Source organism: Zingiber officinale, chromosome 3B (genome assembly GCF_018446385.1).
Source record: "Zingiber officinale cultivar Zhangliang chromosome 3B, Zo_v1.1, whole genome shotgun sequence".
Classification (NCBI taxonomy): Eukaryota; Viridiplantae; Streptophyta; class Magnoliopsida; order Zingiberales; family Zingiberaceae; genus Zingiber; species Zingiber officinale.
The window spans coordinates 124,846,860-124,907,807 of record NC_055991.1 but is presented as its reverse complement, the minus strand read 5'-3'; the positions used below and the strand labels follow the sequence as shown (position 1 = coordinate 124,907,807).

The 60,948-nt window shown below is 39.8% G+C and overlaps 2 protein-coding genes across 6 annotated transcripts; one reads left to right on the top strand and one right to left on the bottom strand.

Moving 5' to 3' along the window:
- Positions 1–17,542: 17,542 nt before the first annotated feature.
- LOC121967588 (nucleoporin nup211-like) lies at positions 17,543–40,993 on the top strand. Of its 5 annotated transcripts, XM_042517909.1 has the most exons (7): positions 17,543–17,839; positions 17,959–18,061; positions 18,512–18,585; positions 18,664–19,410; positions 40,034–40,117; positions 40,532–40,581; positions 40,757–40,883. In XM_042517909.1, the coding sequence occupies exons 1-6, from the start codon at positions 17,633–17,635 to the stop codon at positions 40,559–40,561; spliced, it is 1,245 nt and encodes a 414-aa protein (XP_042373843.1). In that variant the 5' UTR covers positions 17,543–17,632; the 3' UTR covers positions 40,562–40,581; positions 40,757–40,883. The 5 variants fall into 5 exon arrangements, with proteins under 5 accessions (XP_042373843.1, XP_042373840.1, XP_042373842.1 ...); XM_042517906.1 differs by lacking the exon at positions 40,532–40,581 and having other exon boundaries at positions 40,757–40,993; XM_042517908.1 differs by lacking the exon at positions 40,757–40,883 and having other exon boundaries at positions 40,034–40,174; positions 40,532–40,573.
- Positions 40,994–49,596: 8,603 nt separating this feature from the next.
- On the bottom strand, positions 49,597–52,824 carry LOC121967587 (primary amine oxidase-like). Its single transcript, XM_042517904.1, has 5 exons — positions 51,412–52,824; positions 51,204–51,317; positions 50,396–50,845; positions 50,188–50,285; positions 49,597–50,057 (listed from the first exon to the last, which is right to left on the bottom strand). Exons 1-5 carry the CDS (start codon positions 52,756–52,758, stop codon positions 49,847–49,849), a joined length of 2,220 nt encoding a protein of 739 aa, XP_042373838.1. The 5' UTR covers positions 52,759–52,824; the 3' UTR covers positions 49,597–49,846.
- Between the last annotated feature and the right edge of the window lie 8,124 nt (positions 52,825–60,948).

Here is a 60,948-nt window from a genome sequence, read left to right as displayed (position 1 = left end):
TGAGTATATCATCAACATATACCTCTAGGTTTCACCCGATCTGCTTTCAGAACACCTTGTTCATGAGTCGCTGGTACGTAGCCCCTGCGTTCTTCAGTCCGAACGACATTACGTTGTAGCAATAGGTGTCGTCCGCCTTAATGAAGCTCACTTTCTCTTGGTCTTCCCGGGCGAGCGACACTTGGTGATACTCCTGATAAGCATCCAGCATGCATATCAGCTCGCATCCAGCAGTCGAGTCCACAATCTGGTCAATTCGGGGCAGAGGGTAGAAGTCCTTTGAGAATGCCTTGTTTAGATCACAGAAATCGATGCAGACTCGCCATTTGTTGCCAGGCTTGGAGACCAATACCACATTCGCTAACCAACTCAGGAACTGTACCTCACGTATGTGGCCGGCCTCCAGGAGCTTCTCGACTTCCGCCCGTATGATGACGTTCTGCTCGGCACTGTAGTCCCGCCTCCTCTACTTGACGGGACGAGCGTCCGGCCGGATGTGGAGCTTGTGCTGCGCGACGTTTGGCGAGATCCCTGGCAGCTCGTGTGTTGACCACGCGAAGACGTCGTGATTCTGCTGGAGGCATCTGACCAACTCTTCCTTCCGTTCTTCTTCCAGATCGGACGTAATGAATGTGATGGCCTCCAGTTGGCCTTCCCGAATCTGTACTTCCTCCTTTTCTTCATAAACCAAAGTAGGGGGCATTTCAATTATAGCGTTTACCTCAAGGCGCGGTGCTTTCCGAGCGGACTTTGCTTCGGCTCGGACCATCTTTACATAACATCGGCGGACCGCCAACTGATCTCCCCGGACTTCTCCCACTCGATCTTCCACGGGGAATTTGATTTTTTGGAAAAAGGTTGAGACGACCGCCCGGAATTGATTGAGGGCTGGTCGTCCCAATATCACATTGTAGGTGGAGGGGGCATCAACCACGATGAAGTTAGTGGTCCGCGTCCTCCGAAGTGGCTCTTCTCCTAGCGAGATAGCCAACCTGGTCTACCCAATCGGAAGGACTTCATTGCCAGTGAACCCATATAACGGGGTTGTCATTGGCAATAGCTCGGCTCGGTCAATTTGAAGCTGCTCAAACGCCTTCTTGAAAATAATGTTGACCGAGCTGCCTGTATCAATAAATATGCGGTGAATAGTATAGTTAGCTATTACCGCTCGGATGATGAGGGCGTCATCGTGGGGTACTTCAACTCCCTCAAGGTCCCCGGCGTTGGTGCGGGTAGCACTAACGGTCTAACCCAGGTTTTGATGAATGACAAATAGGTTAAGTTAGTTTTGTTGTTGTCTGACACTTTGATCAAGTGTGCAGGAGAAGTCTAGACAGGTCGACGGGCTGACCGGACGCTTGGCGAGAAGTCCAGACAGGTCGACGGGCTGACCGGATGTCTGGCACGAAGTCCAGCTAGGTCGACGGGCTGACCGGATAGCTGGCGAGAAGTCCAAGCGGGTCGACGGGCTGACCAGACGCTTGGCGAGAAGTCCAAGCGGGTCGACGGGCTGACCGGACGCTTGGCGAGAAGTCCAGACGGGTCGACGGGCTGACCGGACGTCTGGCAGGTAAGTGAGGTAAGTCACTGGAGGTGAGTGACTGCGAGGACGCGTTCCCGGGAAAGGAACATTAGGCGTCGATCCGGCTTAGATCCATTTCGGATGTCTAAGTCGAGATCGTGACTAGATTCCGATCTCGGAAAGACGGAATCTAAGTCATACTATTTGTGCTAATTCTTACTATGATAAAATGTGCTAACAATCTGTGTTGCAGGATATATATTGCCTCGGACTAACTTTGTTTTGTAGGAAAAAGGAGTTTTCTGGAACAAGGTGGTCCGGGCGCCCGGAAGGCAAATTATATCCAAACCAAGTCGTCACCACGTGGAGCATCTCGGTTTGAGCAGCTACGTCACATTCCAGGCGCCCGGACGGAATCCAGGCGCCCGGAACAGCATATAAAAGAAGCCCCAGGCAGGAGCTTCATAATCAATCAATTAATCTGAGAACTCTTCTACTGCTGGTCTTGCTGCTCGACGTTCAGTGCGACGCAAACAAAGCTCCGACAAAGTGCTCCTTCGGTTTTTTAATTTCCTTGTCGGTATTGCTTTATTTTCACTAGCAGTTCCTGTGTTCAATTTTGTAACTATATTCGAATTGTTAGTGATTGCCCAACGAAAGTGGTCAAGGACCACGAGCCTTCGAGTAGGAGTCGTCACAGGCTCCGAACGAAGTAAAAAACATTTGTGTCTATTCTACTTTTCCGTTGCGTTTATACTCTAAGTTCTCGAATCGATATTCACCCCCCCCTCTATCGAATCTAACGGTCCTACAAGTGGTATCAGAGAAGGTACCGCTCTGATTTGGTGCAACCACCAATCAGACTGGGGGTGAAATTCCTTTTTTTTTTTTTCGGTTTTCAGTTTTACACTCAAACTCCAAACTGGTTTATCATTTTTTTTATTATTTTTTTTGAGCTAAATTGGTGCAACACCAATCTAGATTTTTCTACTATTTTTCTCTTCCCGCACTACTAATCCAAGACCAAGTCTTGGGATATTTTTTTTCGGTTATTTACCTGTGCACAGAATGTCCCAACAAGAAGGATTCAGCACAGTGCGACCTCCACTCTTCAACGGGGACGACTTTCCGTACTGGAAGAAGCGCATGGAGGTCTACCTCAAAACAGACTTCGACCAGTGGATGAGCATTACGAGACCCTACAAAATTCCAGTGGACAACTCCGGGAATCTAGTGGATCCTGAAGACTGGACAGCAGATCTGAAAAAAAAAGCATCAACAGAAAATAAAGCGATCAACACTCTACAGTGCGGATTGACAAGAGAAGAACTAAACAGAGTCGGTCCACATAAAAACGCTAAAGAACTGTGAGACAAATTGATCGAACTGCACGAGGGAACGAGCGACGCCAAGGTAACAAAACGAGACCTGCTTTTAAATAAAATTTTTAATATAAAAATGCAGGAAGGTGAAACGACGAATCAACTCCACGCAAGAGTCAAGGACATCCTTAACGGGCTTCATGCGATAGGCCACCAGATGGAAAATAGAGACTTAATAAGGTACGTATTAAATGCTTTTCCACGTAATAGTTTGTGGGCATCAATTATAGATGCTTACAAAATTTCAAAAAATCTTTCTGAATTAAAATTAGATGAGCTTTTCTGTGAATTAGAATTACATGAACAAACTAATGCTGGAGCCGAAAAAGGTATAACTTTATTTGCAGGTTCCTACAAAGAAAAGAAGAGCAAGCCTGAGGATGAAGAAGATTCCGACCAAGACTCTGAAGACGAAGAACACCTGGTGAACTTGGTAAGAAAAATGTTCACCAGGAGAAAGAGGAGCTTCAGCAAAAAGGACCTTCAAAAGATCAGCTCTCCCTCAGAACAAAAGAACGTGACCTGCTACGGCTGCAATAAAAAGGGACGCTACAAGAACGAATGCCCAAAACTGAAGTTCGACAAACCAAAGCCAACCAAAAAGAAGGCACTCAAAGCAACGTGGGACGACTCCTCGGACGAATCGGAGGAAGAAGAGCCGCACTGATGGCCCGCGAAGCCGAAACAGAAAACGAGTCGGAAGATGAAGACGGGTCTGAACCCGAAATAAGCCACGAGTCCGTACTCGTTTCCGAAGGCTCGAATGAGGTATATTTTAATTTAAACAAAAAATTTTTTAGAATCATCTCCTATTTAAATAGTAAATTAACTAAAGTAGAAAATGAAAACAAATCACTTCTTGAGGAAAATCAAAACCTCAAGGAACAAATCAAAAATTCAAATCCAACTCAAGATCTAACACTTGAGGAAGAGAATCTATCATTAAAAAATGATATTAAAAATTTAAAAGAAATGCTAGAAAAATTTACAACAAGATCAAAAAAATTAGACTTAATCCTAAATAATCAAAAAGCATGTTATAATAAAACCGGACTAGGATATAAGTCGAATTCAAATAAAACCTTCAAATCATTAATAACCCAATACAAGTCAACCAATCTAGCTTGGGTTCCGAAAGCGTGTCTGACCACGCAAGTAGGACTTAATCAATATTATATACCTAAAGAAAAAATACATTATATAAAATTGAATAAACCAAACCAAAATCCAAAATACAAACCTAAATCAAATTCAAAATCTAAACAGTTTAAAAATCAACAAAATTATCACCAAGTTAACCATAACTATAAAAAGAATCGACACAAGCCTAAAATCAAAATTTAAATTAATGACCAATAATTCAGGGGGAGGCTCTAGAATAGCTGGCACCTCCAAAACTAACTTACCCGACAGGGTAACCCAAAACTAACTAACCCGGCAGGGTAATTAGAATTAGAGACCAAGTTTAACTTGAATCATGGTACTGGAGAAGTTTTTTGATGATAGTACGTTAGGGAAACTTGGGCATCGCATGTCTAGAAAGATATGGTTTCGATCTGGTGCATTTGGCCAAGTGGAACTGACCGAAGCTACCCTTAAATGAATCCTAATCAGTTAGACCAAGATTTAGTACTAAGCTCCGTGGATATGACTATTCGGAAAATCTCGAAAGGTTGGTTACTTCTAATGACGTCCATGTGACTCACCAAGCTTAGAAATTTATCCGAAGAATGCCTATTTGTGGAGACCAAAGCTAAGTCTAAATCTAACACAAGTTAAACCAAAACATCATAAGTAAAAATCTAATTTCATCTCACAAAATCATAGGATTCCCTGATTGAAAATATAGATCGGGTGAGATGAATAAGGCTTCAATTTTAATTTTAAACTTAAAAAATTAATTTCAAAATTTTAATTTTAAACTTAAAAATTAATTTCAAAATTTTAATTTTAAACTTAAAAATTTTAATTTCAAAATTTTAATTTTAAACTTAAAAAATTAATTTCAAAATTTTATTTTTAAACTTAAAAATTAATTTCAAAATTTTAATTTTAAACTTAAAAAATTAATTTCATAATTTTAATTTTAAACTTAAAAATTAATTTCAAAATTTTAATTTTAAACCTAAAAAATTAATTTCAAAATTTTAATTTTAAACTTAAAATTAATTTCAAAATTTTAAACTTAAAAAATTAATTTCAAAATTTTAATTTTAAACCTAAAAAAATTAATTTCAAAATTTTAATTTTTAAACTTAAAAATTAATTTCAAAATTTTAATTTTAAACTTAAAAATTAATTTCAAAATTTTAATTTTAAACTTAAAAATTTTAATTTCAAAATTTTATTTTTAAACTTAAAAATTAATTTCAAAATTTTATTTTTAAACTTAAAATTAATTTCAAAATTTTAATTTTAAACTTAAAAAATTAATTTCAAATTTTTAATTTTAAACTTAAAAATTAATTTCAAAATTTTATTTTTAAAACTTACAAATTAATTTCAAAATTTTAAACTTAAAAATTAATTTCAAAATTTTAATTTTAAAACTTAAAAATTAATTTCAAACTTAAATAATGCATGCTCAAAAGACTAACTTTAAATCCTACTTACTGTAGGAAACCAAGTGGATTTTGGACAGTGGTTGCTCCAAACATATGACTGGAGATCACACCAAGTTCACTCAACTCACTTACAAAAGCCTAGGAACAGTTGTCTTTGGAAACAACGGCAAACTCAAGGTAATTGGTATAGGTAATATTGAATTAAAATTAGACTTTATAATTACAAATGTTTTACTTGTTGAAAATTTTAAGTATAATCTTCTAAGTATAAGTCAATTGTGTGATACTAGGTATAATGTTAAATTTCTATCCACAGAGTGTTTAATCAAACATCTAGATAATCCTACCATAAGCCTAAAAGGTTTTAGAAAAGACAACATCTACGCCATCAACTTAACCACTTCCTCTATTAAGTGTTATTTAACACAAAAAGAAGAAACTTGGTTATGGCATAGGAGGATGTCTCACACCAACTTTAGAAATATAAGTAAACTAAATGTACTTGTAAAAGACTTACCAAAATTACCTAACTTAGATTCAACCATATGTAATGCTTGTCAACAAGGCAAACAAACTAAATCAACCCACAAACAAACAAATCAACCACAAACTAACTCAATATTAGAACTTCTACATTTAGACCTTTTTGACTCCCATGGAGTCAAATCTATAAATGAAAACTTATATTGTTTAGTAATTATAGACGATTATTCTAGGTTTACTTGGGTAAAATTCTTAAAACATAAAGATGAAACTTTTGAAATTTTTACAAATTTTTGCAAACAGATTGAAAACGAAAAAGATATTAAAATTAAAAGAATTAGGAGTGACAACGGGGGAGAATTTAAAAATCACAAATTTAACAGTTTTTGTCTAGAAAACGGTTACCATCATGAGTTCTCATGCCCTAAAACCCCCCAACAAAATAGAATTGTAGAAAGAAAAAATAGAACCTTACTTGAAGCTTCTAGAACAATGTTAAATGAGTATAACCTACCTAAATACTTTTGGGCAGAAGCCGTTAGTACAGCCTGCTATGTACAGAACAGAACAACAATAAATAAAACTCATAACAAAACGTTCTTTGAAATGTTTTATAATAAACAACCAAATATAAAATATTTTAAAGTATTTGGGTGCCCAGTCTTTATCTTAAATACAAGAGAACACTTAGGAAAATTCACCTCTAAAATTGAAAATGGAATTTTTGTAGGATATTCCCTAAATAGTAGAGGCTACAGAATTTACAATAAGGTTACCTTAAAAATTGAAGAAACTGCTAATGTAAAATTTGAAGAAACTAAACAAGACATAGAACCTACGCAAACACCTGAGTTTGTTCCAGAAACCAACCAAACTCTAAGTCATGAAGAAGAGGAACAACATCAAGAGAGTCAACCTCCTAGAACAATAAGGGTTAACCCAAATCATCCAACTGATCAAATAATCGGTGACTCAGACTTAAGAGTTCAAACCAGATCATCTTTTAGAAACCTAAGTCAAATTTCATTAATTTCAAAAATTGAACCCAAAATCGTGGACGAATCCCTACTAGACCCAGATTGGATTATAGCTATGCAAGAAGAACTAGCCCAATTTGAGCGTAATGAGGTTTGGGATCTAGTCCCACCACCTAAGAATAAGAAAATAATAGAAACAAAATGGGTATTCAGAAACAAACTAAGTGAAACTGGGGAAATTACTAGAAATAAGGCTAGGCTGGTTGCCAAAGGATTTAGTCAAGTTGAAGGACTTGACTATGATGAAACATATGCCCCAGTAGCCAGATTAGAATCCATTAGAATGTTACTAAGTTATGCAGCCCATAAGGGATTCAAACTATACCAAATGGATGTTAAGTCTGCCTTTCTTAATGGACTAATTAAAGAAGAAGTTTATGTAGGTCAGCCTCCTGGGTTTGAAAGTCTAGAACACCCTGATTATGTTTTTAAATTAAAGAAAGCACTATATGGACTTAAACAAGCACCCAGGGCATGGTATGAGAGGCTAACATCTTACTTAACATCTAAAGGATTCAAACAAGGTCAAATTGACCCAACCTTGTTTGTTAAATCATTAAATACAGACATATTTATTGCACAAATATACGTAGATGATATAATATTCGGCTCAACAAATTCAAAATTTTTAGAAGAATTTATTAATCTAATGGAAAAAGAATTTGAAATGAGCTTAGTGGGAAAATTAACCTATTTCTTAGGATTACAAATCAAACAAACAAATGAAGGAAATTATATTTATCAACATAAATACACCAAAGAATTACTTAAAAAATTCTGAATGGAAAATACAAAAGAAATAAAAACACCTATGGCAGTAAACACAATCTTAGACAGTGACCCAAATGGAAAACCAATTGATTTAAAACATTATAGAAGTGCAATAGGTAGCATACTGTACTTAACTGCAAGCCGACCTGATATTTTATTTGCAGTTAGTATGTGTGCTAGATACCAAACTTGTGCTAAGGAATCCCATTTGACACAAGTTAAAAGAATTTTTAGGTATCTTAAAGGAACAACAAATGTAGGAACCTGGTATCCTAGGACAAATAATTTTGAACTAATAGGGTATTCTGACTCAGATTATGCTGGATGTAAATTAGACCGCAAAAGCACAAGTGGTGGATGCCAATTATTAGGTTCATCACTTGTTAGCTGGTTTAGTAGAAAGCAACATTGTGTTGCTCTATCCACAACTGAGTCAGAATACATAGCTATAGGCGAATGTGTTGCACAATTATTATGGATGATGCATACTCTAAAAGATTTCAACTTAAATATCACAAATGTAAAAGTATTAATTGACAATATAAGTTCAATTAACTTAACCAAGAATCCTGTGCATCATTCAAGAACCAAACATATTGAAATTAGGCACCACTTCAACAGGGATCATGTTACTAAAGGTGATATTGAACTCAAGTACATTGAGTCCAAATCAAATTTAGCTGACATTTTTACAAAACCACTCCCTGAAAGTGAATTTAGCAACTTACGGCGAAAATTAGGGATGTGCTTAATAGACTAGGATTTAAAAAAAAACTATTTTTAAATAATATTTTTTCAACTTATAAGTTAAAACTGTGTGTTTTCAAAACTTTCCATTTTTAGATTTTCAAAAACAGTTTTGGCCTTAGACTAGTTTTGAATCCCTAGAAAGCATGTACCCATAGGACTAGTTTTTGAGCATCTCACCAACACCTTAGGTTTACCTTGCTTGTGTTTGACAAACATAGAAAGGGGTGAGATGCATAGGCCAACTGTCTAGACTTAAGATGCTTATTTCAGTGCATCAACATAAGTCTGGACGTTAAATACAACTCAGACATTAATCAGATTAAGTTCATCAGTCAAGTCAAACACTGACTGCTTATAATCAACTTAATCTGACTAACCAAGTGAAAGCTACTATCTTCTGATAGTTAGTTAGTACCTAATTGATTAGACAACTGTTTAATTTTAAGTGTCAAGTTCAGGGGGAGAAATTAATCAAAATTTAATGTGTTTGACAAATGCTTTTTAAAAACTAACTTATGTTTGAACATTAATTTACAATAAAAAAGTTAAATTTAACTAAGTATTTGAAAAACGTGAAAGTTTAATCCCACCTAATTTTCAAACCTGATTTAAAAAGTTGACTATTTCCAAATTTAGCCTTTATCAAATTAGCCTTAAAAATTATTTTGGCAAATTTAATCTTACTCGTTTAACTTTTGCTTTGTTTTGAAAGATTGAAGTTAAAAATTTACCTTTTGAAAGTAAATGTTACTCAAACCTGAAAAGAAAATTTACCTTTTTGAAAAGTTGAAAAACCTAATTTAAAAAATTTTTTCGCTTGAAAAGTTAAAACTTTAAATTTATACTTTTCAAAATTCAACTTGTCTCCCCCAAGTCAACTTGATTTTTTCCTTGGATTTTGTTTTCTTAAACCAAACTCAGATTTTTTTTCAAGATTAGCTGTGATTATTCTTTTTTACAGTAAATCTACACTATGATTGTTTACCCTTATTTTTTGATGAATGCCAAAGGGGGAGGGTTAGGTGGTTAAGTTAGATAAACCAAATTGAAAACACTGAAACTAACTTTAAAACCAATGTACCTGGTTTTTTGTTCTTTCACTAACTTAACCAAGTTGTCATTCCATCAAAAAGGGGGAGATTGTTGGTGCGGGTAGCACTAACGGCCTAACCCAGGTTTTGATGAATGACAAATAGGTTAAGTTAGTTTTGTTGTTGTCTGACACTTTGATCAAGTGTGCAGGAGAAGTCCAGACAGGTCGACGGGCTGACCGGACGCTTGGCGAGAAGTCCAGACAGGTCGACGGGCTGACCAGATGTCTGGCACGAAGTCCAGGTCGACGGACTGCTGGCGAGAAGTCAAGCGGGTCGACGGCGAGAAGTCCAAGGGTCGGGATGGCCGGACGTCAGCGGGTAAGTGAGGTAAGTCATCGGAGGTGAGTGACTTGGCCGGGAAGGGAACATTAGGCGTCGATCCGCTTAGATCCATTTCGGATGTCTAAGTCGAGATCGTGACTAGATTCCGGAAAGACGGAATCTAAGTCATACTATTTGTGCTAATTCTTACTATGATAAAATGTGCTAACAATCTGTGTTGCAGGATATATATTGTCTCGGACTAACTTTGTTTTGCAGGAAAAAGGAGTTTTCTGGAACAAGGTGGTCCGGGCGTCCGGAAGGCAAATTATATCCAAACCAAGTCGTCACCACGTGGAGCATCTCGGTTTGAGCAGCTACGTCACATTCCAGGCGCCCAGAAGGAATCCAGCGCCGGAAGAATCGAGCGGAAGGAATCCGAGCGCCGGTATAAAAGAAGCCCGGCGAGCTTCATAATCAATCAATCAATGAGAACTCTTCTCTGGTCTTGCTCGGCGTTCGCCAACAAAGCTCAGCAAAGTGCTCCTTCGGTTTTTTAATTTCCTTGTCGGTATTGCTTTATTTTCACTAGCAGTTCCTGTGTTCAATTTTGTAACTATATTCGAATTGTTAGTGATTGCCCAACGAAAGTGGTCAAGGACCACGGGCCTTCGAGTAGGAGTCGTCACAGGCTCCGAACGAAGTAAAAAACATTTGTGTCTATTCTACTTTTCCGCTGCGTTTATACTCTAAGTTCTCGAATCGATATTCACCCCCCCCCTCTATCGAATCTAACGGTCCTACACCTGGGACCAAAGCTGATCTCGGGTCTGGATGCATGTTCCTGACTGCAGCCAACCGTTGGATCCTGAGTTGCCGGGTGTGTGACTTTCTGGCCCGATTCGAGTCACCGCCCGTCGGTCCACCAGCGATGATGTTGATTTCGCCCCGCGCTGCGTTGCTTCTATTTTCCTCCTCCCGAGCGGATGGTCTCGCTCGCTCCTGTGAGGCTTGGGGGTTGGCCCTTGGCTGGTGATGAGGCTGCTGATGGTGATGTTGCTCGGGTGAACGCCTGGCCATTCGCCGTTCGGTGTTTTGATGATGAGCCCGCCTGTCCAGTGAAGGTGATCAGCGACGATAGTTCCTTGGCTCAGGTTGGCTGACCGGGGGGAGACTCCGACAGTCTTGAGTGTTGTGAGTAGCTGATTGATGAATTCTGTAAAACATGGACATCCATACCTTGCCTTTTTGCCTAGGTCGTTCAACCACAATGTGTTGAACGGCGGGTGACTTGGAGTCTTGATGTGGCATCATCCCCTCGGCACGTGGTCCTCTTGGCGGTTGCTGGCTGGTGTGTGGTCTCCGCTCAGCCGGGACCGAAGGCACGGCTGGTGCTTCCTTCTTTCGGGCCGCCTGCGCTTCCTCCACATTAATATACTCATTTGCTTTTTTCAACATGTGGTCGTAGCCGCGAGGCGACTTCCTGATGAGCAAGCGAAAGAAGTCCCCGTCGACTAAGCCTTGTGTGAAAGCATGCATCATTGTCTCGGACGAGACCGCGGGGATGCCCATAGCTGTTTGGTTGAAGCGTTGAATGTAGGCTCGGAGAGTTTCTCTTGGCCCTTGCTTCATGGGAAAAAGGCTGACGCTAGTCTTCTTGTAACGTCGGCTGCTGGCAAAGTGATGAAGGAATGCCGTTCGGAAGTCTCTGAAGCTCTGAATTGATCCGTCCGGCAACCTCCGGAACCAACGTTGTGCCGAACTGGACAATGTAGTGAGGAAAACTCTGCATTTGACTCCGTCGGTGTATTGATGGAGAGTAGCGGCATTATCGAACTTACCGAGGTGGTCGTCCCGGTCGGTTGTACCGTTATACTCTCCGATCGATATAGGAGCGTAATGCTTTAGGAGAGGGTCTTGTAAAATCGCCTCGGAGAACTGGCGATTGACATGCTCGGGGGATGACTCAGCCCGCGGTGCCTTCTCCTTCCTGGCGTCACGCACGGGCGCTTCATCGGATGATCCTTGGTTGGCTAGGGCCAGCTCCGACGGAGTCTGGAACAGTGCCCGATGAAACAGAATAGGGGCGGGTGGCGTATCCCCTGGTGTGCCGGTCTACCCCTTGTTCTGTGCCCAAGTAGAGTATTGCTCCGGTCGGTCCTCCATCGCCTCTCGGCCACTAGAAACCGAGGTGGCCTGCTGCGCTATCCGCTCGGCTTGGGCCTTCTGCTGTTGCTCGACCATCTTCGCAGCTCACGCTTGGATGAGTGTGTAGAGCTCCTCGGGAGAGAGCGTCACCATGAGTTGGCGTCTAGCTTCTTCCATCTTCTCGGCTCGGATTCAGGTGCGTTCCCACAGACGACGCCAATTTGATCCTGTCCGTGTGCTGAGTCGATAGACGCTGGGGACGTGGCACTCCCGATGATGACGTGTAGACCTTCGACTGCTGTGAACCTCCGGCGAGAACCTACAAGCACAAAATTCGAGCCAGGAAGGGGTTCCCGGTAACGGCCCTCCGACGCTCAAGTCAACTCCGGCGGGAAGAGATTGAGGCAGAATGACGAGAATGAAAACTGTAGCTACAGTGATGTAGAATGCACACCTCCGTCGAAGCTTGGGGGGTCCTTATATAGGGCTCCCGGGGGGGATGCGTGCACGCATCCCAAAGCGTTCACGCTCCTCAAAGCATACCTGGAATGACCATGTCAGAAAAGCGTGTCTGGTTCCATGCCGCAATCGTCCGGGCATATCTCTGACGTGACAGTGGAAACTTCCACCGTACGATTCTCTATCCGGTCCAGCTGCCAACCATGCTGTCTGTCGGCGACACACGTCTCGAGAAGGATATCCTTAGCTGCTTCCTTTGTCCCCTTCTATGCTTTGTCCGTTTCGAGCAGAGCGGAAGAGCCGCTCGGCCCCGTAGGGCTCGGACATGAAGGCATGCTGGACCGAGCGAGAATGCTTCCTTGGTTGAGCTGCAGTTTAGCCGAGTGGACATGCCGCTCGGCTCGGCAATTTCTCTGTACTTGGCAGCTTGTGAGCGTTGGAAACCCGACTCGTGGTCGAGCTGTCTTCGCACCAGCCTTGGCGTGATCCTGGCCGAGCGGCCATAAGACTTCTCCAGGCCGGGCGGTCATGAGACCTCTCTGATCGGCCGAACCCGTAGGTTGACTCCTCTGACCTTAACCTTCACGTGTCGTTGATCCCTGCCCATGCAGGCCCCCCTATGCTTACCGCTAGATCAAATAGTATTGAAGAATAATTAAATCATTTAGAAGAAATGAGCTCTCTTTTATTTTTTTTTTAAAAAATAGGGTACGATCAATATTGCTGCGAGTTTGACTAGCATGTAGCAATATTGCTGTGAGTTGGCTAGCATTTAGCAATATTACTGCAATGGGCATGAATCGAATGTTGGCAAAGAGTGTATATTGGCGAACTAGCCACGTGGGATTCCTAGGATGCCATGATTTCATAATTCGATCCTACCCTTACGAGCAGTCCGGTAAGGACAGTATTTTTTTTTTGATGATTTTTTTAGATTCCTAGTTATGCTAATAAGATTTTACTTTTAGAGTTTAAGATTTAGGATATAATATTAAGCATTAAAAAAAATCAAATAGAAAAAATTTTAGATGCACACAGGTGTAACAGTGCCCGATGAAATTGAATAGGGGCGGGTGGCGCATCTCCTGGTGTGCCAGTCTACCCCTTATTCTGTGCCCAAGTAGAGTATTGCTCCGGCCGGTCCTCCATCACCGCTCGGCCACCAGAAACCGTGGTGGCCTGCTGCGCTATCCGCTCGGCTTGAGCCTTCTGCTGTTGCTCGACCATCTTCGCAGCTCGCGCTTGGATGAGTGTGTCGAGCTCCTCGGGAGAGAGCGTCACCATGAGTTGGCGTCCAGCTTCTTCCATCTTCTCGGCTCGGATTCAGGTGCGTTCCCACAGACAACGCCAATTTGATCCTGTCCGTGTACTGAGTCGATGGACGCTGGGGACGCGCGTGGCACTCCCGGTGATGACGTGTAGACCTTCGACTGCTGTGAATCTTCGGTGAGAACTTACAAGCACAAAACCGAGCCGGGAAGGGGTTCCCGGCAATGACCCTCTGACGCTCAAGTCAACTCCGGCGGGAAGAGATTGAGGCAGAATGACGAGAATGAAAACTGTAGCTACAGTGATGTAGAATGCACACCTCCGTCGAAGCCTGGGGGGTCCTTATATAGGGCTCCCGGGGGGATGCGTGCACGCATCCCAAAGCGTGCACGCATCCCAAAACATGTACGCTTCTCAAAGTATACCTGGAATGACCGTGTCAGAAAAGCGTGTCTGGCGCCATGCCGCAATCATCCGGGCATATCTCTGATGTGACAGTGGAAACTTCCACCGTACGATTCTCTATCCGGTCCAGCCGTCAACCATGCTGTCTGTATATATATATTTATAGAAAAGAAAAAGTGGAAAAGGATGTAAATTTCATGATCCAATAAAGAATCCTTTTTTAGATTTAGTATAGATAAAGGATCTTACTATATTATACTATTCAATTCTCGACGATAAATTTATTTGATATATCATATATTGTTATTCATAATAATGATCCGATTCAATGTCATCAGAATGCAATTTATCCTATTAAATTTACAGGACTCCAATTTCTCATCTCTATGGGATTAGATCCCGAGTTATTGCAAAGTAAAAAAAAATGAGATTATGGAAGTAAATATTCTCGCATTTATTGCTACTACACTATTCATTCGAGTTCCTACTACTTTTTTACTTATCATCTACGTAAAAATAATCAGTCAAAATGACTAATTTGATTGAAACTTGAATAATTATTTCTTATCAATGATTGAAGAAAGAATTCAAACTTCAAGTCTTAAACGAAATGGTCTGACTGGAATCATAAGTATCTGAGATAGTAATATCTAATATATATATATATATATATATATATATATATAAAAGATATCCTACGGCACGCTTCGTGCGATTTGGTGCGGCACACGTTAAAATTCGTACTGAATCGATTCAGCCCCCCCCCCCTCGGCGCGTGTGCGCGCGTTAAAATTCATGCTGGATCGATCCACTGATCGATCCATCGTGACTGATCGATCCACCGCACTGATCCGCACGGATGTGTGCTGCAGGATATCTTTTATATATATATACAAAAGGACATCCACATTGCTCCATTAATAAGGTTGTTATAACACCCCTGTTGGTGTTAAAACCATGTGAATAGGTGTTATAATACTCCTTCATATGAACACGTTCATTATCTTGAACGTGTTCAAGATGGCATGGGGTGGGTTAGTCCTAGCCCACCCCATGAGTGTATTTTTTTAAAAATATTTATTTATTAAAAAATTATAAATTTTAAAATTAAAAATTGAATAAAATGGGTGAATAATAAAATGAGTGTATTTTTTAATAATATTATTATTTATTTTTAACAACGATAATAATTTGATTTTTGTATGTACTTTTTTCAACCGTTTGAACTTGTATTTTGTATTATTTTATTTATTTACAATTTATTTTTTATTTAATTCAAATTAAATTAAATAATTTTAAAAATTATAACGGCTAGTTAACAACTAATAATAATAATAATAATATTTTAAAAAATATTTAAAAAATATTTATTTAATATTATATAATTTTAAGATGATTAAGTAGACTGTGAGACTCATAAATAATGAGTGTTAATGTTAAAAGAAATATAGGTGAAAGAGATATATTGCTATGATGAGTATGTGACCCTATGTTTTTTGATTAGGTGGTAGATGTTATAATAAGAATAAGTTGTGGATGCTCTAATGAGGTGTATTCAATCAAAATATTTAATGTCTTTAATTGATTTTTGTAGTGATAGATTTTTATTGATTTTTATAGAATTATATTGAGTTCTATAAATTTTTTTACAAGACTTTTATAAATATTTATAAACTCTTCAAACTTGTGGATTTTATAATTTATTAATAATATATTATAAGTCATTATCTAGCACTCTCATTAAACATGACTATCAAAAAGAAAAAGATTATTTTCATATATTTTTTTAATTTAAAAATTATAACAAAATTTGAAAAAAAAGACATAAACGTATAATTTTTCCATGATTATTCTTGTCATTTTATTTTTAATTTCATACAATTTAATACTCTTGGCGGCATAAATAAATATAAATATAAATAAGTCATATTCAATTTATAGAAATTAAATTCTTAATTAAACATAAATAATTAATTAATAACTACTTTTAATGATATACAGTATAATATCAAATATAATAATAAAAGAATACTGAGAATTTGTGAATCTCCCATCGTAAATTTTTCTTTGGGAATATCACTTGTATATAAATATATAAGATAGAAAATAAATACTTAATCATAAGAATCTAGAAAAGTAATAGGCAACACAATAAATAGAAAGCAATAAATCATGTACCATTCAAAATCTCATGTCATTATACATATTATAAGGCAATGGAGAAGAGAAACTTTACAAAATAAGTGAGTTTATTAAGATAAATGTTGCATCAATAGATTCAGATATTTTGGACAAATAAAGGCGAAAAAAACTTTATTAAGACGTGTAGCAGTGATTTAAAACACATGTCAATTTTAACTAAGTAAACAACCATATTACCAATAATAAAGTGCAACGAGTAGTTTTTACAGGAAGATAATAAACTACTTTTACAGGGCTTCTATGTCAATCAAATAATGACTTGTAGTTGTATCTATTATATTATATGACGTGAAGAAAAATAGGGTATCCCATATTGTATATAAAAATTTCATCCAATTGATGAAAAAAATATGAGAAATGATCAATTTTTACCATCACACATACAAATAAAATACGTACATATAAATCGGTGATTACACAATAATTAAGGTAAGTAGTTGTTGCTTAGACGAAAGTGAATACTTACAGTAGTAGATTAAAAAAAATACAAAGTGCCACGATTACTTCCGAACAAATCAAAACAATAAAGTCAAATGATGTAATCCCAATAGATATATCACCTGCCTACGAAAAAGAAATTGAATAAGAGCTGAGGAAATGAAAAAAGAGTACTTAATTAGCAAATTGAGTTTTGATTCAACAGTGGAGGAGGTTGATCTAGAAGAAAGGAAGAGGTAGAATCGTGGAGGAAGGAAAAAGAGAGGCGATAACGATCGAAAAGAGAAAAATGTGTTGGATTAAAAGTCCATAGAAATCTAAGGATGAATAAATGATTTTTTTTTTATTTTCTAAAGTTTACTTGGGATTTAAAGTTTGTATCCAAAGAATTTTAAAAGAATGTATTAAAATTCATGAAAGTTTGGATATCAACAAATTTTCATAAAATTAAAAAAAAAAATCAAATTTCAATGTCTTACTTTTTAAACTATATAAAAATTTAATTTAGATACTACTCAATTAAATTTATAAATATTTAGATTAAATACCTTTTTAAAATTCATAAAAGTCATAGTACGTAATTATATTTATATTGAATACAGCCCGATGTATACCTGTACATATAAAAAAATTCAATTTATTTTTATTTTATTTTATTAAATATTATAATTTAACTCCCAAATCCGTAAAGGGACAGGACGCTTTTAGAATTTTTAATTATTTTTTTCTTTTGGATAAGGCGTTTTAAATGAGAACGGCGGAGCCTGGCTTGTAGTTACGACTGCAACGGTCATCTCTTGGTCTTCCACTGCTATTCGCTCACTCTGCTTGCTTCCTCTGCGCATCCATGGGCGACTCCAAGAAATCTTCATCTTTTGGCACCGAGCGACGCATATGGGAGCGGATCCTGGAAAGCCTAGTTACGGCGATGCGATCCCAGCAGTCGCAGATCAAAACCCTAGTCCACGATCGGGAGTACCTCGAGCGGTACATCGAAATCATGCACGACCGTTGGGCATCCAAGGATGAACTCCTCCGCTCTCGTATCGCTAAGGTATTGCCGCTGTGGATTCCATCTCTAATTGTCTAAATCAAGAAGCTCATCGGTTTAGAGTGTGATGATTTTTCTAGGGTTTATTGAAAGTTTGTTTCTTTTCTTTTCGTGGCTGGTAGTTGAATGAGAGGGAAGAAAAAGGCCGTAAGGTGCAAGCGGCTGTGTTGGATCTCGCTGTTGGGATTAAGCAGAGAGAGGCTCTTCGCTTCAAGAAATACTATGGTTAGTTTTCTGATACTGCAATCTTTTTCGTTCATACATTATGCTTCTTGGGTTAGTTTCCATTTTGTCTTTTGGATGCGTCTGAATCCAAACATACTATTGTTATCCACAGTGGTTTCGTAACGATCTGACAGTGTGGTCTTCTGCCAGTCTTTCTTATTCGTAAGTTTTTTGGTTCTGGGTTTGGCCTTAGGTTTTTGAATTAACCATTTTTTTTTTTTGCATTTTTTTCCAGGCCGATCCTTGTATGATAACGAATTCTTTGTTTTTTCTTCTTACTTGCTCGTTATGTGGGTAGAATATATAACACTTATAAAAGAAAAGGGAAACAAAAGAATACATTTTGGCTCTTAAAAAGTGTTCTTTTATAATTTTTATTATCAAAGTTGATTGATATGAAACCATCTGTGATTCTACACATTCTTATTTGCCTCATGCTATATTTATCAGAACAAGCCGAGAATGATTTGGAGGATTTATATGCATATGCAGAGAATTTAACAATGGAACTTTCAGCGCTTAAGGTATAAGTATTTGGATGCATATTTAAACTTTTTGCAAGTGTTGAAAATGATTTTCTCGTTTTGTTTTCCATTTTGTAGGAAAAACTGAAAAATAATGATGCTGAAAGAGCAACGAGTGAGGCTGATCATTTGATAGCAGCAGATGACTCGGAGAGAGGTGAAAGCTCTTCAGCAGATCTAAGAGGAGAGCTGCAAAAGCTGAAGCACTCTTACAAAAGTCTTAGCTCAAGAAAGGAGGCTGAGGTCTCTGCTTTGATGGCAGAAAAAGTTTTTGTATGGAACCAGTTAAACAAAATGGAAAGTGATTATACTAGTCTCCTCAAGGCCAAGCGAATAGAAGTTGAACAAGCTAATGAGACAACACAGAAGCTCCAATCCTGTCTAGAAAATTTGAAATCATTAATCAGTGAGAGAGATGGAGCCATTGCTAAATTGGAAGCTGAAAGGGCTATGCTTGGGTCAGATTTAAGAAGGCACACTCAGGAAGCTGAAAGAACCAGCAAAGAAGTGGAGAAAATTCAATTTTCTGTAAAAAAGATGGAGTCATTGGTAAAAAAAAAGGATAAGATAATTGAAGATTTAAAGAGTAATCTAGCTAAAGTTGAGCAGAATTTTAGCAGAGATAGTAGCAGTAACTCAAGAGTTTTTGCAGACCAAAAATCGCAAAGAAGATCAAATGATTCTTTAGTCGCACCAGAAGTTAGTCAACCAAGAAGGGGTTCCCGGAAACGTAGTTCAGAAAGTCCAAAAGTAAGCAGAAGTAAAAAGCAGAAAACTGGTTCTAAAGACCCTCCTAATGTATCACATGCTTCTTCTTCAACAAATGTAAGTTTTTACATGAAGAGAAATTAATTATCATTTATTCATGTTGTCATTTTTTTTCTGCTTTGTACCATTAGCTCATTCTAAGTGTAAGATTCTTTTTTATTTCTATTTAATTTTATCACCATTCTGAACTCTCCTTTGGTCATATTTATCTAACCAAACTGGAAAGGCTCTAGGTTACTAGTTCACTGGCCGAACTATTGGGTCAATTAGTTGAATTACTTGTTGAATCAGAAATCAACCCAGTCAAGCTAACTAAAATTCAGAAATTGGGTATTAAAAAAATTAAGTAATATAAATATATATCTATTTTTTTAAACCTGAAAAATAAATATCTATGATGATATTGAATATTAATTTAAATATCAAATAAAACCTATAACTTGTAAATTATACATCTCAATTCTCAAGCATAAAGTTTGTCAAATTTTATTAAATACATAATCATTCAGAAAATTGCATTTCAAGACAAGTTATAAAGGAATTTAATGATATATAACGATCAAAAGTTATGCAATTTTTTATATGCAAAGTTTATAACTCCTATCAAAGCATACTGACAAAATGATACCTTTTGGGAGCACTTCAACTGGTGCATTGGTGTTGCAATATGTAGGATCACAATAAGCACTAGGGGGGAGGGCGGAGGGATATCGCGCTTCATTTTTTTCACTTTTTCAGAAAACACGAGAGATAAACGTAGTTTTGATGCTTTAGCGAATGCTTTATTTTTTTCACTTTCTCAAATCAGATAGTTTTGAAAATGAAAAGATTCAAGAGAAAGCTGATTGCTTTGCTAAAAGCTGTGGAGCAGTCGACTGCTTAGTACCCCAGTCGATTGGTACCTATTTTCATTTCGAGCATCATTCTGAGTTAAACGTTAGAAATGCATACACAACTAAGTTCATGAAAGAGACAGACATAGATATAGACATAAAACTACTCATTCTAAGACATAAACAAGAAAATTCACACGCTACCAAATAGTCATAGATATGAAAAGCCACACACATATCGCATACTGAAAAAATTAAAGTTACTACAGGAGTGTTTTATGGTGTTTGAGATGGATATATAGAGACAACATGTCTAAGAAAAAATCACACTCAATACCAACTAAAAGCAGACAATACGCCTAAGCATCATCACTAAGTGCAGGAGGAGGGGGAGGTCCCTACTACGTAGCATCGCATTATCTCATACATCTCTAACTGGCGTTGCTGAGAGGCACCCATGTTCTAGCGGATTCGCTGAATCTCTCGGCGAACCGTCTCCTTCAAATGAGTCATCTGATCCCCTAATGTCATACGCGCCAGCTCCGGAGGAGGAACATCCTCCACCTCGTCATCAGAGTCTATCGCAGCTTGTCCATGCCTACGACTCTAGATCATCACACCCTAACGCCACTCAATCCCTGCTAGAGACAACTGTCAGGCCTCGATTTGATCAAAATCTTTGGACAACTGATGTTGTTGACCCCTAGTGACATCTATACCTCTAGATACGAAAAATGAGGTCAGAACATGACAAAATGGCATGTACAACTTCCCCTGTACAGGGCTAGAAAAGTGCACAATGCAAAGACTTGTAGAGCTATGTCGAAATCTACCCTTTGCTCTAGGACATACATCATGACTAGATGGGGTAGCCTTATCTTGGCTTGCCCTCTAGTGACAATGGGTAAGATACATGCGATAACAACCTATAGAGGATATTACTAAGGGCTGACATATGGGTGACCTCAAAGATGTGCTTAAGAGGATCCCTAGGAGCATTAAAATAATGCCGATGTATCACCTCTATAGACAAGTGGGAAAATGACTCACTAAAAAGCTCAACAACATTAGGAAAGCATGTGAAGGTGCTATCTGATCCCCTACATCCTAAGAATGACCCTAGAATGCTAGGAGTGAGTTCAATGTCGGTCCCTCCAACATGAGTCTCAAACGCCTGATTATCGCTACTAGTGATATGCAGGTTATTATAGAACTCCTTACAAAGGTCTATATTAAGCGTACAATAAGCTAACTTATCTAACAAAAAAAATGCATGATTATGTCTATTATGTTGGGGGCTATCTCGACAACATATGATATATTGAGATACCGACAATTCATCATTGAAAAGTCGGTACTCTGAAATCGTCGCCGTGCTTCCTCGGAAGGAAACCAGTCCGCCATAGCCACTTGAGTGGACTGTCGGGAGGTTCCCAACCTTACGTTTTTACCTAACCCTAAACCATGCAAATGCAAGACAATGTATCCAATTTTGACTCGATCAATGGTGATGATCATGACAACCATATACAAGAGTTAAAGTTAGCCACTAATCAAAGAAAAATGGGAGTTTTGAATTCAGAAACAAATTTACCTACGCTCCATTTGGCTCGGATTTGAAATGCGATGAAGATTTGAAGTGACCTCAAAGCAAAACCTAGACCCTAGCCTTGGATCTTGAGTTTTCTTCCAGTGAAGAACAGAAGTGGGAAGAAGCTAGGGAGGTGTGATCCGAAGATTTTAGAGGAGTTTTAGGTGGTTGGAGGAGTTTAGGAGAGGCGTGCGTGGGCTGAGAACGGTGAGCTGCGACCGAAACTAGGGTTTCTGTCGGCCGCTTGCCGCACATGATATTTATAAAACCCTGCTTACTAGTTGACTTGTGTCTGAGGCAGTCGACTGGTACATAATTGCAGCCTATTTTTGAACCCAATTTCAGAAGTGTATCATAAATTCTATAGACCTTCAAAATTTTCCAAATTTGGTGGAGAAGTCTGTTTTACCATTGTCTACTTGGGGAAAATATATTTAAAAATATATATCTTGAATCCCAAGATAGATACAAAATTCAAAACTAACTAAATGGTTTAATTGAAACTGGACCTAAAGTCCTAGTTTTGGCTTCCTCTTGATGTATTTGCCCATACCAAATCTTAATGCATTTCTTGCATTTGTTTACTTTGCAATTTTACATTCAAAACATAATATCATGTCTTTATAAATATAAATCATAATTCCATGCATGAGATTCAACTTTATAATTAATATGAAATTTCCAATTATATTCTAGGAGCTATGGACACATTAATTTTTGCACAAGTCTTCCCAATGATTGGTCCAATGAAAGATTAATCTCTCTAGTTGACAAGTTTGGCTTAAAGTAATGTATCATAACTAGCATGATGAACCAAATGCATCTCCCTAACATCTCACATGATGTCTAATTGAAGAAATACAAAAATCAAGGTTTTTTAAGTCTTTTGTGAGATGCATTAAGGTATTGTCTTAAACATAAGCTATGGGATCATGCAAGGCTATTCCCACTACTATACAAAACACATACCAAGTTCTCTCCTAAGTGATGTGAACTCGGTTTCAGGTAAAGGCTTGGTAAAGATGTCGGCAAGGTTAGACTTAAAATCAACATACATAAGTTCAATATCTCCTTTTGCCACATGATCTCTAATGAAGTGATGCTTCACTTCAATGTACTTTATCCTAGAGTGATGTACCGGATTTTTAATCAAATTGATTGAGCTCACATTATCACACAAAACTTTGACTTTGAAGTAGTGGAGCTCATAATCCTCAAGGGTATGCATCATATTAGATCTAAAGGTAATTAGACGGAGCAAAAGCCGCCATAGGACAACAACCATTATAGTATATTCGGGCACCACAATTGATCCGATAACCAAGAAGGAGACAAAAGGAAAGGAACGCATGGTATTCAACTACAAAAGACTTAATGACAACACACACAAAGATCAATATAGTCTCCCTAGAATCAATACCATCATCAAAAGAGTTGGACGAAGCAAAATATATTCAAAGTTTGATCTCAAAAGTGGCTTCCATCAAGTAGCTATGAGCCCAAAATCTATAGAATGGACCACTTTCTGGGTTCTCTATGGGCTATACGAATGGCTTGTCATGCCCTTTGGGCTTAAAAATGCTCCATCCATTTTTCAGCGCAAAATGGATCTATGTTTCAAAGGTACGGAACAATTTATCGTTGTTTATATTGATGGCATTCTTGTATTTTCCCAAACAGCTGAAGATCATGAGAAGCACCTCAGTATAATGCTCAATATTTGTAAAAAAAATGGGCTTATTCTTAGTCCTACCAAAATGAAGGTTGGAAGCTGTACAATAGAATTTATGGAGCTTCTATTGGGAATTCTAAAATAAAATTACAAGAACATATTATTCGAAAAATTGCTGACTTCAAAAATGAGGAGCTAAAAACCACAAAAGACCTTCGATCCTGGTTAGGTCTACTTAATTATGCTAGGAGTTATATTCCTGAAATGGGTAAAATATTAGGCCCATTATACTCCAAGACCAGCCCAACCGGAGAAAAGAGAATGAATTCGCAAGACTGAACCTTGATCCATAAGATAAAAGGTTTAATTACTCAACTTCCTGATTTGGACCTTCCTCCTGATGATCGCTTTATTATTATAGAATCTGATGGCTGCATGGAAGGGTGGGGGGGGGGGGGGGGGGGGGGGGGTCTGTAAATGGAAACCCTAAAAGTTTGATCCAAAAACATCAGAAAAGATTTGTGCATATGCTAGTGGAAAGTTCAATCCCATAAAATCAACCATTGATGCTGAAATATATGCACTTATGAACAGCTTGAACAATTTCAAGATCTATTATCTTGATAAGCAGGAGTTAATTGTGCGCACTGACTGCCAAGCCATAATAAGTTTCTTTAATAAATCTGCACAAAACAAGCCTTCCAGAGTCAGATGGATTTTCTTTTACTGACTTCATTATCGGCCTTGGAGTACCTGTTTATTTCCAACATATAGATGGTAAGGATAACCTCCTTGCTGACTCTTTATCACGACTTGTTTGTTTTCTTACAGCATCATCATGGCAACTCGAAGAGAAGGGGATAAGCCTTCTAGCCCAAATAGAAGCAGCAATCATACAAGTCAAGAGCTAGCCCAACCCAGTTGCAGTACAACATTTGGAGAATATCATCAGCTCCATGATGAGTACTCCTCAATTATTGGTGACCTCCCCACAGGTATCTTTTTCAAAGAAGAACACGACAACGGAGAAAAGCTCGCTGAAATTAAATATCAAGCCTGTGAAGAATTATTGGACGCATACAGAGAACTTGAGCACATCCTCTAGCTCAAGGAATATCTTTTTCGAAGAAACAAACAAAGCAGTGACCCTAACACTGGGCAAAGGACTACCAGCTATCCAAGAACAGCGAAGGAATCTCTTTAAGACATATGTACAACTACAAGAGATAATCCACCAGATCTGCATGACGCCTCCGTGAAAGAGTGGTGGACCCATAATAAAAGTGAATTGAGCCTCGGGGAGCCGTTCACTATAAAGTAACTTTATAAAAGTAGCTTTAAGTTGATATGATAAGATCTCTAGAATCTTGTAAAGAGTGATATGGTGAGCTGTAAAGAATGACGATGGGGCCCCATGAACACCCGGTTCTTATCACCTCATCTCTATATAAGTCATCTGGACGCTTCATTGCAAGACACAAAGGAAATCATGCTACAAGTCTTACTTTGAAAGCATCCTTAAGAGCAAGCTTTTTCCTGTAAGTTCTTTACTAGTTCTCTTGTACATTATCTAAGTTTATTTTTAAGAAGACGTTTCCACTAAATTTTCTGGTATCAGAGCTAGTTTATGGCTGAGTAAACACTATTCAAGATTTCTCTAGTAAGAAGTAATTGTGATAATTAGTAAATTAATGAGCTTTATTCCCAGCCTTCAATAACAGATATCTTTTTGAAAGTATATCCAAAGTATGCTAGTCCATAAGGTTTAAAAGGTAAACTGTAATAAGGCGACCAGTAATGGTTACCTGAATTGCAAAAGGGTAGGTCCTAACTTGGACAAAGGCAAAAGAGGTCATAAATCCAAGGGCACACCTACATGAGCTAAAGAAGGTTACACCATACTCTAAGCCGTAAAAAAAAAAAAAAGGCAGCCCGGTGCACGAAGCTCCTGCCATGCGAGGTCCCGGGGAAGGATCCATTGTACGTAGCCTTACCCTATTTTTTGCAAGAGGTTGTTTCCAGGATTCGAACCCGTGACCTTTTGGTTACATGACAATAACTTTACCGTTGCGCCAAGGCTCCCCTTCATACTCTAAGCCATAAGCAGTTGAGAAAATAAAACCTTAAGCTAGTCTACTTTTTGAAGTGTTAACCAAATAATTAACTGGAAAAAGGAGAGGTGGAGCAAGATTATAATATGCTGGATCATCTAATGTTTCTTGAATAAGCACTGCTTCTTTTGTCTTGTATTTACCACTTTTATCCGGAATATATTCATATTCGTCTGCACCGATTATACAATCACAACAATTTCGACAGCCTAGGCAAAGGTCGTTGGCCATTGTTGATGTACATATATTTTTGCTAGTGGAGCCAAAGCCTTGTATTCCTCGTTGAGTGGTTGTCTCAAATTCTTGTACCAGCAAAATTTCAGGTGTGGCAATTAATTCAACTAGTAATTATGCCACCTTCTCCTTTTCTGCAAGGTGAATATTAATATCACTAATATTAAAAGCAATAATTTTTACTTCACCTTGATAATCAGAGCCTATGACTCCTCCAACAAAAATTCCCCGAAGTGATGCACTTGATCGTAGTGCAATTCGTTCATATGTACCTTGTGGTAACTATAAACATATACCAGTGTGAAGAATAGTCATTCCTTTAGCAGGAATCATTTGTGATTTGTACACTGATAAGTCATATCCAGCAGCTCCTATAGTTTTTCTTTCTGGAAGTAACGCATCTGGATAAACTTTCTTGACAAGAAGAGGTGCTTCTTTTATAAGGACAGCTACAACATGAGTTCTTAATTCGTCTTCATCACTTTGTACTTCTTTATCTCTACTGTTGTACCTTGGCGGAGTACTTGCAGAAGCAGCTTGGTAACTTTCAAAGTGTAAAGAAACACTTCCATCTAGTAAGTTTCTTGTATTTACCTCAGTAGGCTGCATAGGAATGTTGATTATAGATTGTCGTATAATCCAGTTTTGTCCTAAGACATCCCTGGTGCTGTATCTTCTTCCTGGAAGGGCTCGAACTCCGTGATTGGCGAGATAGTCAACTACATTTTCCACTTCATAGGTAAATCCAACATTAGGTGTGTTGGATAATCTGCCCAGTAATCCTCTTGTCACCATGCTGTCAATTTTCATAACCGCGAGCCAAGATAGAAAGCTGCACATTTCTATAGAAATCAGAAATTGTTAACATTGTGTCAGGAATAACATATACCAGTTGACTCCCGTGAGAAAGGTCTATGGTGGCAAAAATTGCCTGGTCACCTTACCATCTGTTATCTCGGAATACTAAAGCTAGCGTTCCTTCTTCTTGTCGGTGAAGAATTTGAATACGGATCTGGATTACTCCTATATGAATGAATCGCATACCGCTTCTTAGTAGTTGATTAAAACTTTCTGGTTGGATGAAGGCACGATCCACTTGATTTGTGATAACTAGGATTGCCTCTTCATAGCGGTGCACATAAACAGGCAATTTCGTGAGTGGTATAATACTTCAGCAGGAACTATGGATGCCCGTTCTTGCATAGAAAGTCTTAGTTGTACTTGAGGGTCCATCTGTTGTTCTAGTGTTTGATTATGTGGACTCTTTCTTGTAATTTGTCTAGCTACTCTTTGTAGAGTGCGTTGGGCATTATATCTTCTTCGTTGTCCTTGACGATAGCTTCGAATTTGATCCTCAAATAAAGGGGTTGCTTTAGTTCTTCTTGTGATTGTAGTAACAGGAGGTTCTGAAGTTGAATGTCTAGCAGCCATAATTACTTTCTAGCCTTTTCTTCTTCAAAGGTTTTGAAGGGATCTTTAAAAACTAATAATTTTCCTGGGTTTTCCTTAGTTTTTCAGAAATATTTAAAGTCTTGATTCTTTCATCTAGGTTGTTGATTACTTCGTCATGGATTATAGTAGTGGTTGTTGTTCTAGCCTCTATTCTTTTGATTCGATCTTCAAGAGACTCAAGCTTCTCTAAGATTGTTACAAGCAACTGTATTTGGGTGTTTGCTTGCTTAATTACAACAATTGAACTGGTTAAAGGACCTTTGTGTTCTGCAGGCTTGCATAAACCAAGAGCTGGTGTTTCAATGTTTTCGGTGGTTGCTAAGGCTTCTTTGTAACTATTTGTTGCTTGAGTGTTTATATAACTCATGTAGAGGTCTAAGCCTCTAATTTTTGTAACAAATTGTCGATCTTAGCAAGTTTTCCTTTTAGATCTGAAAACACTCTCTCAGCCTGCCTATTTTCTGCTACCAATATTTTAACGACTTCTTCCAACTTCTGGTTTTGTAATTTGACAAGGTTTTGAAATGCTTAATATGAACTCTACTAGATAAACATATTTTATCATATATGACTGAAAGGTTATGAGCTAGTTCTTTTGTTGTTGGCTTTGTTTATGTGAGATCAAGGTACTTTAGGTTTGAAGTATGTGACTTGGTATACCATTCCTGAATAGCTTCTTCCCATTGTTTAGACATATAACCAACTTTCTAATAGACGGGCTTCTGGCTATCCACCCTTCTATCAGGTTAAGGCTTCTGGCTATCCACCTCTCCTTTTTCCAGTTAATTATTTGGTAAACACTTCAAAAAGTAGACTAGCTTAAGGTTTTATTTTCTCAACTGCTTACGGCTTAGAGTATGGTGTAACCTTTTTTAGCTCATGTAGGTGTGCCCTTGGATTTATGGCCTCTTTTGCCTTTGTCCAAGTTAGGACCTACCCTTTTGCAATCCAGTTAATCATTACTGGTTGCCTTATTACAGTTTACCTTTTAAACCTTATGGGCTAGCATACTTTGGATATACTTTCAGAAAGATATCTGTTATTAAAATGGGAATAAAGCTCATTAATTTACTAATTATCACAATTACTTCTTACTAGAGAAACCTTGAATAGTTTTTACTCAGCCATAAACTAGCTTTGAAACCAGAAAATTTAGTGAAAACGTCTTCTTAAAAATAAACTTAGATAATGTACAAGAGAACTAGTAAAGAACTTACAAGACAAAGCTTGCTCTTAAGGATGCTTTCAAAGTAAGACTTGTAGGATGATTTCCTTTGTGTCTTGCAATGAAGCGTCCAGATGACTTATATAGAGATGAGGTGATAAGAACCGGGTGCTCATAGGGCCCCATCGTCATTCTTTACAGCTCACCATATCACTCTTTACAAGATTTTAGAGATTTTATCATATCAACTTAAAGCTACTTTTATAAAGTTACTTTATAGTGAACGACTCCCCGAGGCTTAATTCACTTTTATTATGGGTCCACCACTCTTTTACGGAGGCGTCATGCAGATCTGGTGGATTATCTCTTGTAGTTGTACATATGTCTTAAAGAGATTCCTTCGCTGTTCTTGGATAGCTGGTAGTCCTTTGCCCCTGTCAGGCCACTGCTTTGTTTGTTTCTTCGGAAAAGATATTCCTTGAGCTGGAGGATGTGCTCAAGTTCTCTATATGCGTCCAATAATTCTCCACAGGCTTGATATTCAATTTCAGCGAGCCTTTCTCCTTTGTCGTGTTCTTCTTTGAAAAAGATGCCTGTGGGGAGGTCACCAATAATTGAGGAGTACTCATCATGGTGCTGATTATATTCTCCACATGCTGTACTGCAACTGGGCTGGGCCGGCTCTTGACTTGTATGATTGCTGCTTCTATTTGGGCTAGAAGGCTTATCCCCTTCTCTTCGAGTTGCCATGATGATGCTGTAAGAAAACAGACAAGTCGTGATAAAGAGTCAGCAAGGAGGTTATCCTTACCATCTATATGTTGAAAATAAACAGGTACTCCGAGGCCGGTAATGAAGTCAGTAAAAGAAATCCATCTGACTCTGGAAGGCTTGTTATGTGCAGATTTATTAAAGAAACTTATTATGGCTTGGCAGTTAGCGCGCACAATTAGCTCCTGCTTATCAAGATAATAGATCTTGAAATTGTTCAAGCTGTTCATAACTGCATATATTTTAGCATCAATGGTTGATTTTATGGGATTGAATTTTCTGCTAGCATATGCACATTTTTTGCTGTTTTTGGATCAAACTTTTGGGATTTCCATTTGCAGATCCCCCCACCCTTCCATGCAACCATCAGATTCTATAATAATAAAACAATCATCAGGAGGAAGGTCCAAATCAGGAAGTTGAGTAATTAAACCTTTTATCTTATGGACCAAGGTCCAGTCTTGCGAATTCATTCTTTTTTCTCCAGTTGGGCTGGTCTTGGAGTATAATGGGCCTAATATTTTACCCATTTCAGGAATATAATTCCTAGCATAATTAAGTAGACCTAACCAGGATCGAAGGTCTTTTGTGGGTTTTAGCTCCTCATCTTTGAAGTCAGCAATTTTTCGAATAATATGTTCTTGTAATTTTATTTTAGAATTCCCAATAGAAGCTCCAGAAATTCTATTGTACAGCTTCCAACCTTCATTTTGGTAGGACTAAGAATAAGCCCATTTTTTTTACAAATATTGAGCATTATACTGAGGTGCTTCTCATGATCTTCAGCTGTTTGGGAAAATACAAGAATGCCATCAATATAAACAACGATAAATTGTTCCGTACCTTTGAAACAGAGATCCATTTTGCGCTGAAAAATGGATGGAGCATTTTTAAGCCCAAAGGACATGACAAGCCATTCGTATAGCCCATCAGGAACCCAGAAAGCGGTCCATTCTATAGATTCTGGGCTCATAGCTACTTGATGAAAGCCACTTTTGAGATCAAACTTTGAATATATTTTGCTTCGTCCAACTCTTTTGATGATGGTATTGATTCTAGGGAGACTATACTAATCTTTGTGTATGTTGTTATTAAGTCTTTTGTAGTTGAATACCATGCGTTCCTTTCCTTTGTCTCCTTCTTGGTTATCAGGTCAATTGTGGTGCCCGAATATACTATAATGGCTGTTATCCTTTGGCGGCTTTTGGTCGGTCTAATTACCTTTAGATCTAATAATGCCTTTACATGCCTTCTGAATGAGTCTTGCATTACTGGGGTTACATGCTTGAGAGGTCTATCCTCAATAATCAAATCAGGGTTTTTTTATTTCCAAATGGCATTTAACTTGGTTTTGATACCAAAATTTCATAGGATCCTCCCCAATGTGACCTGTTTCAGTAAGGTCTTTTAATAATCTATTAAAACGTGTACCTTGTACTAATGCCTCAATAATATGAACTTGTTCCTGTATTTGAATATATTATTCTTCTTCCAAGCTTAACTCTTCCAGTGCTGGTACTACAACTATTTCCTGCTGAGTTTTAATAGTAGTAACATTCTTGTAGAATGTTACTTCATTGCCTTCTATCCTTAAGCCACCATACATTGATCTTATAAAGTTGTAGCCAAGAATCATTGAGATATTACCTAATGATAATGGAAAGACATATGTATAAGGAATATGAAATACATGATCATTTATCTTCAAACCTCCATTTCTCAGCTTCTTAGTGGCCTTGGTTTGTGAATTTATACCACTGAAGTTTACTACAAAGGTATTGTCTTCCACAGCTTCTTTTGGAATTGTTTGTTGATCAATACAACAAGTCGTTGCTCCTGTATCAAGTATAGCATTGACTTTGAATTTTTCAACCCCAGGTATATCTATTTCAACTGTCATATTATATAGCCCATTAGTTCTTCGTTTGGGATGAGCAACTTTTTCAGCGGAAAATGCCTTTTCTTTTTCTTCAATAATAACATTGATTTCCTCCTCAATTGTTGCCTGATCCTTTCGGAGGTCATGAATTTCTAATTCCAAAGCATCATTTTTGTACTTGAGTTCTTCAATTTCTGTGTCAAGCTCCATGCGTTCAGAAGATATGTTTCTTAATAATGCTTCCTTTTCTTCAGCTAATTCTTGTTGAAGATTTTCCAATTGTACAACAGCCAATATTTTTAAGGAATCCAATTCCTGTCTTAACTTTGTATTTTCTGCTTCTAACCATACTATATATGTTGTTGTTCATGAATAAGCGAGGTTGGGCTGAAAGGAATATGTTGCTCTTTTTCTACAAGAATTTTGATATCAAAATAATTAAGGGAGCACATACCACATGATGTAAGGGTGCATTTTTCACAATGCATCCGATGTTTCTTCATAGAATCTCTTCTACAACAGTGACATTTAAGAAATTCAAGAGTCAATTCTTGATTCATCTTCCATATGTGGTTGCAGTCATGCTGTTCCTTGGTTACTTTGACCAATGGTTGCCAGCCACTGGTTTTTCCAATCATATAACAATTCTTCTGTTCAATGAAAACACATAGGTACTCATTAGTTAGTATAGAATTCATGTGTACTTGCTGATCTTCTCCTTCTGAAATGCTGTAAATAGCATCAGATTGTTCATCCCCTTCCTGTACTGACATAATTTCATAATCTTCAGGAAGTTCAAGCCCTTCAAACATTGCTACCCTTTTCACATTTTTATATTCTCTTGGGCAGTCTCTAGCAAAGTGCCCCTCTTCTCCGCACAGGAAACATTTGCAATTCTTGTTTCATATTAAATGCTTCTTTTCTATACGAGCATGTGAATCATGGGGCTTGCCTTTGTAGGTAGTTGATCTTCTGATACCAAATCTTCTGTGAGTATTTTGATAATATCCAGGAATTGGAATTTGATTGCAAAAAGATAAATCTTTGAGAGACCTGTTGAAAGTAGCCTTCTTGCATTCTTCCTCGAGGTATTTATAAGTGAATAAAATCCTTGGATGTACGCCAATTGTGTTTCCCTGATATTTTTCCTCAAAAGTCATTTTAACTCTTCGGCCAAGATCCCCAGGTAATTTAAACCAGAATTTTCAGTAAGTTCAGGGCTAGTAAAAAGTCTTCCGGTCTTTGCTGCTAAATGTATATAATCATTCATAAAAGGAATTATATCTTTTATTTGTGAGCAAGATAATCGTTCTAAATCACGATAAGCATGGTCTTGCATATCTGTGGATCCTTGGAAAGGATCTTCTAGCATAAAAACTCTTCTAATTTGAGAAATTATATTGTGTACCATTTCGTCCTTCGGCATCATTAACAAGTTCTTGATATTCTGTGGGGAACACCATTCTCCATTGTATCCAGGTTAGCCTTTCTGTTTCTCCAAGTAAATTTTCAATAAAATCTGCTTTGTCCTGCGTATCAGTAAAGTTTTGAAGGGCTACAACATTTTTAGTTATACCTTCCCATCTGAGGAACACATCCTCCATTTTGCCAAGCTGTGTTGGTAAGGTGAGTAATACTCCTGTTTGTTGGTGGGCTGCAGGTCAGTTCCACCATTCATTTATATCTTTATGTTTTAATCACGCCCTCCTTTTGGTTATGCAGGTAAGTTAATATTACTTACTGGTTCAACTTTAAAACTTCTAGTGGGAGGATATCCCACAGGATTCATAGTTGTGTCTGGGGGTAATCGATAATGAGAGGTTGCTTCTTGAGAATAAACTTGTTCTGCTATTTTTTGAAGTTGAGGATAGTCTACTAGCCAATCAGTATCAGGTTGAGCTTCAGCTTCTTCCTGTCCGGCTGCAACAATAGTAGGTATCCCACCATCTTCTACTGTGGAGGCAAATGGATTAACAAAGTCCTGATCCAATTAGTGTTGTCGTATGATGTATCCTGAAGTGCTAAGTATTGTAGATAATCAATGTACTCATCAGGATTGTCGTCAAAACCGGCTGTGATAATGTTGGATAAAGTTTGTAGTTCTTGTAATTCTTGTATATGTTGGCGTGTGTGTTCCTGGATATTATCCTGAAAAGCCATATACTCGGCCTTGGTTGTGGACAAAGCAACACAAGGTTACTTTCTACTACTTCAACTCACTAGAAATGATCAAAGAAATTGACATCCACTACTAGTACTTTTTCTATCTAATTTACAACCCGCATAATTGGAATCGGTGTATCCAACTAAATCAATATTTTGAGTCCTGGGATATCAAAGACCTACATTAAGAGTACCTTTAATATATCTGAATATTCTTTTAACTGCTATTAAGTGAGACTCTTTGGCACAAGTTTGGTATATTGCACACATAGCTACCGCAAATAAAATATCTGGTCTACTAGTGGTTAGGTACAACAAGCTATCATTCATACTCCTATATTGCTTTGGATTGATTAATTTTCCTTCTAGATCATTATCTATCTTAATATTAGTTCCCATAGGAGTTGACATTACTTTAACATTTTTCAAACTAAATTTCTTGATAATTTCCTTAGCATGTTTGGTTTGATAAACATGAGTTCCTTCACTAATTTGTTTTACTTGTAATCCTAAGAAGCAGGTTAATGTCCTACTAGACTCATCTCAAATTTATTTTCCATGTGTTTGATGAAGTCTTCAAGAAGCTCATTATTTGTTGAACCAAAAATGATGTCATCCACATAAACTTGGGCAATAAAAATATCTTTATCCTTAGACTTTAGAAGTAAAGTTGTGTCAATTTATGCTCTTCTAAAGTCCTTAAAGGAAGGCGAGCCTTGGCGCAACAGTAAAGTTGTTGCCATGTGACCAAAAGGTCACGGGTTCGAATCCTGGAAATAACCTTTTGTAAAAAGCAGGGTAAGACTACGTATAATGGATCCTTCCCTGGGACCCCGCATGGCATGAGCTTTGTGCACCGGGTTGCCCTTTTAAAGTCCTTAAAGATTAAGAAGGATGAGAATCTTTCATACCAAGTCCGGGAGCTTGTTTTAAGCCATATAAAGCTTTCTCGAGTTTATAAGCATGATTTAGTTTATCTACACTTTCAAACTTGAGTGGTTGTGCTACATAAACTTCTTCCTTAATAAACCGATTGAGGAATGCCGATTTCATATCCATTTGATGAAGTTTAAAACCCATGTGAGCGACATATTCTAATAAAATCCGAATGGACTCTAACCGAGCTATCGGAGCATAGGTTTCATCATAATCAAGTTTCTCAACTTGATTGAACCCCCTAATCACTAACGTAGCCTTATTTTTAGTGATTTTACTTTGATCATTCAATTTGTTCCTAAAAATTCATTTTGTTGTAACAATTGTACTATCATTGGGTCTTGGAACTAACTCTCATACTTCTCTCAAATTTGTTCAACTCTTTTTGTATTGCTAGGATCCAATTCGTATCAATTAGGGCTTCATTAATCGATTTTAGTTTAAATTGTGATATTAGAGCAATTTGACTAGTATGATCTCTAAAGTAGGATCTAGTCCTTACTCCTTGTGTAACATCTCCAACTACTTGGTCAATAGGATGATCTTGATGAGGCCTTAAAGTCTTAGAAATAGTGGGTTCATCACATTCATGGTGATCATTGTTTACATCGCTTCTTTCATCATTCAAAGCACCTCTTCCTCCCCTTGATCAATACCCCCTAAACGTAGGTTTTGAATTGCTTGGGTAATGTTTTGGTTTCTTTCATTTATATCCTTATCAATGGAGGATTTCCTAGGGTATGTTCTAGTAGTTTCATCAAATTCAACATTAGATGATTTCTCAACCGTTTGAGTCCTCTTGTTGTATACTCTATATCCTTTACTAGTAGATGAGTATCCAACTAGGATTCCCTCATCTAACTTAGACTCAAATTTTCCTAAGTTATCTTTGGTATTTAGGATATAGACTTTGCAACAAAAAACTTTGAAATAGTGAATTGTAGGAATTGTGTCATTCCATAATTCAAAATATGTTTTTCCTAAAAACCTATGGATCAAGACACTAGGTAAAGAGTAAGCATTAAGCATGGTTCTAGCCACTTCTTGTAGAACTCAAATTTTTCCATTCTACTATCCCATTTTATTGGGGTGTTCTTGGACAAGAAAATTCATGCTTATACCCATTTTCTAAACAAAACCTAGAAAAGTTAGAATTATCAAATTCTCCACCTTGATCACTCTAGATTCGGTTGATTTTGAGATTCTTTTCATTTTCTACCCTTTTACTAAATCCTATGATTATTCCTAGAGTTTCATCCTTATGTTTTATGAAATAACCCAAGTATATCTAGAAAAATCATCAACAATCATTAAGCAATATTTGTTACCTATCCATGAAGGAGTATGATAATAAAAAAGATCTAAATGCAATAATTCTAATGGTAATGAAGTACTAGTTAGAATTTACCTTTGTGTGATGACCTAGATTGCTTGCCCTCTTGGCATGCATCACACATCTTGTCCTTGACATACTTGACCTTTGGTAGTCCCTTTATTAACTTCATTTTGGCTACCTTGGCTATGTTCTTCCTGTTAATGTGTCCATGTCTTCTGTGTCATAGCCATCTTTTTTTTCTTTTGATATGAGACACTTAGTAGAAATGTTAGAAGCGTAGGAAAGATCAACATAATAAAGGTTTGTTTTCTTATATCCTTCCAACACAAAATTTTCTAAGCTATTGTGTTTAACCAAGCACTTATTTGAGTGAAACTCTACATTGTATCCGGTGTCACATAATTGATTAACACTAAGTAAATTATTCTTAACTAATAGAACTTTTATGAATGATGATTATAGGTGATACCTCAATTGTACCTCTACCTATAATTTTGAGCTTTTTACTATTCCCAAATGACACCGTTCCTTTCTTTATGTAGTTAATTGTGGATAACTTGCTCACATCCTTCCTTTTGAACCTCCTAGTTCTTCCCATCATCTTTTTGATGTAGTGAGCAACTTCACTAGTCGACATTTCTTCATCGCTATTTGATGATTTTTGCTCGGATTCGGATGATGAAGATTCTTCCTTTTCCTTTTTCTTCTTCTTCTCCTTTTCTACAATAAGAGCTATATTTTTCTCTTTTAAAGACATAAGTTCAAATTCACAAAACAATTCATCAATCTTAATTAAGGATAGATCTCTAGATATCTTGTAAGTATCGACCATTGATGCCCATAGGGTATTTCGAGGAAAGGATTGAAAAACATACCTGACTAGATATCAATTTTCAAGTTTCTCACCTATGACATGAAGCCCATTCACTATCTCTTTGAATCTACCGTGCATTTGGCTCACGGTTTCATTTGTTTTCATGGTGAAGGTTTGAAGTTAACCCACCAAGAGATCCCTCTTAACTCTCCTTGAGTCTTGATCCTTCATTCAACTCGATGAGCTTTTCCCATAGGTCTTTGGCGAAGTTGAATGGTCCTACTTTGTTTATTGTAGGGTGGTTATGACCTTTGCATTTGCTTGAGCCTTCTTTGAAACTTTTTCAACCAATTTTTGGTTGGAAGAAGTGCTCCATGTGGATCCAATGGTTTTTCGAACCCATTTATAATACTAAACTAATTTTCAATATCATTCATTAGATAATATGCAATCTCCTATGTGGATACTCTATTCTACCTTTCCAATATGCAAAGTTGTTGCCGTCGAAAAAGGGTGGTCAAGCAGTGCTATATCCCTCTTGTAATGCCATCTTGAAACTTCGGTTGAAGGTTAGTTTTTCCGAGGCGAGCCTAGCTCTGATACCGTTTGTTAGGACCTTTTTGTCCGACTAGGAGGGGTGTGTGAATAGCTTCTCTTCGAATTTTACCAAAAACTTGTTAGCGGAAGCAAAAACAATAGAAGTATTAGAATGAAATAACAAGAATGCAATGCTAACTCCATGATTTGCTTGATCTTCACCTCCTTGAGGTGACTGATCTAAGGGTCCACACACACAGTCAAGCTTCCACTATGATCTTTTCCTTCTCAAATCAAATACGAAGGTGGAGAAACCTTTACAAAATGATCTTTTCCTCTTACAAGATCAAAGAATAAGTTTGGGAGGAAGAGCTTGAGAGTATGAAAGTTTGGGGGTCACTTGGAGAGCTTAAGGACATTTTAGCATGAAAGAGTCGTCTTCTCTTAAATCCAAAAACTTCTTTTATACTTTTCCATATACATCAGTCGATTGGTGTTCACAACAGTTGACTAATAAGCTTCAACAACACTCGTGGATTTGTGGAATTTTCTGCTGTCAAAGCTTAACAGTCACATATCAGTCAACTGGTAGGCTGCAACAATTCTGTGCATTTTCGGATCAAGTATCAGTCGACCGATACAAGCATTAGTTGACTGGTACATCTCAAAACTGAGGTTTGAGCAATTCAAGTATGACCTTTCATACTTGAAGCTTACCCATAGCCTAGACTTACACCTTGAAGCAACTTCCATCAGCCTCGCACCCTTAGGATGCTTCTGAGCCTATGACTCCTCATCCTTGCGCTTGCCTTCAAGTGCTTCCTTTGGCTTCATCATGCCAAGTCTTCTTTTGCCAAGAGGTCGCACCTCTTGGACTTCATCGTCGAGAGCCACACTTCCGGACTTCGTCTGCCAAGACTATAAACTTGGACTTTCGTTGTCAAGTCTTCATACCTGGACTTTCTTTTTACCTATTACTCAATATTCATGTTAGATCACCAATATTGCCTAACTTAAATTTATTTAATCAAACATCAAAAGTAAATGATACTTGGAGCAAAGCAAGATTGCGCCAATAGAATCCTTCTTTTATAGCCTCTTCCAGGCGCATGTACCAGCTTCGGATGCCTCACCGAGGTCTATCTAATCCACCTTTGTCGCTATCTTATCCAACTTTGGGCGCCTCGATCCCTTCTGGGTGCCTAGGTTGCTGACGTAGTTGCACCTCGGCGAACCTCTATCAGAGTTGCCTTTATCCCTTCTTGGGCGCGTGGATCACTCATGAGCACCTAAAAGCTGATGTGTGTCAACCAACCAGGGTATGTCAATTCAGTTGTTCGCATGGCTGGATTTGTGCCATTTTTGAGCGCCTGGATCTATATGGTTGCTCGAGCACTTGGGTCCTTTCTAGATGTCTAGAATGCCCTAATTCCAGCTTTGATTTCCTGTATCACAGAATTAGCACAATAAACATAATATGAAAGATAGTATAAAACATTTAGAAAGTATTGGATTGCCCAGTCCTGACTTTTGGATTTCGCTAACCCTAGGTCGGACCGACGCCTACTATCCCCTTAATGGAGAATGCGCCCTCACCTACTTCTCTTAGGAGAATTTATCTGTTTCCAAACATCCGGTCTTCTTGACTTGTTTGGACTTTTGTTCAATAACCGATCTTGACTATAGGTGGTATACCGAAATACCGATTTTTTTTGTATACCATATATCGTACCAAAATATTTGGTATACACAAAAATCATACCGATACCGTACTGAATTTTCAATATGGTTAAATTTCATATCGTTTAGTGTAAAATTTCGGTATCAATACGGTATACTTAAAACTTTGATATAAATGTTATATAGATATCGGTAATAATATGAAAGATAGCATAAAACATTTAGAAAGTATTGGATTGTCCAGTCCTGACTTTTGGATTTCGCTAACCCTAGGTCGGACCGACGCCTACTGTCCCCTTAATGGAGAATGCGTCCTCACCTACTTCTCTTAGGAGAATTTATCTGTTTCCAAACATCCGGTCTTCCTGACTTGTTTGGACTTTTGTTCAATATCCGATCTTGACTATTGGTGGTATACCGAAATACCGATTTTTTTTGTATACCATATACCGTACCAAAATATTTGGTATACACAAAAATCATACCGATACCGTACTGAATTTTCAATATAGTTCAATTTCATATCGTTTAGTGTAAAATTTCGGTATCGGTACGGTATACTTAAAACTTTGATATAAATGTTATATAGATACCGTATCGAAATTTTTGGTATACCATTAAATCGTTATGGTTTGATATATTTCAATACGGTATGCGCGGTATACTAAAATTTCAATATTTTTCCCCACCCCTAATCTTAACCTTCGAGACTTCCCTCTAGACGTCCGATTCTCGACCCACTAGACTTTTACCTGGTGTCCGGGATCCCAGGACTACCCGCCTAGTATCCTCAACCCCTAGGATTATTACCTGATGTCCTTGATCTGTCAAGTCTTCTGTCCTATCTACTCGATCATGACTTTTTTGCCCAATCCATTCGACTAGGACTTCTTTGCCCAGCTTCAACTAAGACTTACCTACACACTTAGTTAAGCTCGTTAGATCACAATAACCCTTAATTTTGAATCTTTGTCAATATTAAAATACAAGTTTGATTAGTTAGCTTTCAGCACCAACACAATACATATGAAGGGAGAAAGATTGGCTTAGAGAATGATTAGTTAGAGATTCATAATATTGATTATTGAAAGATAGTTTTACCCTTGGTTTTTATCAAATGAAGAGCTGAGGGAAACTTTTGGAAAATTTTAGTTTTGACGAAAACTGGCCAGATTTTATCACCTGCTGGTTTGACAAAAATTGGCCTGTTGAACTAAGTTTTTTACTGGTTCAATTGCACAACTGATCCACTGACTGAACCAGACCAGACTGGGAGCTAGGTTCCATGATAGTCCTGGCTAGTCCTTTCCTTTTCACCATTTCTATTTTCTTAGTTCTACATAATTGGTGAGTTGGTTAATGTTTGCTCCTTAATTCCAAATTTGCAGTATATCTCCTTTTTATAAAATAGATGTTTTGAGCATCTTGTTCTCGAGTTATATTGCTTTAGCTTTGATGCATTCTTCTCTCAAGAAAGTTAATCTAACAAAACAACATTTATGTCAGGCACTTCAGCTACGTTCTAAAGAAAGACAGACAAGGACCATGTCACCAGCAGGGAGTCCAAGATTGTTTTCTTCAAATTTCAAGGTTCCCAAACTGAAGGACTCATCTCCTAGAAGCACATAGTTGGAAATTTGTAATTGTGTAATTCCGTCTAATCTTATTCTTGATCTTTTAGTTTGATTGATTTGTGTTCCTTGTGTAATCTCCATGAAACTTTTAATGACTAATGTATCTCAAACATCTTTTCTGCCAAAAAGAACCCTCAACATATGTCCATATGCCTTTCTAAAGCATCCACCAACCAACTAATAAGGCAGCATAATGCAAGTATATTTGATAGATGGATGAAAATATACTATTCTATTTCTCATAGTTAAATTTCAGCGCAATCTACAAAGGTCATTGATACAGAGCAACAACCTTTGTGTGCCATAAAATGTAGTTGTCTTTATGATCATTCAATACAAAGGTCATTGATTCAGATGCCTTTTCATGTAGAAATCAAGTGCTTTTGTACTGGAATTTTGACTTCGCAAGTATTGATTACGGTAAAATCTTCATTTCAATTCAAACTATCTCGGTCTTGAGAAATGTCTTCAAATTGTGTGATTACGTATTGTATACTTCCTTTTTTTTTTAAATGAATGTTTTGAGCATCTTCTTCTCAAGTTATACATCAAGAAAGTTAATCTAACAAAATATCATTTACTTCTGGCACTTCAGCTACGTTCTAAGGAAAGACAAGGACCATGTCACCGACAGGGAGTCCAAGATTGTTTTCTTCATATTTCAAGGTTCCCAAAATGAAGGGTTCATCCCTAAGAAGTTCGTTGGTGGAAATTTCTAATTTTATAATTCCTTCTGATTTTATTTTTGTTCTTTTAATTTGTTTGATTAGTGTATATTCTATTGTTATTTCGTAATTAGCTCTATGTATTTTCCCTGAATTTTGTAATCTGCATGAAACTTTAAGGACTAATGTTATCTGAAACATCTTTTCTGCAATATATGTGCATATGCCTTTCTAAAGCATCCAGTAGCCATCTTATAAGGCATCATAATGCCAATATATTTGATTGATGGATGACAATATACAACTGTACTATTTGTTTCTCATAGTTAAATTTCAACATAATCTGTCAAGGTCATTGATACAGAGCAAGTTTCAAAATGCAAGATACTTTTGGTTTAAAGTTATCATGTATAATCTTAATTATGTAATCATACAACTTACGGAAAATGTAACATAATTTGATGTTGTTTGGTTATTACTATATTATCTTTAGTTTAATAATGATAATATTATTATTAATAGTGATATATATAAACAAATAAAATGGATAATATTTTAATTTATTATTATTATTTTAAAAAATAGATTATTTTATTGGACTTTAAATTAAATCTATTTAATTTATCCCAACTATATTTAGAAGTTAATTGATTTAATTTAATTAAGGTTTTAATTAAAATATCAAAGTTTAAAAAATAAAAAAATCCTTCATCATGTTCCTCTCCCACTTTCGCTCCTGTTGCCGGCCGTTCACCACCAACTGCCACCGCCCGCTACTGCCATCTCTAGTTGTTGTGCCTCTGTGTCGTTGCCAGACGTGCACGAAGCTCAACAGTGACATGTGCAAGTGAAGGAATGTGACGCTTGTTGCCATTGTCTGTTGTCACCTTCAGCATCACCTCGCTACCGATTTGGCATCGCCTCGCTCGACGACTGCGCTTAGCTCCGATCATTCAGAGGTTAATTTCATATTTTTTTTTTACTTAACCTCCGGAATTGAGAAAAGCCTTGACAACTCAAGGTTTTCCGATTTCGAGTCAGATGCCCAAATTGATGACGCTTGCTGACGTTTCATAATCGAGAAAAACTTTGGAATTCAGAAAAACCTCGAATCAAACACCGTTATTATGGATAATCGTGGGAGGATAACCAAGGTATCCAAGGTAATCTGGAACCAAACACACCCTAAATGTTTAATTGTTTATGGGATTTGAAGTCTCTACTTTTCGGTAGTAGTGAGTGAGGGCCGGGAGGTTAGTGAGAAAAGCTCCAACTTTTCTCTAGGGTTTCTTTGTGCTCTGGTGGGTTTCTTGCTTACGGATAGCCCCCAATCATGACCGGAGGTGGTTTTCTTCCACCTCACCGGTAGGAAGGCGGTTCTCATGCAGTTGTGGGTGCCCTCCATAGGATGGGGGGGGGGGGCTTTCTTAAGGGAGTTTGGAGGCCTGACCATTATGGTAAGTGACCATATAACAAGCTCCTTTCAATTTGTGTTTTTCCGACAGTTTTTGGCATTTTCGGCGGTCTCCGATGATCTTCACTAGCGTCGACCATCCCCTCTGATCAAGGGTCGCCCCTCCCCTCCACTGCTGTGCTGCCAAGTGGTTGGAGGAGGTTTGGAGGCTTCCCACTCACTAGAAAGTTGGTCTAAGACAACTAATGCAAGGTGCTCTCATTGGACAACTTGGGTGGTGAGTCTCTTTCCCAAGGTACAACTGGATTTTTCTCTCAAATGGCAAAGAAGGAAAGGAAGGGGAAGGGTTCTTCTAGTCAAAAAGGACCTAGGGATGTGGCAAATGATACTGATGAGGTGGATCAAGAGTCCTATGTGCTAGAAATAACTGACAAAGTGGACCAACTGGACAATAATGACTTGAAAGAACTTGATGATGTGGATAGTGTGGCTGATGAGGCAAGCATGCCACAGAGGACAGAAGCTTCTCCTCAACAAGCTCATGCTCATGGAAGAAACACACCACCACTAGTGGTGGAGGAGGAATTCTGGCCGGAGGAAGTAGAGCAGCAACAGTCGACAACTGAAACACAACCGGACCAAAACAATGAAGCTGTAAACAATGGGAGGAATGTGTAGCCACCACAGAAGAAGAGTTGGGTGAATCTATTCAAGGACAATCGGAAAACAAAGCTTGCTATAACCTTGATCAGTATGAAGCAAAGGGAGAAAGGTTAGCCTTCGCTTATGATGATTTAGACAGTGTGGAGGATGCAATGGGTTTTTGTCTTGTTGGATGCTTCATGGGTAGGCATACGGGTAGAGATGGTATTCAAATTATTAGTTCTCAATGGAAGACTCCTCACAAATTCTTCATGCACAATAGCGATGGGTAGTCTATCATTTTGACAAGGAAGAGGACCAGAAGAAAATGCTATAAGGAGGACTTTACTTTGTATTCAGTATTCCAATGTTCTTGAAGATAATGCCAAAATGCTTTCTTTTCAACGAGGATAGACGTTTTGTACCCGCTTGGATACAAATTCATGGGCTCTCACTAGATTGTTGGTCTCAAAAGGTTCTAAGCATGATTAGATCGGAAGTAGGGGAACCATTGTAGACTAACAATTTGACAAGAACAAGAGAATGCTTGGAGTATGTCTGTCTCATGGTAGAGATTCCGAACCTTGGGGACTAAATTCATGAGGTCCCCATCACCCTTCCTACTAGAGTACAAGTGGACTTGAGAATAATCTATGAAATGGTATTGGATTTTTGTCAAAGATGTAAGAAAATGGGGCATCGCTTGGAGACATGTCGTGGAGGCAATGTATGTAGGGATCTAGTGCGCTAAACACGCGAAAAGCACAGCAAAAAATTTACTGGATTCTCTCCCAGAAGATTCATGCGAAGGCAAAACAATATACTAAGTTTTATGATTATAGGGTTATATCTTTGATGCGTGCACTCGATCTCCCGACAGCTAGGATCTCAGTACGATCACACGTTCACGCCTCTAATGGTATCCATACGAACAAGCTTCTCGTCCGTCTCACGAACTCAAGGATTGGAGAAAAGAACCACCTAAGGTTGCGTTAGTAACCAAGATAGGAGGTTTCGGCCAAGAGAAGGAAGAAGGTGGAAGAAGAAGACTAAAAGTTTTTCATCTAATGAAAATTTTATCCATAAATCATATTTATATTCATCTCATGAATACCAAAGGGTTTTGCCCTTTGGTCTTCCAATCAAATGGTTCAAAATTGATTATTCAATCTAATGGTTCAAAATTGATCATTTATCTTCCTTGGTGAATTCAAGTTCATCCAATGAGTCTAACTCATTGATTCTCATAAAATTTCTAATTCAATGAATCACCATATCATTCATTCGAATTGACTCAATGAGTCTAGTTTGAATTAGACTCAATCCAATAATTGGATTCAATTGAGTCTAACTCAATAAATCTAATTCGGATTAGACTTAATCTAATAATTCATCATATGAACTCATCTCCAAATCTACTTGTTCTTTGTGTGTGACCTAATAGGTTCTCGTATATTGGTAATGTATCCAAATCAATATTTTAGATACATAAACAATGAGTAGCATCTAACAAGGCATCATTGCTACCTAAGTGATGAAAATGTCGAGATTCGACTTAAACTTTCAGTGGCTACTATCTTGTATAACTTGGTCCTTCTATCCTTGATATTTAGATTGATCAACGAAACATAGACTGTATCATCCTCTTATCAATCTTTACGTTTCTTGATCTCTAAGTAGACACACTGATACAAATAAGCTCAATATCTCATATTGACTCATTTGAGCATGATCATGCATTCTTGTGTCTTATTAATCAAGGGGTCTATAAATATCGCTTTCATCATATAGAAGGGATAGATTTCATCTACATCACTCATTTCCCTCCGCATAAGTTATTGCATACCAGCGATCGACTTTATAGTCTACCATGTTACAGGTGACGTTTGCCGATACCAAAGTATACAACGCCTTATGTAGGGAACCGTAGTGACTTCAGGTCTAAGAACTATTCATACTAATAGTCACATGAGAATATTTATGACACTCATAAATAATCCATGAAATATTCTCATGGCGGGTCATTCAGTATATATTATCTAATATATACTCATATGTCAACCTGATATCCTATATCCATGACTTATGAGATTAAATCATTTGTTGACTTATATGCTAGTCTCAACGCATTAATATTGTCCTTGCATATTAATGCTTGACTAGGAATAGTTAAGAGTAGTGTTCTATGTATATCTACAATATGTCACTATCAATTCAACCAATTGATATATTATAGATTAGAATCTCCTGCTTTAGGATATTATTATACTTATTCATTCGACACTGAATTGAAATAAATATAATAATCAATTTTACCTTTTATTAATAATGAAATATGATACAAAAGGAGACTTCTACAATCATCTCATAATTTGTACTAGAGCTAATACTAATAATGTGCTGACTATAACATCCTAACAAAACTATGCCAAATGTATAAACTGATGCAAATACAAATGCACATGACCACATGAGGCCAAGATCCCAATCAATTAGGGGCTGGGGGAGAACAAGAACGAGATATAGAAACCGCACAAGGCAGCAATGACGACCAACACAGCAAGAGCCAAATGTTGAAGTTCCGGTTGTGTAGAATGCCCTTGCTATCATTCCTATGGACAACCCTATTCCAGTAGCCATTGAACATCCAATTGAAGAGAATATCAATCATCAAGAACCTGACCAAGTGCCACAACATCAGACCTCTCAAGAGGTGGAGCAAAATGTTGAAGATCCACAAGAAAACATTGGAGAACAACCACCTCAAGCAGTAAACTAGCCGATTCTTTCTAGCTTGAGTAGTTCATTATCTTCATCTTCTTCGAATCCAACAACAAGTGAGACAATTCATACAACATTTGAGGTATCCACATCTTCTTTACCCTCAGCTATATCATCAAATGCAAGTGAGGATGTGGAAAATATCACACCGGCCCCGACAAGCAGCCGACAACTACAGATGTGAGCAACCCGAAGAGGTGATAAATGAAGGTGGATTCTTGGAATGTTAGAGACTTCCACAAGTCCCTAAAACATAGAGTATAGCACATTCTCCAATAAAAAGATATTCAAGTCATGGTCTTAATGGAGACCAAGCTCAATGCAGATTCTTTAAATCCAATATTACAAAGAAGGTTTCAGGCATGAGTCATGCACATAACTTTGGTTTCTCTAATCATAGTCGCATACTACTTCTTTGGGATTTGCAAAAGGTTGATATGAGTATTATTATGATCACTGATCAGTATATACATTGTCATGTTCGATGTAGCATTTCTAACAGGGGCTTTTTGATAACTTCCTTTATGCGGTACACTCTATAGTTGCAAGAAGACCTTTATGGGAGGCACTCACAGATCTAGGTGGCACCATTTCTAATGCTTGGATGATTATGGGAGATTTTAACTCCTTCCTATCTATTCATGAAAAGCAAGGTGGATCTCCAGTTACAAATCATGAAATGAGCGACTTACAGATTTTTGCACAAGCTTATGGTTTGGTGGATCTCCGGTCTATTGGATGTCGCCTTACATGGTATAATGGTAATGTATCTTGTAATTTGGATAGAGATTTAGTAAACTCCTTCTAGATAATGGCATATTTTGATGTTTACATGGAGTTTACAACCCTTGGATGTCTCTCGGATCACTCATGTACCATTGTGCACACATTAGCCAAGAACTGACCACCAACTAGGGTGTTCAAATTCCTCAACATGTGGCCATTACATGAAGATTTCAAGAAGGTTTTAAGGGATTTATGGACAGCCCTGACAATGAGTAATGCCCAATTTATTCTCAATACAAAGTTGTTCCGATTAAAGAAATGTTTGAGGAAGTTAAACAAGCAACATTTTTACCACATTTCGGCGAATGTAAGGAGGGCAAAGGTTGAGCTAGAGGAGGTACAAAGAGGCATTCTAGATGGTGGTCCAACTCCCACAAAGTATAGCCATATAAGGAAGAAAGTCATTCTACTAGTGGAAGCGGAAAGACAATTTTATCAACAAAGAGCAAAGAGGGTCGTCTACTTGACAAGTGCCGACAAATGTACAAAATCTTTTCATGATGTGGTAAAGAGAAATAATAAGAAAAATGATATTATCACACTTAAGAAAAGGAATTGAGAACAAACCACAAACATAGGTGAAGTAACAGAGGAGTTTGTTGATTACTTCCATGCTTTGCTTAGCTAAAAAGAAGTATGTAATGTTTTGGACAGTAATGTGCTTATGGGGTGGAAATTAACAACGGGTCAATCTGAGATTTTCTGTAAGTTTATTGATAATGAAGAAATCAAAGTTGCCCTACATGATATTGGAGATGGAAAAGCCCCGAGGTCGGATGGTTATGGTTCGAAATTCTTTATTTCCTCATGGGATATTGTTGGTAACGAGTTTATTGTAGCTATGCAAGAATTTTTTTCAACATGGTAAGCTACTCAAGCAATGGAATCACTATTTGATCTCATTAGTGCCAAAGGAGGACCATGCTATGGGTGTTTCTGATTATAGGCCAATATCTTACTGTAATATTTTCTACAAAGTTATTGCTGAGATTCTTGCTTGTTGGTTATCACAAGTCTTGAATTACTTATTGGATTCGGCTCAAGTAGCATTCATCCAGGGGTATTCTATAGGTGATAATATATATTTAACCCAAGAGCTGCTTTGGAAGTATGCCTGCAAGAGAATCTCTCCTAGATGCACGATCAAGGTAGATTTTAAGAAGACTTTTGATATGGTTGATTGAGATTTCCTTATGGCGGGTCTTGTTGGTTTTGGTTTTCCCCAACAATTTTATGAATGGATCAAGGTATGTGTCACCACGGTTTTCTATTCCATTTCTTTGAATGGTGACATATATGGTTTTTTTAGTGGCAAGAGATGACTTAGGCAAGGAGATCCTCTTCCCCCCTTGCTATTCAGCTTGTGCGTGGAAGTTTTATCAAGGAAGCTTAAGACAACCTCCATGTTACCTTCTTTTCATTTTCATCCAATGTGCAAGGAGATAGGTATCACATATATTATATATGCTGATGATTTGATATTTTTTTGCCATGTGGATGAATCATCCACACAACATCTAGTGGATTGCTTGGATTACTTTGGTGGGATTTCGGGACTTAGGGCAAATCCACCAAAAACACAAGTATATATGGCGGGACTGGATGCTACTTTGAAGAATCGGCTGCTCCATTTTATGGGTCATGAAGGCAATTTTTCTTTCCGATACTTGGGCATTCCATTAGTGGCGGAAAAACTAAGGATTGCAAATTATAGATCACTCCTTGAAGCTATCACAAAGAAGACCAATGCATGACCTAAGCATTCTTTATCCTATGTCAGACACTTAGAATTGGTAGGTATGGTTCTTCAAGATATGGAATATTTTTGGCTTTCTATACTTCCAATTCCTAGTGGTGTAATTAATAAGACCAAAGTTATTTGTCGTATGTTTGTTTGGCCTTCAAAGTGCCCGCCTATAGGTCAAAAATTTGTTTACCTAAGCATGATGGAGGGCATGGACTTAGGAATCTTTTTGCATGGAATAAAACATTATTAAGCAAAATATTGTGGGATATCCAAGCCAAAATAGATTCTCTATGGGTTAAGTTGATACATCAACACTATATAAAAGGTGCAGATTTTTTGGCATGACAAACCAAGGCTTTGGACTCAACTTTGATCAAAAGACTCATAGAGATACGAAACAAGATATTAATGACATCAAATGGAGTTGGAGGAGCAAATATGAGAACGATGCATTGATTTGTTGGTAAGACTAAAGGTGTGGCAAATGCTTATGAGTTTTTCATGCCTAAGGGTTCGGAGGTTACTTGGAATTCAATGATGTGGAGATCAGAAATTATGTCAAAACATCGTTTCATTTTATGGATGCTTGCACATGGGCACCTAAGAGCCAAGGATAGAATGACATATAAACCAAACAAGGAATGTGTTTTGTGCCGGCAACAAGAAAATTTTAATCATCATTTATTCTATGAATGCCCTATTGTTTGTGGTCTTTGGTGCAAAGTAAAACAATGACTAAATGTCAATCACAACTTTCAATCCTTCGATGAAATGCAACAGATTTTTGGGCGGCACTACAAGAATGGAAGCCAGAAGATGAAGGCCCGACATCTAGGTATTTCTAGCTTGATTTACTTTGTATAGAAAGCTCGTAATCGATGCCAGTATCAAGGGATTGCTCTTGATATTGATTGAATATTTCAGAAAGTTCAAATCTGTGTACTGGTTTGTGGATCTTCCATCTTTGGTCCACTATGCCCGACTTGGTGTTTTTCCTCTTTGCTTGGTGCTTCGGCTTGATGTGTGTTCCTCCTATGCTTGGTGATCCAATGATGTATTGTGTGGTGTTGTGTGATGTTTTGTACTGATGTTGTCTACTTGAGACATGTATATGCTTGTAATGTAATACATCACAATGGGTGGATTGTGCGCATGTGATATATGTTTGTGTGGTTGTATTGAGTGTATGTCTTGGTGAGTGGATTGAGTGCTGATCCAGGAGTTTATCTCACTTGTAGAGGACCAAACTCCTATGTTCTATAAACCTTGATGTGCTATTTTGAGAGTTTTTACCTCTCAAGGTATTTTTTATATATATATGTACCTATTTTAGGTGAAGTGTCTCTACTTTCTCTTAATTATCCACCAAATGTCCTTTAGCAGATGAGAATGCTTCCAAATAAAATAAAACCTTCCAAACTCCTTAGGTTTGAGTCACTCCTTAACCAATATTTGGGATAAGTCAAACTAAATAATTCACAATGCGGCCCAACTTTGGACGCCACAAGACTCGTAACGGGTAGGTCCACATGGATCTCCCAATGGCGATAACACAATTCATGGCAATTCTGAATCACCATCCCAACAAAGCTGAACGGCTTGACCGTGTCTTATTTTTTTCACAGGAGAGAAGGCTGCTCGGATTTCAGTCTACTCTTGTTCTGCAGCAGTGCAAACGGGGAGGTCCTTGGCAAAGTGGGGTGGCGCACTGAGAATCGGGTTGCGCTCAAAGAAGTTCACCGGCTTGAGGTCGAAGCTCGCCGACACGGTTGGCATGACCGGGAAGTCTTCTTGGCACGGAATATGGTGGAATCCCATCGTGTACCACAAAACTATGTCCCTGTTCTCAATCGGCCGATCTCTGCTCGTGCAAAAGAAAAAAGGACAGTGTAAATTAAAGGCTAAGATTAAAATTAAGCGATTTTAGATTTTTTTTTTTTTTTAAAGAGCTCAATTAAGCGTTTCCTCATGGATTATTAATGTTGCATTACCTCTCCGACCATTCGGCCAGTGTGTCATCTCCCTTGCTCTGGTACACAAATAGTCCTCCAGCCCATTCTTCTGTCTTGTTGAATTGTGTAACCCAAATCTAACAATGTCGAAATCGATGACCAGCAAGCTTGGTTAGTTGGTTTGGTCCCAATCAAAAATCGGTGAAAAACGCAACAGTTAATGCATAATGGCGCAGTAGCTAATTACCTGATTGTTGGTGAATGCGCCTCTGCGTTGCGGGGGATCGTCAGGGTCAAGCAAGCTGGCGGCTGTGCCGGCCGGAACAACCTTGTACCCGACGGGGTTGCCGACCCTGGTGGTCCGCGAGGGGTTGATGACGTGGAACTCGGCTGGCTGGTAGAGACTGAGTTTGATCTGCGCTTCCTTCTCCGTCCGGGCGACGCGGCGAGTGGCCTTGAGGTAGCTGGTTCGCGGAGACTCCTTGCGGCCGGTGTCTTGGCGTTCGAGGTCGACCCGGACGAAGGAGTTGTTGGTGCCGTCGATGTCGAGATCGAGGTGGAAGGTGATGAAATGGTCGTGGATGACGCCGACGACGTTCTCTGAGAGAATGGTCCCGTAGGAGTCATCGTCGGCGGGGAACTGGTTCAGGTGAGAGTACTGGGTTCCTCGCACCATTAGAATGCCGCTGAGCCCAACCTGCTCAATTCTCGAATCTTAGTTCAACACACACAAACAAACAGATTACATAAGAAGATGATTTCCTACGATAATAAAGTGATGGAATATTTGATGCCATATCCCACTGTAAGCCGCCCTAATAAGTGGACTTCATTGTCATCACTCATTGCCAATTGCCGCCGTAGTTTAGCAGCTGATTGCTTTTGGTCATTTTCCACTACTATCCAACACTTGTCTCAGCTCTGACGCACCGCCCGCGTGACACTTGCTAAGTTGCAGGCCAAGCCAAGAGCAGACGGAAGGAGGAACGAAGACGACAAGAACTTGCTCGATCGAAATGAAAATAAGCAAATTAAATAAATACATTTTCACAAACCTGAGCACGTATCAGTCCGTCCGTCTGGAAAATCCAGTCGATGATATAGTCGTAATTGGCCACCGATGCTGCCATCCTGATCACGAGCGTCACTTTTGGCCTCGCCTCTCGGATCTGCACCAGAGTTTACAACTTTATTTCGAATGATCTGCCAAATCAAAATTTCAGAATGTAAATAATGAGAACAGATTTCAGAGAAAGAGCAGACCGGCAAGCCAGTGATGGGGCTCTCGGAGTGGCGCCAGGCGATGTCGCCGGCGTAGCTCTCGTAGATGCAAACCATGTTCTCGCGGACGAAGGGCCGGCCGTCGGCGGCGGCGAAGACGCCGTCCATGTAGTAGGCGTTACGCGGGCAGTCGTTAAGCGGCACCAGAGACATGGCCTGCAACCCGAAGCCGTACTCGCCGGCGTCCATGTAGGTTTTGAAGTACCAGGCCTCGGTGGGGTCCATGTACGGCACGAACAGCTCGGACACGAAGCCGCGGTGCAAAACCCCGCGCCACTCCCCGGTCTCCGGGTCTCGCACCTTCGCCTGCGAGATGACCACTCCGGCCCGGGCGTCCGCTCGCACGTGCATCTCCCATCCGGCCCAACGCACCACGTGACCCCCATCACCGCCTTCCACCTCGAACCCTCGCCCTGCCGGCTGCTCGATCGAGATCGGCCTCAGAGGCAATCCCCCTCCTCCGCCGCTGCCGCCGCCGTCCACCGACCCGTAACGGTAATCGGTCCCTTCTGCCTTGGGGATCGGAATATCCCGTCCCCGATCGGAAATCTCGACCACCTCCTTCGTGTCTATGTCCACCAGTACCGTCAGCCCCTCGATCGGTCGCATGTAGAAGTTGGCCGTGCCCTCCGCCGTGTAGCACTGCACCTTCACAAGCCGCCTCCCTTCCTCTGCCGATCCGTACCACCCCAGCGACAGCGGGAGGCAGGCGAGGTCAGCGAGCTGGACTCCGCGAGCGACGACGGTCCGGTTGAAGGCCGCGTCACCTAGCGGCGCCACGGTGGAGGAGATCATGTCGTCGATGTTCATCGTGGGATAGCCGGAGGCCGGGACCGGGAGAGCGGTTACGGCGCCGGAATCGAGATCGAATTCGAAAGCGTAGGGTTTGCCCTCGAAGCGCGCGACCGCCGCGGCGCGGCGGGAGGGGAAGGGGCCGCCGTTGGACCAGGCCTCGATGGCGGACTTGTCGGGCTCGGCGAGGGAGAGAGAGTGAAAGGCGACGGCGGAGGGGGCGTTGGAGAATGGAGGCTGCGCGAGCAGGAGGGATCGCGCCAAGTTCATCTCCCGGACGGTCAGCGGGTCGAGCGGGTGGATGGGAACGGCGTTCGAGTGGCCTCGGCCGCGCGAATCGGAGGACGGCGATGTGCTGGAGGAAGAGGGACGGTGTTTGGCGGAGCACCAAAAGGAGAAACGGGTGCAATCGAGGAGATCGACGCGGCGGTTGCCGGCGGAGGCAGGGGAGAAGAGGTGGATGGTGGAGCGGGTGAGGAGGAGGAGAAGAAGGGCGGCGAGGAGGAGGAGGAGCAGGCGGCTGGAAGGGGGCTCCATCGGTCTAGTTTTCGAGCTGGTAGCGCCCGGTTCACTGAACTGGAGCTTGGATGATGTGGTTGAGTGGATTTAAAGAGGATTTAAAGAGGGATAAGGGAGAGGACGATGGTGGCCAGGGAGTGGAAAAGTAGTGTACGGCCAAATCTTGATTTTTATTTTTATAATGACATCAATTAATTGCCAGGAAATTACAAGATTAATTATCTTCCTAAATTACAGTAATTATGCAGTTTACCCTTTTGTTTTTTACCAAATGGGAAAAATCCTAAAATGAAATCCTAATTTCAAATTCTGGAATAGTCCTATTTTTAATTCTTTTTCTCATAAAATATCATCATTTGTCTGTGGTTGCGGTGTTGCGTGTTGGGATAGAAATAGAAGAAAATTATTGAGTGGTGGGAGTTGAAAAATAAAATAAATTAAGGACGGCTCATTTGATAAAAAACAATTTTAAAAAGAGTATGTTATTTAAAAATTGAATCAATGTTTTCGAAGCTTTCGGATTCTCTAATTACGATTAAGACGATTCCAAAGTTTTTGAAGAAGCACGCAACTTAAGGAATTGACTGACAGTGCACTGGCTGAAAATTTTAGTACTTACGGAAATTTTGCCTGGACGTGCCACGTGTAGAATGATGAATTTATAAATATATTTTAAGATTCTCTAATTTTCAGCGGCACATGATCCCTCCACTGGATTTTTGCGAAAACAGATTCACAGATTCTTGTTGCCGAAGCCCCGAGATTATGGGGCCACTCTGGAGGGACGCGACGATTTAAGTGTTTTGTCACAGAGAGATTCATAGGTTCTTTTAACATTCTCTAAATGCTAGCACGGTAGACCTAGTATTGCTGTAATAGGTGAAGAGTCGATTTCCGGCGTATGCAAAATGTATTGTTGATCATCTTACTCCTCTATATAAAAGATTATTGTACTTGGCGAAATTCTCCATAATTAATTACCTCTCTTCCATATTACATTGACGGTCTTATAGGCTTTCGGGATAAGGGTTATGACTTTTTTACCACAACAGATTCTAAATGCAGCCCTCACGAATTGATATAATTGGTACTTGCATAACTGATTACTCTAATAGATTTTAGAATCAATTCTCAATGGATGTTAAATGTCTTATTAGATATTTGATCTTCCTCGTGTAAAGGATCATTGCCATAGAGTAGGTTTTAGAATCAATTCTCAATGGATGCTAAATGTTTTATTAGATATTTAATCTCCCTCGTGTAAAGGATCATTGCCATAGGGCAATGTCCCCATGTGATTTACCCCATCTAAGAGAGAGTGAGGGCACCCTGAAGGGGCCGCTAAGGTGAGGGCAAACTCGAAAGAACCACGAGCCTATAAAGCAAGTAAACACATTGAGCACAAGTACCACCTGATACGAGACATCGTAAAACGAGGAGAAGTTGTTGTCGCCAAGATTACATCAGCAGATAACCTGACAGATCCTTTCACTAAGACCCTTCCGGTGAGAGCTTTTGATAGGCATGTTGAGGGGATGAGAATCAGATGTATGACAGCATTTATGACAGCATAGTCTTTTAATATAAGTGGGAGATTATTGAGATGTATACTATAAGCCTAGCTTTTGTATGAACAACTGTTTTGAAATATTTTGAAATGAGAATTACTTTGGTCAAATGTTTGTATTTTATATTTATATATATGTCAATGCAGTTGTCCATTTAATTTATATTATAGATAACATAGTGTGTGGTGCCACACAGAAAATCATGTTATCGGTTCCTTATAAATTATAAATAGTAGCTCATAACCAAGATGGATTGGGACAAACCATTGGAACGGTTGTAGTGTAAGTTAGTATTAGTTAGTCTTGACTATAAAATTACATTAGTACACTGTATGTGTATTGAGCAGGATCATTTGAGATTGTTCGATTTGTACTGACTATATAAAAGAACATAATCTCTGTTATTATGGATGTGCGTCCTCTTAATCCCTATATAATAACAAGCACATATACTTAGTATTTATTTCTTTAACTTATTAATGGATAAGATTTATTTGTTAAATCAATAAGCCCGATGAGTTGAGAAATGATACTATTTATATGGTGTGTTGTTGATTATAGAAATAATTTGTCTTAATTATTTAGGCTGATGATGTCCCTTTGAGGAGCTCATAAGGATTATCATGTAAACCCTGCAGGTGGACTTAGTCCAGCATAATAATAAAGTCGAGTGGTACTACTCTTGGAATAAGATGTTAATTAATTGAGTTGTCAGTAACTCATTTAATTAATGGACATACGATATCTTAAACACAGGGAGATTAACGTACTCGTGATAAGAAAGAGCTCATATTGTAATATGAGATTGGTGCGGTAGTTAAATAATAATCCTTTAGTGGTATGAATTATTATTAATGGACTTGAGTTGGATGTTCGGGCCGAACACAGGAAGCCCAAGCCCATTAGGAGGCCTAAACCAATTCCTCCTCTAGGTCCCTGTTGTAGCCTCTATATAAAGTCTCGCATCCACCCATCCAGTAGTTGTTGGTTTTGGTTCTTCGGTGCCACCTCCTCCTCTTTGCTTTCTTAGGGTCGACGACACTTCTTTGCTTTCTTAGGGCCGGCGGCACTTCTTTGCTTTCCTAGGGTCGGCGGTCCTCTTCCCTTGCTAAGGGTCGGCGGTCCTCTTCCCTTGCTTAGGGTCGGCGCCACCTTCACCCATTGCTAGGGCCGGCGGCAAGCTCTTCCTCACCTTGCCTAGGGCCGACAGCAAATCTTCTCAATCAAGCTAGGGTCGGCGGTATTCTCCCATATATTTCTTGTGACCGGTGACTTGAAGGAGAGGAGGAAGAGGAGAAGGTGCATATTCTAGAGCCTCCTTTTGTGGCCGGCGGTTTGGAAACAAAGAAGAGAATAAGGGTGGTTTTGTCTTGGTAGATCGTTGCCCACATAACGTCCAAGAAGATGAGAGGAATACGGCAAAAGATCAAGAGGTCTTTAGCTACAAAGGAAAGGTACAACTAGTTCTTTAATTCCGTTGCGTAATTAGTTTAGTTTTCTTTGTATCAATCTTGAATACCAACACAAGAGGCCAGCGATCTTATATTTCGATCAAGGTGTGCTTTGATCCATCAAGAACTTGCTTGATTGATCAAGCACATGTCTGATCTAACATGCGGGTTGCTATGAAAAGTTTTGTACTTGTACAATTTTTGTACAGGAAAATTGAAATAGAATGGAATTCCAGCGCCATCAGCGCTACAGTTCCCTTTACTTCTTGCATCGCCGGAGATTGACTTGAGCGTTGGAGGGCCATCGCCGGGGATCCCTTCCCTGGCTCGGCACAGACGCTATTTGTGTTACAGGCGGGAGCGAAGTCCCTCGGAGGTCAGCAGGAGCGCCACGTCCCCAGCATCCACCTCCTCGACTTTCAGACAGGATCATATTTGGCGCCGTCTATAGGAACGCCACCTAAATCCGAGCCGAGGAAATGGAAGACGCTGGACGAATAACCACTATAACGCTTACGCAAAAGGAGTTGGAGATGCTTGTGCAAGCACGTGCAACAAAAATGATGGAGCAGCAATAACAAGCGATAACCGATCGACCAGCATGGCAACCAGCGACCTTGGCGGCCGATCGGCAAGCCAAGCAAGAAGACCGAGCAAAGCAACTCTCCGTATGGGCGCAGAACTGTAGACCGACTGGTACCTAAGGGGAAGTGTCACCCGCGCCGATCCCCTTCCATCGGGCTCTGTTCCAAACCCCCTCGGAGATAGCTCAAGCGCATCAGGAGCGGGGGTCATCCTTTAACGAGGCGCTCGTGCGGGACGCGAGGAAAGAAAAAGCACCCCGGAGCACCGCATCTCCCGAATGGATCAATAGACAGTTCTCAGAGGAGATCTTACAAGATCCTCTGCCTCGGCACTACACCCCGTTGTCCATCGGGATGTACAACGGGGCAACTGACCTAGATGATCATCTGGATCGATTCAACAACGAGGCTATGCTGCACCAATACACGGGCGGAATAAAGTGCAGAGTCTTTCTCACAACTCTCTCCGGATCGGCGCAGCAATGGTTCATAAGGTTGTCGAATGGCTCGATACGAAGTTTCAAAGACTTCCGAGCCGCCTTCCAACACCACTTCGTCAGCAGTCGGCGCTACCAGAATACAAGCGTCAGCCTCTTCGCCCTGAAACAATGGCTCAAGGAAGCGCTCCGAGCGTACATCCAGCGCTTCAACCAGGTGGCCATGGATATCCCCTCAGTCTCGTCCGAGACCATGATGAATCCCTTCACTTAGGAGCTCGCCGAAGGAGACTTCTTTCGCTCGCTCATCCGGAAGTCGTCCCGGTACTTTGACTACATGTTGAAAAAGGCCAACGAATACATTAACGTTGAAGAAGCCCAAGCAGCTAGAAGAAAGGAGGCGCCGATCGAGCATTCGGTGCCGACCAAGCGTCGACCGACTAGCAGCCATATGTCGTCCAAAGGACCGAGGGCTGAGGGAGCACGGCTGCACAAGGAGACCAGGGCACACGCCGTACAGTACATAGCGTCTGGTCGGCCTAAAGCACCCAAGGGCAAGGTATGGACGTCTATGTTTTGTTCGTTCCATCAGTCGGTAACACACAACACAAAGGATTGCCGAGGATTGATGGCAATCGTCAACCGACCGACCCCCAGGGGGTATCGTTGTCACTCTCCATCTCCTGATCGACGAGATTGCCGCCGCTCGACCAAACGACGAGAAGAAAGAAGGGAGCCCGAGCGCCATCACCATCAGCGGAGGGAGGAAACTGATCCCTCCAGAATCTAGGCTGAACGGAATAGGTCATACGCCCGAGAAGAGGAAAATAGAAACAACGCTTCCTGGGGAGAGATAGGTATGATTGTCGGAGGGCCAACCGGTGGAGATTTCAACCGGGCCCGAAAATCATATGCTTGGCGGTTGGAGATCCACATTGTCGGGTGCAACAAGGAGAAGGTCGAAGGGCCTCATATCAGCTTCAGCCCCAGCGATCTGGAAGGGGTCGAAATCCCTCATGATGATGCTTTGATCATACGAGCAGTGATCGCCAACTACATCATTCACTGGACCTTCGTCGACACAGGAAGTTCGGTGAACATCATTTTTAAGAAGGCATTCGACCAGCTGCAGATCGATCGCAACGAGCTGCTGGCCATGGCAACCCTGCCAGATTCACGGACAATGAAGTCTTGGCGATCGGCCAAGCAAAATTAGCCATTTCACTAGGAGAGGAGTTGTTGAGGAGGGCCACCCGACCAACTTCATAGTTGTGGACGCACCATCGGCCTACAACGTCATTTTGGGCTGACCGACCCTCAACGAATTTTGGGTGGTAGTATCCATTTACTGCCAAAAGATAAAATTCCCAGAAGACAACCAGGTGGGCGAGATCAAGGGCGACCAGCTGGCCACTCGATGATACTATGTGGAGATGGTCAGGGCCGAGGCCAAAGCAACACGGAAGGCTCCACGGCTAGAGGTAAACGCTATTACCGAGAAACCTCCCACCTTGGTATATGAAGAAAAGGAAGAGGTGCAAATCCACCCAAGCCAGTCGGAAGCCATGACTTTTATGGTTGCCGACATGGAGGAGAAGCAGAAGGTGGAGCTGATCGCTTGCCTCAGGGAAAACCACGATGTGTCCGCCTGGTTGACACAAGAGTTACCCGACATCTCCCCGAGTGTGGCCCAGCACGAGCTCCACGCCCGACTGGACGCTCGGCCGGTCAAACAAAGAAAATGGGACTTCAGCGCTAAGTAGAACGTGATCATCTGGGTAGAGGTAGAAAAGCTATTGGAAGCTAGCTACATCAGGGAAGTCCAGTTCTCGAGCTGGCTAGTCAACGTGCTATTGGTCTCCAAGCCGGGCAACAAATGGTGGGTCTGCATCAACTTTCATGACTTAAACAAGGCATGCCTGAAGGACTTCTATCCACTGCCCAGGATAGATCAACTGATGGACTCGACGGCAGGCTACGAGCTGATCTGCATCCTCAACGCATATCAAGGATACCATCAAGTGCCGCTCACCCACCAGAACCAGGAGAAGGTCAGCTTCATCACGGCCGACGGAACATACTGTTACAACGTCATGCCGTTTGGACTGAAGAATGCTGGAGCCACCTACCAAAGGCTAATGAATAAACTATTTCGACGATAGATCGACCATAATATGGAGGTATACGTCGATGATATACTCATCAAATCCCTCCGAGCGACTGACCTATGCGCAGATATCAATGAAACTTGCCAGATGTTAAGAGCATACGAGATAAAGCTGAATCCAGGCAAGTGTCTGTTCGGCGCAAAGAGTGGTCGCTTCCTAGGCTACATTGTCACCGAACGGGGCATCGAAGCCAATCCTAGTAAGGTCCATGCTTTGCAGAACATTCCTGCACCTTGGAATTTGAAGGAAGCTCAGAGACTGACTGGTTGGATCACGACATTATCCTGGTTCATATCCAAGTCATCCAATCGTAGCCTACCATTTTTCAAGATACTACGCCGAGCCACAAAATTCCAATGGAATGTCGAGTGTGACCGAGCGCTGGAGGAGCTAAAGGCGTACCTGAACTCGCTACCTGTGTAGGCCAAGCTAGTCGCGAGTGAGCCGCTCTAGATATATTTATTGTCCAACGAACATGCTGTTGGATCAGCTTTAGTTTAGCAGAACGACCAAGATCAACAACCTGTATATTTTCTGAGTCGTAAAATGAAAGACGCTGAATCTCGCTACACCGGTCTCGAAAAATTGGCCTATACATTGGTACTCGCTGCGCGAAGGATTCACCCATACTTCCTAGCGTACTCAATAATAGTGATGATCAACAGCGCTCTGGGAAGAGTTCTCCTCAATCCAGAAACGTCTGAACGACTAATCAAGTGGATGACCGAACTTAGTGAGTTCAACATCCAATAGCAACCCCGCGTGGCGATCAAGGCTCAAGCGTTAGTAGATTTTGTTATACAAGTCCAGAGTGACAAGTCGTCAGTAACATAGAAAAAATATGTGGATTGTTCGTCCACTCGGCAGGGCAGCGGGATCGGCTTAATCCTCATCTCACCACGGAAGATCGGATGCAGCTGTCCGTCCGGCTGGACTACCGAGCTACCAACAACGAAGCGGAGTATGACGCATTGATAGCTGGCCTACAAGCAACTCGCCACATGGGAACAGATAAAGCCCTCATCCACTCGGACTTCCAACTCGCCGCCTAGCAACTATCCGGGACCTCTGAAATAAGTAGCACACGGCTAAGGCTCTATGCAAAGGCTTTTGAAAAGCTGAAGATCAACTTCCAAGAAGTAGTTATACAGAAGATCCCCCGGTCGGAGAATCAAGCGGCAGATGAGTTAGCAAAGCTGTCCAGTTTGTTAATGTCGATCGTTATAAGTCAGCCAATCGAGCAAGTTTCACTAGTGGCCCACATCGACCGAATGGAAGAAATCACCTTCCCGAACCACTGGAGGACAACCCTAGCAGAGTTCTTGTGTATGGGAACTGTACCTGTCGATCCGGAGGATGCTCACCTGATAAAAAAGAGGGTCGGTCGGTTCACACTGATCGACGACCAACTCTATAAGAAGTTGTTCGCCCGACCCCTACTCAAATACGTTGGACCAGAAGACGTCTATTACATCCTGAAGGAGGTACACCAAGGCACTTACAGGAGTCGCTCATTGGCTCGAAAAATACTTCTGGCTGGATACTTCTAACCGACCCTCCAGGAAGACATCGTTCGGATGGTAGTCGCTTGCTTATCTTACCAGAAGTACCACAACATGCCACACCGACCGACCAAGGAAATGAAAGCATCCACGGTATCATGCCCGTTCGATTAATGGGGCATGGATATCATGGGGTATTCTCCTATGACAACCGGTTAGCGGAAGTTTCTGCTGGTGGCGGTGGACTACTTCTCAAAATGGGTAGAGGCCGAGCCACTTGCAAGAATCACCGAGCGGATGGTCACCAATTTATTTGGCAGAACATTGTTTGCCGGTCCGGATCCCACGCCAACTCGTGTCCGACAATGGAAGGCAGTTCATCAGTCGGGAGCTCAGAGAATGGTACGAAGGCTATGACATCCAACAATCCTTCACCTCACTTGCCTACCCCTACGGCAATGGGCAAGCGGAGGTTACTAATCGGGAGATCCTCAAGGT

Bases quoted from the DNA above. Each gene is read 5' to 3' on its own strand.
- LOC121967587 (XM_042517904.1), bottom strand. From the start codon at position 52,758: ATGGAGCCCCCTTCCAGCCGCCTGCTCCTCCTCCTCCTCGCCGCCCTT. The intron at 51,318-51,411 runs GTCTGCTCTTTC...ACTCTGGTGCAG, and splicing joins GCCCCATCACTGGCTTGCCG to ATCCGAGAGGCGAGGCCAAA. The intron at 50,846-51,203 runs GTTTGTGAAAAT...AGAATTGAGCAG, and splicing joins ACGGACTGATACGTGCTCAG to GTTGGGCTCAGCGGCATTCT.
- LOC121967588 (XM_042517906.1), top strand. From the start codon at position 17,633: ATGGGCGACTCCAAGAAATCTTCATCTTTTGGCACCGAGCGACGCATA. The intron at 17,840-17,958 runs GTATTGCCGCTG...CGTGGCTGGTAG, and splicing joins TCCGCTCTCGTATCGCTAAG to TTGAATGAGAGGGAAGAAAA. The intron at 18,586-18,663 runs GTATAAGTATTT...TCCATTTTGTAG, and splicing joins TGGAACTTTCAGCGCTTAAG to GAAAAACTGAAAAATAATGA.